At 41.2% G+C, this 72,089-nt stretch overlaps 1 protein-coding gene across 1 annotated transcript; it reads right to left on the bottom strand.

The window, feature by feature from the left end:
* Window positions 1-31,379: 31,379 nt before the first annotated feature.
* Window positions 31,380-66,355, bottom strand: PTPRC (protein tyrosine phosphatase receptor type C). The gene is made up of 31 exons (XM_054384212.1): window positions 66,260-66,355; window positions 65,619-65,625; window positions 65,028-65,123; window positions 64,660-64,686; window positions 64,071-64,208; window positions 61,843-61,929; window positions 61,049-61,081; window positions 58,836-58,934; window positions 57,448-57,591; window positions 56,476-56,601; window positions 53,960-54,115; window positions 52,968-53,167; window positions 50,396-50,456; window positions 48,659-48,767; window positions 47,462-47,493; window positions 45,610-45,722; window positions 44,979-45,069; window positions 44,805-44,881; window positions 44,543-44,579; window positions 43,944-44,041; window positions 41,986-42,111; window positions 41,259-41,416; window positions 40,511-40,646; window positions 39,241-39,390; window positions 37,560-37,650; window positions 36,572-36,705; window positions 35,162-35,296; window positions 34,749-34,871; window positions 33,652-33,827; window positions 32,836-32,971; window positions 31,380-31,652 (listed from the first exon to the last, which is right to left on the bottom strand). Exons 1-31 carry the CDS (start codon window positions 66,353-66,355, stop codon window positions 31,380-31,382), a joined length of 3,465 nt encoding a protein of 1,154 aa, XP_054240187.1.
* Between the last annotated feature and the right edge of the window lie 5,734 nt (window positions 66,356-72,089).

Genomic DNA, 72,089 nt, shown 5'->3' with positions numbered 1-72,089 from the left:
AGGATTGCCACAGTTACTTCTAAAGTACTGAGCTGGAAAATTAGACTTAGTGTCTGCAGACATTGCTTGAGCTGAAATGCGTGGAAAAACTAGCTTCAAGAATGAGAAAAACACAACCATCACGTGTGTATTTCTGACTGTTATCAAACATAAGACTCAATAATGGTCTTCTGTGTCCCTTCCTTTGCCACGGGTAGAGGTTTGCACTGGTGTCACAGTCAGCTGCCAGCAGGTGTTGCAGTGAGCAGCCATGGAAAGCACTCCAGTTATGTGCTCTTTATGGGAAGGAAAACAGAGAAAACAAAGAGGCTGTTATGCTTTAACTTCAAAGCTTTCATAACCCTAAGCTTCAGCTCTGTTCCTCAGGCAGTGCAGCCTAGAAGAGAGGCAGCATAGTCTCAGGTACAGATATTTTTCTGCTCCAATAACTTAGTCTCTGCAGCACTTACAAAAGAGATCAGATTTAACTTTTTTAAATCTTGATATAGACACAATAATAGCAGAAGGTTATCTGATATTTGTCATTTGACTGACAAGTAAGATTTATTCTTAAGCTTCCCAATTTCCCAGGAAGTTTTTGTTGGTTGGTTTTTTTTTTTTTTTTCTGAAAGCTCATAGAGGAGTCATAAGTTTACCCAAAAGCTCTGCAATGCACAAAAAGTTGGGAGATATTGATCTTCCCAGATTGTAGATCCTGTTGGAGTTATCACTCTACAGTTGCACCAATTTCCTCTTCATCAGGGGTAAAGGTTTTATAAGACCCCCAAAGCCTGTGTGCAATATTTGTTCTGTTAGTCTAATTAAAGGTATTATTATGTACATAGTTACTGTATCTGTCCCCAGTGACACTTCACATCATAAATAACAGATGTGAAGTGTACTCCTACAGGAACAACCACCAGTATCAATTCTTTTTCTACTATCTCTTTAAACATTACATCATCTCACCATTCTTCAGGATTTTTCTTTAAAGGCAAAATAGTACCATTAAGATAATATTAGTCTGGGGCAACTAAATTTATGAAATCTTCCTGGGCCCACAGGAAGAAATTAATATTTTCAGATGCATGCACTTTGGTGTAACAGAGAATTAAACAGTTATACAACACATAAGTTAGCAGTACCACGTTTCTGACGTTTAATGGCATGGGACTGGGACAAGATAAAATTACAACCTTCTAGAATGCATTCAGAAGTTCAAAAGGCTTTTTTTGTCATTGCATGAAAGATTTGGGGAAAAAAAAAACATGAAACAAACCAACTAAGCAAAAAAACCAACCAAACAAATGAAGCAACAAAAAAATCCATAACAATTTGGTCTTCCAAATTGTCTTGGATTTGGATTAGTTCACCTCCTTTAGAATCATAGAGCATTAGAGGTTGGAAGGGACCTCCAGAGATCATCAAGTCCAACCCCCCTGCCAAATCAGGATCACTTAGGGTAGTCCACACAGGAATGCATCCAGGTGGGTTTGGAAAGTCTCCAGAGAAGGAGACTCCACAACCTCTCTGGGCAGCCTGTTCCAGAGTTCTGTCACCCTCACTGTAAAGAAGTTTCTCCTCTTGTTGAGGTGAAACCTTCTATGTTCAAGGTTTGTGTTTGTTGTTCTTTGTCTTATTACTGCACACCACTGAAAAGAGGTTGGCCCCCTGCACTTGGCACCCACCCCTCAGTTATTGATAGAATTTACAGATATTTATTCATAGATATTTGTAGAATTTACATATAGACTATGTAAGCATATATGCTTTCAGTGGGAAGGAAAGAAATTGTGACTATAGACTTGAATTCTCTTTTCAGATCCATACATATTCTACAGTAGATGATCAACTTATGAGTGTGCTTAAAATATTAATTCAGCTGTTTATGACTAAGGCAGGAAAAAGTTAGGAAAAAACCTAGGAAAATCTCTATCAAGAGTGGTCAGGTGTTGGAATGGGCTGCCCAGGGAGGTGGTTGAGTCACCAAACCTGGATGTGTTTAAAGGTCGTTTGGATGTGGTGCTTGGGGATATGGTTTAGGGGTCAACTTTGATCAACCTCTCCACAATGTCCTTTCAAGGTAGTTGTGGACAGCAATGAGGTCTCCCCTAAGTCTCCTGTTTCACACTAACCATCCCTAGCTCCTTCAGTTGCTCCTGGGCACACTCCTTGCTCATATTCAGCAGCTTGTCCATTAGAACACATCAAAGGTTTTATGAAGTAATTTGAACGATGCTTTACTACTGCTAACTACAGTAGATAGACCTTCCAACCATTTCCTGCAACATACTTGCAGCCTCTCTTTTCCCAATTTAATTCTCAAGTTCAGCACCAGTTTGTTAGTGAAGCTGCTGGACAGTCCTGGATGTGGAACTAGGGTACCACCTGCACATCACCATTCAATAGCTTCTCATTTTAAGAGTGAATAACTGACAACTGCATTGAACATCACTGATACAAGAATAAGAGTTATTGTTTCTCTGTTTTCTTCAAATCCTGTTATCCAGTTGTAAAGGAAATTAACTTGTCAGTTTGCTCATTAAATATTCATTATGACTCCCATTCTCCTAACATTTCAACTTTTTTGAAAGTTGGACCGTTTATTCCAGTATTAATTCCAAGAATTTAACTTCAGCCAGCAGACCAACAATTCTGTGACAACACTTACCACGTTCACAATTCTTAAAGATAGGAAAGATTTTTTTTTTTCTTTCTATCTATCATCTGTCCTTTACAAAGCTTTTGGATCTTTCCTTGAAAACACATCTTTCAGGCATTTTTTCAGGAAAGAAAAAACGTGGGGGAGAGAAACTAAAGAGTTTTACATATGATTGACACTGTAAGCACAGGACACTTGGCAGTAAAAGAGAAAAATTACTTGAGCAGAAGTATACCAGAACTAAGAAAAACTTGTAGACAAAAATACATGACCCAGTTTCTCACTACAGACCAATAGTAAAATGGAACAAGTGACATTTAGTGTGATGCAAGCCTGAAGGAAGGCTGGTCTCAGGTAGCCTTGCTCTGGGACAGCACAGATGTGATTGAGTAACAGACACTGGGGACACTGATGACACAGTTGAATGGCAGCAGGGATTAGGTCAAGGTAGGAACAGTGGAAGGAGAAGACATGAAGGAAGTATAGTACTGACAGATAAGAAAAGAGCTCTCTGTAGACAGATTCCAGAGAGAAGAATTTTGGAAAGGTTGTGTGAAATTAAATCTTCTTAAAAGTCATACAAGAGAGAAGAAAGAAACATCAGATGGTGTCTCAGTTTAGATCAAAATATACATTCAGCAAATGCAGGAAAGACATTTTGCAGGAATGGAGATAACAAGTCAACATATGTATCAGGAAAAGGAGCATAGAGGGACAGGCCATAAATAGCAGCTCTTGCTCACTTCCATATTGGATAACAGCCCTTTCCAATCACTAATTCCTTTAACAGTTCAGAAAAAGATCACCTACTGATATTCAGCTGGGCTTACCCGTGCATGGATAGTTCTACAAATCTAGATATCTACCTTTTCCAGACCTCCTTGTTTGTCAGGTTAGCAACCTGGCCAAGCAGTTTTGCTAAGATTTTACAAGGCACATGCTGGAACGAACTGGTGACATCTAACATGTTATTAGCCTTAGTTGCTTACCCGATAAAAAAAGTCACAGTATCACAGTATCATGGTACAATAGAGGATGGAAGGGACCTCCAGAGATCAAGTGCCAGAGCAGGATCACTTAGGGTAGTGCACACAGGAATGCATCCAGGTGGGTTTTGAATGTATCCAGAGAAGGAGACTCCACAACCCCCCTGGGCAGCCTGTTCCAGGGCTCTGTCACCCCCACTGTAAAGAAGTTTCTCCTCATGTTGAGCTGAAATCTTCTATGTTCAAGTTTGAACCTGTTGTTCCTTGTCTTATTATTGCACACCACCAAAAAGAGCCTGGCCCCCTCCACTTGACACCCACCCCTCAGATATTGATAGACATTGATCAGATCCCCCCTCAGTCTTCTCAATAGTGAACAGCCCCAGGGTTCTCAGTCTCTCTTGCCAGGAAAGATGCTCAAGTCCCCTAATCACCCTCAAGGCTCTCTGTTGGATTCTCTCCAGCAATTCTCTGTCTCTCTTGAACTGGGGAGACCAAAACTGGACACAGGTGTGGTCTCTCCAGGGCAGAGCAGAGGGGGAGGAGAACCTCCCTAGACCTGCTGGCCACACTTTTCTTAAAGCAACCCCTGAATACCCTTGGCCTTCTTGGCCACAAGGGCACATTGCTGTCCAGTGGAGAACTTGCTGTCCACTAGGACTCCAAGGTCTGTCCTACTCCCCTCGCTCCATGAAATAAGTTTTCCTACTTCTAGAATTTAAATAAGGAATTGAGAGTTAGAAGGACGAAAAAATATAATTAAAGTTTGCTTGTGTAACTAATGGGTTTTTTTTTCCTCATTTTTGTGTGTATTTTTCAACTTGAAGTGTTTAGCTGTTTTGTAGGAAAATAGTGTCTCATAAATTCATTGTGAATTCTGGCAAATAAATATTAGTCCTTTTGTAGCCAGTCCCGGGGTAAAAATCTTTAAGCATTTCATTGCTCTTTTTATTTGTTGAAATGCTTTGTTTCTGGGTGGATTTTTCAAACCACTCCATTCCTGCCAGCACACTCAGACAGCTATGCCCATGCACAGCTGCTGATTCAATGTCTCAGTGCAGTCGTCTGCACTGCCACATCAAAACAAATAATCCAGATATTTATTTTTTGTTGTTGTTCTTCCCCAATTTGTTTCATCAATATTTTCTCCATTATTTTGTTTTAAGAAATAAGTACCTTTTGGGACTGTTGATTGTAAGAATTAACATTCCTGACACTTCTCTTAGAGCAGCTCTTCAATTTGTGATGTTCTTATATGCACAAGAGGATTGACCCCATCCACATATAGCATAACCTGTGAAAGCTCACTGGTTTTAAGCAGTAAGCTGCAGCAGTACCTGGCTAAATTCTTGTAATAATATTTTGAAATTTCTCTCTTCTGTGGCATTAGAAGTAAGACTTCTGTTACTTTCTACTTCAAAACTTAGCAAGAACATAGAAACCCAACCCATGAACAACGAATGTATTTGTGATATTCTTGCAAGTGGCAAAATCTCTTTTCTAGGAGTTAATTTTTTTTAATCTTATTTTTCTTTGCTTTGAGCCAATTTTCTTTTTCCAGACTGTTAGAGTTCACACACACCCAAAAAAAAAAATCTTCTGGCTTCCAGCAAACTTATGTTCTACTTTCATCTAGAAAGGCATAGATGTGTTGAGCCAAAACCACAGTATGCACTGCTGTTTGAAACAATCTGTGTAGCTCTTTCACATCCCTATTTAGAGTCCCCTACAAAATTCGGTACAGTAACCACAGCACTAACCTTTCCAACTGTCCACACACATCATCCTCTAGGTAAACAGAGCAATATATAGCATCAGACTGTGAAGCCCTTTACAACTGGGATCAAAATAGCTCCATCAGCTAACACATGCAAATACTGCTTTTATCATCCAACCAAGTGAGAATCCAAAATTAGACTTACAGTGGGTATTTCTGCTGATCCAAAAGACTTAACATCTCTTTTCTCATCAAAAATTCTATTTGAAATTTTAAAAAATGGATGTTTCCAAATCTAGTACACAATATGGGGAAGAGACTTAATTGGTATCTCAATACATTTAAAAAAAAATAATATTGAGCCAAAAAAAAAAAAAAAACCAAACAAAACTACTTAATTCAAACCAATGAGATGTTAGAGGAAATTAAGATAAAGTTGTATGACAGATTCTTTCCTGTATCACTTGATACGGGCATAGTGATGGACATGAGGATGATTAGGGGACTTGAGCATCTCCCCTATGAAGAGAGAGTGAGAGCCCTGGGGCTGTTTAGTCTTGAGAAGACTGAGAGGGAATCTGATCAGTGTCTATAAATATTTGAGGGGTGGGTGTCAAGCGGAGGGGGCCAGGCTTTTTTTGGTGGTGTACAGTAATAAGACAAGGAACAACAGGTTCAAGCTTGAACATGGAAGATTTCACCGCAACGTGAGGAGAAACTTCTTTACAATGAGGGTGACAGAGCACAGGAACAGGCTGCCCAGAGAGATTGTGGAGACTTTCAAACCTCACCTGGATGCATTCCTGTGCAGATTACCCTAAGTGATCCTGCTTTGGCAGGGGGGGTGGACTTGATGATCTCTTGAGGTCCCTTCCAACCTCTAACGTTCTACGATTCTGTCATTCTATGATTTCATGGTCAGTGCAACTCGAGTTTAGAAATCACTCTTCTCTCAGATCAGTCTTGGACATGCAACAGCAGTTAAAAATGAAATAAACAAGTCAAAGCATTCAATATAAACAACTGGATTTCCCAGGATTAACCATAAAATGCATTTGCTCAGAAGTATAAGCATTTTGTGAGGTCCATTCAAACTTCATGATCAATGTGAACCAAAATATAAGAGAAAAATTGGGAGATTGATTTATTTCAGCATTTCAAAGGAAAAAAGAACATTGAGCACTATTAATTAAAAAAAATAAAATAACTGTTTTAATTATAGATTAAACAAGCATATAACAATTCTTAAGTTAAAACATAAGTTTAAGACCACATATTTCAGTTTACCCAAAAGAAACTGGCAGGATTCTCCCATCTGGTTTGGTTTGTCCTTAAACCATTTTCCCTCTCTTCCTTTCAAATGAATTAATTCAATCAGTGAGCTGAAAAAGTCCAGCTTTATTGAACAGCTGTGCTTTGATGCACGTACATATAACCAGAAGACTGCAAAGCCTCTTGATAAGCAGTATTTAGTTATAGTGCAAGGAACATCTTTACCTTTTTTTTCAGGATTTTATTAGATGTCAGGGATCATATAACAAACTGGTAGGCTGGGGACAGAATCCATTGTAGTTTTCTCTGTATACCACTGAAGAGGAAATTTGGCAGTGGATAAACCATCAATTCAGGGAACCTGCTGAACAATAAATCCAGCCAAAACTAAGTCACTTTCCTGCTCCTTTTACAGTCTTTCCACTTCAGTAGACTTTGCCACTGTTGTCAGGAAAAGGCCCATAACAGTTCTAAACCCCAAATCATTTTTCTTTCTTCACCCAAAGAGACATGTAGTACCTCCTAAAGGACAAGAATCAACATCCATGTTAAAAGGTAGAACTATTTTCACTTAGACAAATCAAATACTCTGTGGTGATAGCTGTTTCATAATATGCAAAGGCTGCAGTTGAGGAGAAGGAAGTGGATGTCCATTTACCTCATAAACATTGTGTCAAATTCAATACAGCATGGAAATTAAAGTCACAGGCTCACAGGATGTTAGGGGTTGGAAAGGACCTCAGGAGATGATCGAGTCAGACCCTCCTGTCAGAGCAGGATGATAGAATCTAGCACAGGTCGCACAGGAATGCATCCAGATGGGGATTGAAAGTCTCCACGGAAGGAGACTCCACAACCTCTCTGGGCAGCCTGTTCCAGTGCTCTATGACCCTCACAGTGAAGAGGTTCCTCTTCATGTTGAGGTGGAACCTCCTGTGCTGTAGTTGATATCCATTGTCCCTTGTCCCATCACAGGGTGCAATTGAGCAGAGCCTGTCCCCTCCCTCTTGACACCCAGCCCTCAGATATTTATAAACATTTATTAAGTCCCCACTCAATCTTTTCTTCTCCAGACCAAAAAACCCCAGGTCTCCAAGCCTCTCCTCATAGATCAGTGCTCCACAGTCCTTTCATCATCCTTGTAGCCCTCCAGTGGACTCTCCCCAGAAGATCCCTGCACCTCTTGAACTGGGGAGCCCAAAACCAGACACAATATTCCAGGTGTAGTCTCACCAGGGCTAACTAGAGAGGGAGTCCGAAGTCTCAAAATCATAATTAATGCTATATAAGACTTCCTCTTAGAAAACAAATTACTACTCTTAGGCAAGCCTAAGAACTTCCCAAGGACAGAAAATGACTCTGTTGAAACACAAACATAGTAGGGATCACCCAGCTTTCAAGTTTATTCAAAAAACAGTTCCACAGAGAAAGACCTTCGAGTGCTGGTGGACAGCAAGTTCTCCATGGAACAACAATGTGCTCTTGTGGCCAAGAGAGCCAATGGGATCCTGGGATGTATCAAGAAAGGTGTCTCCAGCAGGTCTAGGGAAGTTCTTCTACCTCACTACTCTGCCCTGGTGAGACCACACCTGGAATACTGCTCCCCAGTTCAAGAGGGACAGAGAATTGCTGGAGAGAATCCAAGGGAGAGCCATGAGGATGATTAGGGGACTTAATCATCTCCCCTATGAAGAGAGACTGAGAGCCCTGGGGCTATTTAGTCTGGAGAAGAGAAGACTGAGAGGGGATCTGATCAATATGTATAAATATTTGAGGGGTGGGTGTCAAGTGGAGGGGGCCAGGCTCTTCTCAGTGGTACATAGTGATAAGACAGGAAACTATGGGTTCAAGCTTGAACATAGAAGATTTCACCTCAACATGAGGAGAAACTTCTTTACAGTGAGGGTGACAAAGCACTGGAACAGGCTGCCCAGGGGGGTTGTGGAGTTTCCCTCTCTGGAGACTCTCCAAACCCACCTGGATGCATTCCTGTGTGGACTACCCTAAGTGATCCTGCTCTGGCAGGGGGGGGTGTTGGACCTGATGGAGGTCCCTTCCAACCTCTGATACACTGTGATGATACTGTGAAACACATGGTGCATTGAACTGCCTGAGTGGGAAGCCACCTCTCTATTGAAGTGCACACCAAGCTTCAGATGAATATTATTTAAAGTAAGCCAACCCTTTATTGAATTGCACACCAGGCCTCAGATGAAAATTAATTAAAATAAGTCAAATAATAAATTAGGTGAAGTCACAGTACTGCCAATCATTATCAACCACAGGTACCGGATTATGCAACATTACGATAAACTTTTACTCCAGAGCTCACAAGTTCCTCATCACTCATCAGAGGTAAGTGTTAATTAAGAAAGTCCTCACACAATAAGAGCTAGTACAACTTAAAAAAAAAGTCTTTTAAAAAGAGAGAATTCTCACTTGGTACTTTAAAAGCAGCGTTAAAGACAAGGTCTCGTTTCTAAATCTGTATTGTCAGCAGCTCTCAGGAACAGCAATTGGTACTTCATATCATACACTTCACCCCTTAAAGCAATCTTTCACACATTGCTTTATGCTTGTCTATAAATATAATGAGCAATCAGCTCCCACAGTGGTGCCTTGCTGTCTGTCTTGAACTTCTATTGTAAAATTTTCTGACAGTGCTTTTGCCCATTAGTAAGCAAAGCAATCAAGCCTGCTTCTTTTACACCAGTTGAATCTCAGGATCTCTGAGCTGCACACAAACCTGTATATCTTTTACGAGCAAATGTTTGGCACAGAAATGAACTTTATTAAAGATCTGAATTTCAAGCTACAAATCAGAAATGGACTTTTTGATGGGGTTGATTTATATGCGTAGTACAAAGTACACCATTAATAAAGAAGCATATGCCCCGAGTTCCTGGAGATATTCAAAACCCACCTGGCTGCGTTCCTGTGTGATCTGGTGTAGCTGATCTTGCTCTGGCAGGGGGGTTGGACTGGATGATCTTTTCAAGTCCCTTCCAGCCCCTAACATTCCGTGATTCTGTGGTTCCCAGCCAGCTTCATAGCAAAGCTGTGTTAATGAGCACAATCACAGAAATATTCAGGTTGGAAAAGACCCTCAGGATCACCAAGTCCAAACCAGAACCCTACTCTACAGGGTTCACCACCTAACCCATATCCCCAAGCACCACATCCAAGCCACCTTTAAACACATCCAGGTTTGGTGACTCCACCCTGGGCAGCACATTCCAATGCCTGACCATTCTTGCTGAGAAAAACTTTTTCCTAATATCCAGTCTAAAAATATCCAGTCCTAGCTTGAGGTCATTCCCTCTCATGCTATCACTAATTACCTCTGAGAAGAGACCAGCACCAGCCTCTTTACAACATCCTTTCAGGTAGTTGTAGAGAGCAATGAGGTCTCCCCTCAGCCTCCTCTTTTCCAAACTAAACAGCTCCAGCCCCTGTTAGGTCTCTGTATTGGTTTTTGCTGAGCTGCAGTTAATTCTACTCAGAGCATCTTTCTAGTGCTGTTTTGCAGTGATAACACTCCAGTGTTTTGGCTACTGCTGAACAAGCACCCAGGCTGTGCTTTTACAACATTTCCCCACCCCAAGAGCATGCTGAGAGGGGGGCAAGATCTTGGAAGGAGACACAGCCAAGCCAGCTGACCCAAACTGGCCAAAGGTGTATTCCATGCCACATGATGTCAGCTCAGATATAAGAACTAAGTGAAAGAAGGAAGTGGGGTGGATAGGGGTGTTGGAACTAGATGATCCTTGTGGTCCCTTCCAAACCTGACTATGATTCTATATTCATCAGAGGCATCTGTCCTTCACTGAGACCAACCACCACCTGCTGATGGGCAGTAGAGAATAACCTTTCTCTTTGCTTGTGCTTATCATTATTATTACATTGCTTCTATCTTATTACTGGGTTTTGTTATATTTTTTCCCCTCTCCCCAGTCCATCTAAGAGTGGGAGCGATAGAGAGGCTTTGGTGGGCATCTGGCCCCCATCCAGGGCCAAACCACCACAGTCTCTCTCAAAAAAAACATCTCCTTACTAAAGAAGGTTATGTGGCAGAATACATCGGCATCCATACTACCAGAATATACAAAGATACATTAGATACTACTGTAAATACATAGTCACAAAGATGCCTTGTAATGCCTGTGTTCAGTGTGGAAAAGAGAAGGCTCCAAGGTGACTTTATTGTGGCCTTCCAGTATCTGAAGGGGGCTACAAGAAAGCTGGGGAGAGACTTTTAAGGATATCAGGTAGTGATAGGACTAGGGGGAAAGGAATAAAGCTGAAAGTGGGGAAATTCAGACTGGACATGAGGAAGAAGTTCTTCACCATGAGAGTGGTGAGAGCCTGGAATGGTTTGCCCAGGGAGGTGGTTGAGGCCCCATCCCTGGAGGTGTTTAAGGCCAGGCTGGATGAGGCTCTGGCCAGCCTGATCTAGTGTGAGGTGTCCCTGCCCATGGTAGGGGGGGTTGGAACTAGATGATCCTTGAGGTCCCTTCCAGCCCTGACTAATTCTATGATTCTATTCTATTTTCACTGCAGTTTAGCCATCTGCCCTTAAGGGAGCATGGTTGTCAATATTCTCTTGAGCTTGTCCATCCAGGCTCTAAATCAAATATCTGCTCGAAACTTTTTTAATCGAATCTACAAGGGGCTAAGAAAGCTCTTAGGAAGAGATCTTTCAAATGTTAACAGTTGGCAAGCTAACTGTGGTGCCAGGAGTATGGGTGGCATATTAAGTATTTACACCAGATAAGGACACGATCCCATTTGAGTCAGAAGCTAGGATGAGCTACAGGAAAATGCTAATGGGCAGTCAAAGATAAAGTCTCTGGATGCAAGCAGGGCAGACATTCAATTCAGCTTTCCACTTCTTGCAGATGCATTTAGGAGAGGCACCACCTGTTTCCCCAGATGTTTACAGGATCCTTTAGAAGATAACTAATCAACCAGCTAATCAACTATGATTGTGCTACCAGCTTCTTACAATTAAAGGATACTTCACATGGAAAACAACCCCCAAACCTATTGTATTTCATCTCTCCACAGTAGCCTCCTGATTTTGTGACAATTACAATTACATTCAGGCTTGGGAGAAATTATCCTGATTCAACATGGAAGAAGCCAAACCGAAACAAAGCCCTTGAAACTTTTTCAAGGAAGCTACGCTTTATCGCTTTATGCAAGTTGTTGTGTAACTTGACCTTCTATTTCCCAAAGCATCTTCTAAACACCATGCCAGTGGTGCTCTAATGGCTTTGCCAGGCCTGCAATTGCATGGTATACTCTGGGTTACTCACACGACTTGAATTCAGTGAAATTCACCACTTGGCTTACACAGCTGCCCATTTTCTTTGTCCCTCCTGTTAAGTATGTGATATAATGAATTGAAATTATTAAATCATTATTAAATACCCGAGGAAAACACAAAGAAACAACATCAGCCAAACATCATCAAGGCATATGCTTAGGTTTACTACAAGTGATCCCAGTAACGAATCTTTTAGGCCCTGTATAATAAAGCAGGAAACTTAATAAACAGGTATATGAAGAGCTGGTAGATACATCACAGTCTCACAGTATATCAGAGGTTGGAAGAGACCTCAAGAGATCATCAGGTCCAACCCCCCTGCCAGAAGAGGGTCATTCAGGGTAGTGCACACAAGAATGCATCCAGGTGGGTTTTGAAAGTCTCCAGAGAAGGAGACTCCACAATCCCCCTGGGCAGCCTGTTCCAGAGCTCTGTCACCCTCACTGTAAAGAAGTTTCTCCTCTTGATATTTTAAAAAGTATCAATTCAATTTTTTTTTGAGCACTGCAAAGAATTCAGAAACTTTCTGCTTCTAATGCTCAGCATCTGTCTAGAAAACATATCTATCATATGATCACAAACAGCTGTTGCATCAGACTTTTAATCATCCATGATTTTCAAAGGAGACAAAGAATGTTGGAAGGGATGATGGAAAGTTATTGCAGAGAATGCCCTACTTGAGCATTCCAGAATCCAATCTTAGTGAAACAGAACTTTACTAAGCACTGTAAAAACCTCTCCTTGTGTAACATATTATATCACAGACAGCAGAGCTCTCTGACAGAAATAAAAACAAAGTGCTCAGACACAATGCACATACAAGCAAAAGTGTAAAAGTTGCCCCAGGCAGGTATTTTGTTACTAAATATAAAAAGTATGTAGCATTAGCTTGCACAGAATGCACAGAATCAAGTTGTTGCCTAGCAGTTGATTTTTTCTTCAAGTTATGAAGTCTTATTGGAGACACAACACATCCCTTTGCTTAGGAAATGCTGATGTCCAAAATTGGCCAATTTCTCAGTAATGTTAGTGTAAAACCGAGTTAGCTCTCTTGGACTCAGGAGACATTGCAGGGTAGCTGCTGACTAATTTTTAATACAGCCTGCCAATTTGAAATAGTAATATGACTACTCTGTGTTATCCATCTGCCAAAACCCCACAAGATTGAAGAGAAGAAAGAGTACTTCTAGAATGGCTTTGTTTTTTTCTTTAAACTCCCAGGCTCCTGACATTCAACTATTATAAATAGCTTCATAAAGTACTAGAAGGGATATATCACACAATCCCTTTAAAATACTTCTGAGTCCAAAGCCTTAGGGCATCTTAAACACATTCACACTGGGAACATTAGGCTCAGTGTTTGCTCCACAGTCAGCCTGCACAAGCTTTTCTAGGCTTTGGCTTGATTCTGACTCATCTCCTGACCCCTGCCTGACTCAAATGTTGCCTGCTGACCCCTTTTTGCCCAGGAACAAGGGCACTCCTCTGGTGTGTCTGCAGCAGAAGTGAATGCTGCAGAGGCTGGTGCAGCCACTTGGGATCTGCTGTCTGCATGTAAGGGATAAATCCTGGAGCTAAAGTCCTAGGACAAACAGTGAAAAGACATACCAGGGATCAGTAAGTGACATAAACTTCCTGGAAATAGCCAAAATCTTTTACTGTTGCCTAGGACCATGTGCTTTTATTGTCCTTACTCATAAGCAGGTGAGGGCTACCCAGGCTGCTTGGGAGGCTGCAATGCAGCTGTTACTCTATGTGCCTTTTGCCTCCTTTTCCAGATGGTTATTCTTGCTGTACCCAACGTTTCAAGTTCAAAGCACCACGAACAGCAAAGGCTATGCTTGAAGAAAGCTTCTGTTGGAGGGGCAGGAGAGACACAGCATAAAACTGTATCCTGGAGCAGAAAATAAAGTTACTCTGTCACACCATCATTTGTGCACATATCTAGAAGGATCCCCATGGGATCATGGGGTTCTGTGAGCCTGACACAGACACCAGAAACAGTTGCTTAAGATAAGCACTATCTAGAAAGTATATTACAGGGAAGACTAGGACCACAAAGTCCCCCACTCTCTGCCTAGCTGAGACAACACTAGCAAATTCTCAAGTGGTCAGAGAAACATGTGGTGGTTTGACTTTGGCTGGATGCCAGGTGCCCATCAAATGTGCTCTACCACTCTCTCTGCTCAGCTGAACAGGGGAGAAAACATAATGAAAGGCTCAGAAGTCAAGATAAGGACAAGGAGACCGCTCAGCAATTTACTGTCTCAGGCAAAACAGACTCAGCTCAGAGAAATTAAATTAATATCAAATCAGAGTAGGGTAGTGAGAAGTAAACTCAAATATTAAAACATTTTTCTGCCCTTACTTTTTTCCCAAGCTCAACTGTACTCCCAAATTCTCTACCTCATCTGCCTAAGCAGTGCAGAAGGAACTGCTTCTTTCCTTTCCTCCTCCTCAGGCAGAGGAGTCCTCATACTCTTTCTCTGCTTCAGTGTGGGGTCTGTCCCACAGGAGACAAATTCCCCAGTGTAACCCCTTCCCACGAGCTGCAGTCCTATAGAAACTGCTCTACTGTGGGTCCCCCACAGGGTCACAAATCCTGCCAGCAAACCTGCTTCAGCATGGGCTTCCTACAGGGTCACGGCTTCCTACAGGGTCACATCTTCCTTCAGGCATTCACCTGCTCTGGTGTGGGGTTCTCCATGGGCTGCAGGTACAAATCTGGTCCAGTGTTAACCCCCAAAGGCTGCATGGAGACAACCTGCCTCAGCATGGTCTTCACCATAGGTTACAGGGGAATCTATGCTCCAGTGCCTGAAGTACCTCCTTCTGCTCCTTCTTCACCGACCTTGGTGTCTGCAGAGGCATCTCTCATAGTCTCATTTCTCTCTCTCTGGCTGCAGTTTCTGTTCTGCAAGTTTTTTCCCTTTCTTAAATATGCTATGCAGAGGCACTGCCACTGTCAGTGATGGCCTTGCCCTTGGTCAGAGGTGGGTCCATCTTACAACCAGCTGGTGATGGCCTTATTGGACATAGAGGGAGCTTCTGGCAGCTCCTCACAGAAGTCACTCTTGTAGCCCCCTGGTTACCAAAACCTTGCTACACAAACCCAATACAACATAATAAATTATGATGCCATTTCTGATGCTGTTTCTTCCCCAGAAAACATTACAGATACAGATTCCAAGTACTGCTCAAATGCCTAGTCAAACTTACTGCACATTGCAAAACATCATGTGAAAGACTCAGGAGAATGAACATTCCCTTATCCTTCAGAGATTTTACACACAAATCCTAAATAACAAGTATTTCCAAAGTGTGCCCAGACATAATTTTAATTAACACTATAAATCAATTGCATAAATAAATAAAATTTGTAGAATTACATAAGTGTGGAGTACAGAGTGATTTAAAAAAAAAACCCACCCACCAGTGTTCAAGTCTTATTAACCTGGAGCTACATTACCTGCTGTGCCTGGCTGGCCACAGTTCTGGTACCAGCAACAGTGATTTGCAGAGTGGTTTCTGGAAAAAGCACTCCACATATTTCAGAGGTGATCTGGAGGTCTGAGTGTCACTGTATTCACTGGCCTGGATTCCTTGCTTCAGGAATGGGTTAGCAGTTTATAATCATCAGCCAACACAACCCCAACTTCTTAAATGTGCAAGAAAAAAATCAGTTTTTAAAAAAAATCAGTGCCATGAATCTCATATCTTTATATGCCATAGGTGAAGCTGGAAGTGAGGCTACCTGCTTAAAAAAAAAAAAATCATAGAATATTAGAGGTTGGAAGGGACCTCAAGAGATCATCAAGTCCAACCCCCCTGCCAAAGTAGGATCACCCAGGGCAGTCCACACAAGAATGCACCCAAATGGGGTTTGAAAGTCTCCAGAGAAGGACACTCCACAACCTCCCTGGGCAGCCTGTTTCAGTGTTCCATCACCCTCACTGTAAAGAAGTTTCTCCTCATGTTGTGGTGAAACCTTCTATGTTCAAGTTTGTATCCATTGTTCCTTGTCTCATTAGTGCGCACCACCAAAAAGAGCCTGGCCCCCTCCACTTGACACCCACCCCTCAGATATTTGTACACATTGATCAGATCTCCTCTCAGTCTTTTCTTCTCAAGACTAAACAGTAAGCAGCTAAACTAACCACCTAACCACAAGCTGCAGTCCTATAAAAACTAATAAAATAGCTAAACTGATCACCACTTTAACCTTTTCATGATAAACATTGCCAATAATACATCACCCACTGAATTATACAACCTTGAACTCTGTCTTAACGTTTGGCATCAGAAGATCTACCTTTTCTCTTTAATCCTTACTTAGAATTCAGAGAGAATTTCCAGGTGAAAAAAATTGAGAATAATAATAATAAAAAGAAATAATCAAACATGAAACAAATGAATGATTTACTAGCAAGATAACTGAAGGTTATTAAAAATGCACAAAGGCCTAGTTTCCTTTCTATCATGTGCCTAATGTTTCTGCATAATTGGAAAGGAGCAGAGTAGTATAGTACACAAAAATCCTTGACAGGCCTGCTTAATTCCCACTTCCGCTCTGCAAAGCAGCCCCAGTGAAATAAAGCAATTTTCTCAGGCACCGATCACTTGCATTCAGGAAATAAAATCCTATCATCATCTCTGTGGTTCCATTTACATTACAACTGATCCATAAACGAAGAACAATGTAGCACTCAGGGAAAAAAAAATTGCAGGAGAGCGTAGGTGTGTTTTCCCAGTGCAATTAACATTATTGTACAACGCAGCCACAGAAAAGCAAACACAGGAAAGCAGGAATGCCATATCTCACATATCCAGGGTCCAAGACAAAATGCTTCTGCACTAAGAAAGTATGAGATGATCTTTCCACTCTCTCCACTCCTGGTTCTTTTTCTTAGATGACTTGATTGGGACCTCATGCCATCTGGAAGTCATTTATGGTTTCCTTGCTAATGGGCATGGCTTCACACCTGAATCCCAACTGCCCTTCATTTCTGTTTACCAGCTCCCAGTTCTTCCTTGACACTTAAGTCTCTATATTCAGCAAGAAATTAGGAATGGTTTTGTTTTTTGTTTTGTTTTGGGTTTTTTGTTGTTGTTGTTGTTTTGGTTTTTTTTTTTTAGCTGTTAGTACTCACCACTAGTCATCCTGGAAATTTGTTACCCCTGGGTTGCCAGCACTATGAATCACATGTCTGTGACAGCCTCTTCATTTAGGTGTGTTCTCAAGAAAAGCATCTTCCAACAGCTCTTTCACACACCACAGCTCCTGCCTGCCCACATTAATGATATGAATCAGCACTCCTGTTCATGTGTCTACCTATTAGTGTTGCTGTTTGGGTTTTTTGACTTCTTTGGTGCTTGTTTTTTTTTTTTTTAATTTCATTTTGTTTTGGCTTTGTTTGTTTTTGCGGGGTTTTTTCTTTGTTTGTTTTTAAACACAGAATGCATACAGCACAGTTTTGCACAAAAAAAGCGTGCACATTATCTGCTACTTTCTGAACTACCTATATGCCTTACCCTGTATTTTTCCAGAGATTCTTGGTTGAGATCTTGAATCCTGGATTTTTATTCCACTAAATGAACTGAAACAGACATGAAAATTTATTGGCTAGCACTGAAAGTCCTAAATCTGCACTGGAACTGCCAAATTACCGCAGCACCTAGCCCTGAGTGCTTTCTAATACAGCAGCAGCTGCATGGCATCTATAGCCATGAAGAATTCTCTGTATAGCTATGAAAGATTCTCACCTGTGAAACACAGACTTTGTTGTAAGATCAAGATAGAACTGTGCAATGTGAAGGGTATGAGAGAGGGATACCTCCCTCTTTACTGATCCCATCAGTTATATGTATGTGTATACAAAACACTTTTTCTTACTCACATTTATACACTGTTTCCTCTTTGATCCCCGTAACAACAAGCACATAACAGTATTTTTGCTAAAATGCCTGTTTCTTCCCCATTGTTGAAGATAACTTCACACTTTTTCAAGGCCAACACTCTCACAATAGCTTAACACTATTTCAAAGTATTATATTCCTCACTTTCCAAACAGCCTTTGTGTCTTATTTCCCAGAGTTACTTGCCTAGAATCACAGATGAAGACTAGGGCAAAGGAAAATGCTAAGCCTCCATCAGTGTTCCCTAATGGATATATCTCCTTCCAGGTTAGCCTTCTTTCCTTGAAGATGGAGTTAAAGTGCCTGGCAATAACAGCTCTGATCCAAGAGAACCCCATTAGATGCAAGGCTCACGTTACATGGAAAGGTCTTAGCATCAGCTTGTGTTCCCAAATTCCTTTCTCCTGGAAGCTAATTCATGTGATCTTATATGCTTAACTTGACTTAGCTTACTGTTACTTAGCTATTTAGACATCAGAACTAAAAGAGATGTTTTGGCAGACATTTGTTTAAAGGATTGTATTAAAGTAAAATATAATTGTTATAGATCGGTGAGGGTACAAATCCACCTCAGAGAGCTGTACTTTGATACACATCTCTGTTGCTACTTCTGTTTCCATTCTTAATATTTGTACATGCAAATGAGATGGGAAAGGGAACTGTTTTACCACAATTTAACCTTTTTTTTTGCTGATGGCATAGATAAAGGCTTTTTGAGCAAGCATACGGAGGCTCTTGCTTCTCTTGGAGCTGTATCCAAAAGGAAAAGCACAGGAGCAAAACTGGTTTAGGTATAACTTTGTGTATATGTCTTGAGACAGGTGATTAATAAGCAGCATGATCTGGCACCCATTGAAGTCGATACAATTTTCTCATCACTGACAGCACTTCCATGTTTCTTCAAATAAACTTTTTCAGGTACTAGGCTCTGTAGCTGCTCTGTCTTTCCAGTCTGCCCAGGCCAAATCTGTCCTGCCTCTCAGCCAGGCTAATTAATGCTGATGAGACTGATGGAATAACATTGCTATGCTGCATCTGATGCATGGATGCAAGCTCACTGGTTCTGCATTGGCTGAGGAGCTCCCACGCTGCACTCTACTGCACAGCAGCTTCAGCTAGCTGCATTTGAGTGACAATGTTGTACCTAGACTCTTAATAATATTCAAGATTTTGACACTTTGGCCCTAGCTGTATGGAAGATAAATAGAAATTGCAAACCTGTGTTTGACTCATCACTTCCACTTACCTTTCAATGAGATCATTTCAGGCATATACAGGAGGCCGTAGAAGGTTTGGCACTTCATACCATGTTCTCTTCATCCAAGGCAACAAAGATCAAATACAATTCCGCTTCATTTATGCAGAAAAAGCAAAGTCTGTTTGCCTTAGTAATACACTCCTGTTAGTTTTTTAATTTGGGGGTAAACGGTGGTGAAATTTAGTGCTAGTAAAGTGGAGAGATCAACCCTGGCCAAAGAGAGGTTTGATGCAGGCAGACCCTGCATAATCTCTCACATGTGTCTCTGGCAATGCACCTCTGTCAGCAGTGCCAGAGAAACATGGCTGCAGTCCCAGGACTGGACCTCTTCTGAGGGGAGAGTGCCAAATCTGCTGAAAAGCTCAATGGTTTGCTTGATTGCAAATAAGTTTCAAGCTCACCAGAACAGCACATTTAATTACACTTCCCTGTTGCTTGACTCTGACACCATAACAGGTACTTGTGTGTCCTCCAACTATGCTCATGTAATCGGCTCTATCAAAAAATAAACCATGAGGTAGAAGAAGTTGCATCTGTGATGATGGGTTTCAGGATTATTTTTTATAGTGTGCCAATTTTTAATCTACTGGACTGAATCTTGGTATAACAGAGGCCACTTCTAAGAGCAAATTCATGTTTCCTCTTGCTCTTTAATCTTTTACACGCATACACACACAAACCCCACAAACAAACAAACCAACCCACACCAAAACACCAAAAATAAAGAAAACCCGAGAAAAAAACTGAGACAGAGGAAGAGAGCATTGAAGAAGAAACAGGTGTTAACCTCTGAAAAACAGGTCAGTAGGAATTTCCCACTTGCTGTTCAAGCTGTATGCCTGATTGCCAAGGAATCGAAGCTAACCACACAGTTTCCTCACTATATACTGCTGGCAGGGATCTTATCACCGAACTAAATTAGAAGGAAAGCATATTCTTAGATTGCTGTTGGCTGAAGACCAGTTTAACAGTGGGTTCCAGGTAAAACTTCAACAGATTATTATTTGTATCTTTTTTCCTTAAAGAAACAGAATGTGAAAGTTAATACTGAGTCTGCCACAAACACAACTTTGTGCTGTTCTCCACTTATAGGGCAGCAGGATCCAAGAACTGAATTGTTGCAAGGCACAGCAGTGTGCCAAATGCACATTTTTATGTAGATGACCTCTCTTTTTCCCCCTTGTTTTGGGAGAGAAAAAAGAGCTTATTACAGGAGAGAAACTTTCTGTGCAGCATCAATCTCTCTGGTAATGAAGAACAAGGGAAAAAGAAAAATGTATTCTATTTACACTTGCTTTTCTTATTTAAGTCCCAGTTTACTGCAGAGCAAAATCATTGGTAATAATCCCACAAATTTCAGTTCATAGAGGACAAAGTCCTGGCTCAGAAGAGTGGTATGATCAGACTGACATCACCGGACACTTTTAAGTAGCATTGCAAAAGCGGTCTGTCCATGGAACTGCTTTCCCCATGCTCAAAATGTGCTTTGTGGAGCACAAATCCAAACTAGGAAAACTCAAGGAAGGCTATAACTCAGGCAATTGCTTACATACTATCCTATGGAGTAAAAAATTTTGTTTTTCAAGAGAATGTGAAATGTGTTGGGCTTAAAAAGCTCTTGGCTTATATAACAGATGCCAAAGGGCAGTCTATTCATTAGCCAAGACATAAAAGTGAAAGAGGCTGCTCCAATGCCTTGAGGCAGCACAGTTTCTTGAGCTGCACTTCATAACAGCTGCCCTCCAAAGCCTGGTTAACGTCATCAAAAATGCTCTTTACCAGAGGACTAAGATGACACACTTCATTTCGCAGCATCCCCTCTTTGGACAGAAAAAGTCATCTGCAGTTTCCAGAGCTCTCCTTGCCAGTGCTGAATTCTGACATACTGGTATGGCTCATCCTTTGCCTCAAAGTAATCACACTTTGAAAATTTGCTCTTTTCCTCCTTAGTATAACCTTCTGTTTTATTTAGTAATCAATAAACAATGGATGCTCAGATATTTGCTGCTGGCCCTACAGAGTTCAGTCCTCTATGAGGAAGCTGCCTTGATCTTTCGAGGATCAGAGGGCAGCCTTACAAAATACACACGCTTCAGTTTTACAGGACAAGTACAGAACCAGCATGAGAGAGCAAAGGGAATGAACATCTTCTTTTCAATTACACCATTTTATTTGCCACAGAAACGTTTAGTGCAGGCAGCAATTTTTCCCTTGCATGCTGCTATAAAATTATATAATTGTCTAAAAAAAAAAAAATCTTCCTCACTGAATCTGATGTGCCCTTTTCCAGTTTAGAAGTCCAACAGAACAGCCAGACACCTGCAGCTATTTCTTGCATACAGCCCACTTCCCTGCCGTGCAGGCATATCCTGTTCTAGCTTCTGGGCTGGGTTACTCAATGCTACCTTCAACAGCCCTTTCTATGTGATCTCTGCCTGTGAACCACTTCAGAGGAGCCTTCCACACACAGTTGTAGCTGTTCAGAGCAGTTACCATCACATGGTCACTCGTTTGTGTTTGTGATGTCTCTCAGCCAAGAGTGTCAGGTTGCAGGGGAAAGTACTGGCTGGGATGTCTACTGTAGATCAATCTCTTGCCAAGGCAACCTGAATAAACCTTATAAAAATATTCTCTCCTTCCTATTTATCTTAGATTTTTAAAGCTCTAACTATATAATTTATCAAACTTGATTTACTGAAGTATTTACCTTGGATGCTCTTGTACTTGATGGTTTTGAGCAAAGAAATGACTAATTCATAATGACAGTTGGATGAAAAAAAAATCGCAGCACCGGGAATTAAACTAAACAAACTCCTGGTTTATTTACATTCTTGGCTACAAGCAAGAGCTTGAAGTTAAGTTAATAGAGTACTACATGCAATCAAAACAAATGCAATGCAGAAAGGAACTGAAGCAAAAGAAAACCCCATAGATGTAAGAGAAAAAAAAAAAAAGCCCACCTGCTCCATCCAAACACTCTGGAGGAGAAAAGGGAGAAGAGATTGAAATGGTTGATGAACAGCATTTGTTTGATGACTCCTGAGCACTGCTTTATAAAAAGAGCATATGAGTGTGGGCCACCTCAGTTCAAGCTGCCTTACTCCTCCAACTGTGCCTCCTGCTCGAAGCATCCTGTCGGGCAGCTAGCGCTACCTCTGGCTTTGTGCCTGCTCTGTTTTGGCTTAACAAAGCTCCTCACTATGAAGAGGATCCTACAGGAAAGCTATGAGATGTACCTACCAAAGAAAACCTTTACAAGTACACAAAAGCTAGTAAATGGGCCCCGAGGAAACCAATCCACGCTCGTTTTATCCAATTACGCCAAGGGCAAGCAGTTGAATTTGCAGAGCGCTGCCATTGCCCTAACACTGAAACTGCCCCTTCCCGTGTGAATGAGACTGAGACCATCATTTCACACACCAAGCTCATAATCATGCTGCCACCTATGCATTAGACTAGAACTGTGGCCTAGGATTCAAGGTCTTTAAAGCTCAAAACGACTAAGGTGAAAAAAATTACTTTAATCAAAACGTAAACCTCTACTTTGTACTGTAGCTGCAGTGCCGCTTGGATGCATACATTACTGCGACAAGGAAAGTTTTCTTCCTTTTCTGGGGGAAAATAAATTAAAAAATCCCAACTCTCTCATTTGTTAAAAAGAGGAAGAGACAGCTCTCTCAGAAAACAACATAATTATACAGCCATTTTACACCTTTGTCCTTTTACAAGGGACAAGAAAATGAGATGTGGTGCTTGTCTATTTCTGTGCAGCAGCGCTCAGCTCATGACTTCAAGGAGTACTGAATTTGGAATTCAAAATTAGCAAGCTTGAACCCGTGATTTTGACAAACCACTGTCAGAAAGCTGTCCTGCAACATGGAAATGTTGAGAACAAGATACCTGGCTTTGGCTGTTTCTTTCCTATCTTGTCTAGGATGAAATTTCAGAATAAACCCTCAGCTAATCAGATGACAAGAGGATTCACTTAGGATGCAGAAGATGGAGATGTAGCTTGCAGAGTAGAGATGGGCCTTGAATGGAAATATACATCGCATCTGTAAGTCAATGAACTCATCTAACTTGCTTTTCTCTTGCCTCTATATATATTTGACTCAACTCTAAATTCTGCACAGACCATAATATACTAATATTTTTCATCAATAAATATTCAGTTGGCACTCAGCTTGTGGCATTGATTACACAAGGGTCAACGGTTTTTTACAATCTAAACATAAAAGACCTAAAATACCAACAGTCTTCAGAAACAATAAAACAGAGCCCATGGAATTGTGCATCGTGATACAACAGCTCAGCTGCTGAGATGCCATACTGACAGCTCCTACCTTACCATCCTGGTATGAGATCTTCACGAGGTTGGACTTGATGATCTTGAAGGTCTTCTCCAACCTGGTAAATTCCGTAATTCTGTGATGAGCCAGCATGTCACTTGCCAATGACAAATCATCAACCTCCACAATGTCTAGCCAGGTGGCTTGGGCACTTTACATCACCAGCAACTACAAAGTGGAATCCAAAACCATGAGAAAAGAAGATGTAAGAGAAACTTGTATTGTCGCGTAGCCCAGGAAACAAGGCATTAGGGTAAAGAGTCCAGCCTGGACTTGCTGTGTTGTAGGTCTACCTGCACCTGGCCATGCTCATGGTTGAGACTGACTCACCACCATGACTCCTGGGCCTCAGGCCTGCTCCGTCACTTTGTGCTTGTCTGACGAGCAATGGACTGCTGTCTAATGCTGGTTACTGTCACCAGACCTGCTGTGCTCACCTTGTCTGGGCACTGTGGGACTGTGTCTTCTCTGCCTGCCTTACTTGACTCTTGAGCTGGGCTCCACTTCCCTGACAGAGCAGCCAGGGCTCTTGCTGCTTTCTGGCACCCAGAATGATGGGGAAAGGGACTGGGATGGGAGAGCAATACTGTTGCAGAAAAGAGATAGGTCTTCAAGTCAATGAAATGCTGAATATCCCAAATAAGGAGAAAACCTAGAACGGTGATATGAATATCCACATAGGAAGAGGCTGCCATTCTGAAGGACTGAAGCAAAAGCTACAGAAGGAAAAGTCAGAGTCTTCAACTACTTGGCCTGTGGAGAAGACAGTAGGGCTGTCTGTTGGGCAGAGGGGAGTTGTGAGCCTTCTCCGCCCTGCACAGCCACCAAAAACATCTTTGTACTGTAACTGGAGCAGAGCAAGGCATTACCTGCTGGTGGAAACGTTTCACTCTCTTATAAGGAGACAAAGCTCTTAATGGAATAATTTATTAATGCCATTTAAGAAATTGAATTCCTGTTCTGTGGGAATTTTATTTATGCTAAATCAATACATGAAGTCAGAATTTCATTTTGTTGCTGAATAGAAGTTATATTAAGAAAGCAGCATGGAAAAAGGAAACACTTAACTATACTGAACTGTTCTAATCTTGAGGTGGTTTCAATGGCATAATGATATATTAAAAGTAATATATTTAAATGTTTCAGAATAGGAGTAAAAGGAAATACAGGGCTAAACTTAGAACAAGATATTGTTATTCTGAAAGTGACATATTAGCATTAGAAAAATTGGAAGAAATGTCTTCATTATTACTTTCTTAAATTTGTTTTAATGGACATTCCTCTCCAACCATCTGCATTTAGCACAAACTCCAGCTTCCAGTGATAACTTGGTGGTGTTATTTTCTCAGGATTTTTCTCTGCAGCTGAATGACATTCACATTGACTTCTATTGCAACACCAGGACAAATCACTTTTTTAGTAACCACTGATGCCAGCACCAATTTAGTCTTGACAACAGGAGTGCTCTGCATGCATACAGTCTCCTGTATCTCATCTGCAGTTATTTTTTTGCAATTCATCTTTTAAAACCACTCTTACAAAGCCCTTCAGCCACACAATCCAATATCTTCTTAGTGCTGCATGGTCCCACAACGAAGTTAGCAGAGGCCCACCACATCATCTTTGTTTCTCCTATTTTCCTTTTCCAAGCCAAGCAGCTGCCAAGGCAACAACTCATCAATTTTCAGTTGGGAATCCAATCTCACACTTACAGCTATGAATGACGCACACAGGCACTCTTGGTCTTGGATAGACACAATCTCTGCAGTGCTGTATAAACAAGAGTCATCTTCATTACCTCAAATGGCTCCACAGAACTGAAATGGAGCAAGCTGAATGCATTGCAGGAGGCTCTGAACAGAACAAGAGGCATTTGAAGAGTTTCAGCACAGCCTGGTGGGTAAGCTCTGAAAAGACACCAGGTCCACACCAAGGGCTCTATGGAGTATTGATGTGAGCAAGATAACTGCCAGGCAAGGTCAGGCTGCCATGAGGTTTCATCTCCTAAACCAAAAATTTGATGCTGAGTTCTAGAATTGGTCCAGAGTAAAGTTCCTTTTTATTTTTTTCCTCTGCATGTTAGACAGTGACACTTACGACTGCATGGTGGTGTGCAGCTGTGGGAGTCAAGAAACAACCCAGCTGTAGTTACCTGCCTGCTCCTCTGAAAAATGTTTATGATGGCAATTTCAAAGATTCAGTAGCATTATGCATTGCTGATGCTGACAATCCTGAGGACATAGCTATTTAATAAAACTCTGGGTTCCACTACAGTTAAAATGAGACCATTTTTTTACAGCAACTCCCACTAAGCATCCTTCCTAAATAATCACGATTTCGTCTCTAGAAAGGAGATCTTTTAGAATAAGCTTGCATAGTCCTTTTGTAGCTGACATCTTCTTTCAATTGCATTGAAAGGAAAGATTGACTTACAAAGCATTTGTATAAAACCCCATTTATGCATTGCTGTACCTTTAAAATGATTGGATTCTGTTCCTCTTCAGAAGAGTTACATCTTTTCTGAAGTACAGCTGATGCATACAGAAACATATTGTGCTCTGAAACTGAAACTTTCCTTTTCTTCTGCTTTGGCTTTCACTAGTCTAAAACACAGCATGCTGGTTCTTGGCAAATGGTTGCTTTATGTATGGAAAAAAAATTAGCTGTGGTACAGCTGTGTAGAGCCCAAGGGGAAATCCTGGTACTCCTCTGGAGGCAGTCTGGAGAATGTCCGATGTCAAAAAGCCTGGGCCTTTACAAAAGCAATATGCCTTGCTGAAGAGATAAGCATTGCTACTGGAAAGCTTTTCTGAAGAAGGGTAAATAAAGGATATAATTCCCAGCTTAATGAGACACCTGACTTGAGTCACTGTTCTCCCTGACTGTCTTTGCCATCTCACATAAACAAACTGCCCGTGATGTATTTTACTGCCCTCCGTAGCTCTTCGCTTCAACACTGCCATGAGTCATGGCCTACAGCTCTGCTTGTGCCTCTCACAAGACTTTGCTTAGGTTCCTGTTCTGCAGCAAGGCTTGAACCCCCCTGCTTCCTTCACTCCTCCAGCAACCTCAGCTCTTCAGGCAATGTCCTAGCCACAGCAGTGAGAGGTGGGGTAGGAGCAGGGGCAGGTGGGGACACACGAGGCCTGGTCCAGCCCCTCAGGCTCCTGCCTGTGGTCGCCATGTCCTTCCCGGCAGAGCAATTCAGAGCGAGGGAAAGAAATTTCTCCCCTCCCCTTCAGGGAATGAGCTCACTGCCGTCACAGGCTGGAAGCTCTGACAGCATCATCCTGCTCACAGTATCACAGTACATTAGAGGTTGGGAGGGACCTCAAGAGATCATTGAGTCCAACCCCCCCGACAGAGCAGGATCACTTAGGGTAGTGCACACAGGAATGCATCCAGGAGGGTTTTGAAAGTTTCCAAAGAAGGAGACTCCACAACCTCTCTGGGCAGCCTGTTCCAGGGCTCTGTCACTCTCACTGTAAAGAAGTTTCTCTGCATGTTGAGGTGAAATCTTCTATGTTCAAGCTTGGCTTGAACCTGTTGTTTCTTGTCTTATTATTGCACAGTACTGAAAAGAGCCTGGCCCCCTCCACTTGACACCCACCCCTCAGATATTTATAGACATTGATAAGATCCCCTCTCAGTCTTCTCAAGACTAAACAGCCCCAGGGTCTCTCTTCATCATCCTCAAGGCTCTCCACTGGATTCTCTTAGAATTGGAGAGGGTGAGCTCTTGGACACCAGCTGCATTGAATGGGTGGGAAAAGGGGCAGGCACAAATGTATCCCACAAGAGCCTAAACACAGCAGTGGAAGCTGGGGTGTGAGAAAGTAAACATCTCCTTGACTGGCATCCCTGGCCACCACAGCTCACTGCACTGCCTGATTCTTGTGTTGCATAACATTTATCCCAAGAATCATCATGTGGTTGATATTCATAAACTACAGTCTCTGAGAAAGAGATTAATATAACTACCTCATTTATTACAGAGCACAGGAAACCTATAAACACATTAAAATAAAAGCAAACACACAGCTCATTCCTCACTGCAGTTACCTGAGCAAGCAGAATCTTGTGGAAACTGTGATACTTCCTCTAGCCCATCCTTCCCACACCAAACTCTGCTAACACAGCACCTTTTCATATCTCCTTTTCTGTCAGATTTGAGCCAGCAAAATGTGGGAGAAATCCACTCTCTTGGGTCATATAAACCCTTGATTTGTTGCTCAAAATCCTCTCCCAGCTGATCTGTTGCTTAGTTATTTTTATTCTGGACTTCAGCTTATGAAACACTTGGAAACAACAGCTCTTAGCTTGAGGCAGGAGGTATCAATCTTTGTGTAGCTTACCTCTACATGAGGAGACAAACGTTTTGCATCATACTTTGCATATGTGTTCCTCAGCTTTTAGGCTATGCCAAGTCTCCATACTGTTACAATGTTGTTCTTGACCTAACAAAGCCAGAGCAATTTCCTAGCAGAGCTTATTAGCTGGGGTTTCATGCCTTGCCTACCATATGTTTCACTGTCTTCCTGGGAGACATAAAATTAAACCCAGAAGCGAGTAAGCCAAACGGCTATGGAGCATCCAGCACAGTGATCTCCTCCAAGCTCTGTGTCACCACCTCGTGGATGTTTGAGGTTCAAGTGAGAGTTCAGAAGGGAAAGAACCATCCCTGATACATACATAACAAGTTGCTACAAGCAATCAGAACCTCTCAGCTGTGATAAGACAAGCTCCTTCAGTCATCACACTGGGATTTAATGAGATTTAATTGTACAAACTCTTATTTAATTTGAAAGTCATTAAAAGCCAAGAGCTCAGTTTATCCCCTTGTGACCAAAAGGAATTTTAGTCCAAAAGTGTTTTACACTAGGCACATGAGGCAGTTCTAAGCCAAGGCTCTGTTTCTGTAATAAGGCTGATAACGAAGACATGTGTGAGGCAGAATTTAACCTTGTTCAGGACTTTTCTTTCAAAACACATGCACAAATCAAGTGTTAACCTTGCATGTGTTTAAAAATAATAAATACCTTTTATAAGAAAGAAAGAATGCCCCATTAAAAGAACATTGAAATCCTTCTGGAAAATATTTTAAGCAAAACCAAACACTCCAGAATATTTACAGCCCAGGTGCTGCAGACACATTTTTCAAGGAATTAAGAGCATAAGTCCCCTCAGTTACATAAAATGAAAATCTGGGACTAGGTTTTGGGTTGGGAAACATTATCAGTTATTCCTAAAAGCATAACTACTCCTCATTTCTACAGTCTTCAAAGAGGTAGCTGCGCTGACCTCTTTACTTTATTACCTGAACTAGATAGAGTGGATTTACAGTGGCCAAATCTTAGAAGACAAAAAGGAAATTAATTGTTCTCTGCCACTCAATGAGCACCAGAGAACTGATCTGCATCCAAGGCTCTTGATTCTTTTGATCTTCAAACGTATGCCAGACTTACAATCTTTGAATCATAGAATTGTTAGGGTTGGAAGAGACCTCAAGGATCATTTAGTTCCAACCCCCCTGCCATGGGCAGGGACACCTCACGCTAGGTCAGATTGCCCAGAGCCACATCCAGCCTGGCCTTAAAATCCTCCAGGGATGAGGCTTCTACCACCTCCCTGGGCAACCTGTTCCAGTGTCTCACCACCCTCATGGGGAAGAATTTCTTCCTAACATCCAATCTGAATCTATCTATTTCTATTTTTTTCCATTCCCCCCCCCCCAGTCCTGACACCCTAAAAAGTCCCTCCCCAGCTTTCTTGTAGCCCCCTTCAGATACTGGAAGGCCACAATAAGGTCACCTTGGAGCCTTCTCTTCTCCAGACTGAACAGCCCCAACTCTCTCAGTCTGTCCTCACAGCAGAGGTGCTTCAGCCCTCTGATCATCCTCGTGGCCCTTATCTGGACACGTTCCAGCACCTCCAGATCCTTCTTGCAATAGGAGGTCCAGGTGGGGTCTCACCAGAGCAGAGTAGAGGGGGAGAATCACCTCCCTTGACCTGCTGGCTATGCTTCTCCTGATGCAGCCCAGGATCTGGTTGGCTTTCCGGGCTGCAAGTGCTCACTGCTGGCTCATGTTGAGCTTCTCATCCACCAGCACCCCCAAGTCCTTTTCTTCAGGGCTGCTCTCAAGCCAGTCACCACCCAGTCTACACTGGTGCTTGGAATTGCCTCAACCCAGATGCAGGACCTTGCATTTGGTCTTGTTGAATCTCATGAGGTTGTCATGGGCTCACCCCTCCAGCCTGTCAAGGTCCCTCTGGATGGCATCCCTTCCCTCTAACATACCTTGACACGTTCCTCTAAAACAGCCAACAGGCTTTGGGCCTGCAATTATTTTAGGTTGTCTTCACATTTACTTTCAAGACATTTTCTCCGCAAGTGACTGCCTTACCTTTGTTAGTTCACCACCTGAAAAGATTCTTCGCCTAAAAGGTAGTTCAGCTGATAGTCAAGGGGCATTCCACTGCCTCTGTGACTCTCTGCTGTCACTTGTTCAACCAAGACTTCCTGGAAGCACGCACTGGTCTGACCTGATAATTGTGAATGAAATATCTGATCTAGAGTAACAGCAAAATTAATGTTTCAACCAAACACGACTGCTCGTGGCTCTCTAAGTTATTTTCAGTTTATTCTGTAAGGAGAGATTAGGAACATGCTGAAGAAGGAGCACAGGAGCTGTCGAACGACTGCTCCTGTAACGACTTCAAGCAAAATTAAATATGAAGTTTTGTTCCTCTGTAACAGGAGAATTATGACACTCACCTGGGTTCACACGTGGTATGGTAAGAATTAAACAGTGTGTTTTACTATGGGAATTTGCAAACTCTGTCCATGGGTGGGATGGCAGAAGACTTCATGCACTTGGGAGAAAATGATCAGTTCACAGAGTCCAACAGAATAAAATAATTTCCACTATGTCTCGTTTAATTATCTTATTTATTTGTTCTAAAAATGGTAGGCTAAAGAAATAGTAAAAAGATGGCAACTGTAACATATAAAATCTTGCAATGAAAAAGAAAAAAAGAAAAAAAAAAACTTAAAATCCCCTATCTATTAAAATCTACAAGGTTTGGAAGAAAAACATGTTCAGTATTTTCCAGCTCTGGAAACAGGTCAGATAGAATCATGGAAGCAAATCCCTTTAAATAACACTAAGCATATGAAATAGATGTCCAAGCACACAGCAGTTCCAGCTTTGAGAGTAATCAATGTGTTTTCTATCAGAATTGTCACAAGTGTCCAAACCCTTCGAGTCTAACATTGAACTCTCACATTACCATGTGTGGAGCAACAAGGACACCTTGAGGCAACTGAGAAAAATGCAAACATTTGCTGATAGGGAAGGACATACAGAGTCTAAGTCTGAATTCCTTGGAATTGTCAAATGATAACCTCTTAAAACTGTTTGATATCAAAGTTCTGCAAGTTCCAGAGAGGATTATTAAAACAGTGCTGGTCAGCATCCCTGAAATGCTTACAGATTAGATTAATTTACTTGCTAATAGTTTTGAAGACAAACACTAATCTTGTTCTGAGCTGCTTTTCTCCTTGTCCCAGAAATAATAATAAAAATATCTTTCTACTCTCCAGCATAGTATTACACTGTACATATTTTTGAAAGAAAAAAAAAATTAAAAAATAGTGAAAAGGTTTCTGAAGAAGTATTAAATGCGAATCTACACAACAATTCAGTTTTCACAGTTCTTTGTCACCTTCTCCGAGATTCAAGTATTCCTTTAAATCTGTACCTTTGAAAAACTGATACAACAGTAAACAGTCTAAAAAAAAAAGAAAGGTGGGAAGAAGAGGAAATCTTCTACTTCTTATTTTGTTTAAGATCTTTTGCACATGTAAAAGCACTGGGGTTTGTAGGTTTGGGCTTTTTTTTAGTATAGCCTTTAAGTGAGAACTGGAGCAGTGGGGCCGTTTGAGGAGCTTTCTGTTCCCTTAGTGCTATCTGCAGCTTTGGATTCATCACATCCTTCAGAAAGCTCCTTTTCCTCTGGTGGTGGTGGGTTAAGATCAATAGTGATCAAATCAGTTTCCTGATCTGGTTTTTCTACTTCACTGCAAAATTCAACTTTATCTTTCTGATCGCTGTTCTTCTTTATCTGTCCATTCTGTGCGGGGTAGGTACTGGCAATGGTGTCATACAGAAACTGGTACTGTTCCTTAAATATAAAGAGGAGAAGTTAGTATAAATGGGATGTTTGGAACCCAAGAATATATCCATTCCTTGTTTGTTTTCTTAACTATTAGAAACGGGACATGAAATTGAACATGCAAGACTGCATATGAAGCAGCTTCCAGTTTCTAGAGTACAGACTGTTGCTTCTGTAGTTGATTCTGGTTTCATGTGTATGCAATGCCTCCATAACAGCCTGCAGCAGATATTCCAAGGAGTCACTCAGTATTATTCTGATTCACAAAGCACCAAAATTAGGGGTTTTAGAGTAGCTAAGTTGTATACAATACATATTGTAAGAAGTCTAGGAAAGTCATCTAACAACCTGCCCCATATCAATGAGGGCTGGAGCACCTCTCCTATGAGGAGAGACTGAGAGAGTTGGGGCTGTTCAGCCTGGAGAAGAGAAGGCTCCAAGGAGACCTTCTTGTAGCCTTCCAGTATCTGAAGGGGTCCTACAAGAAAGCTGGGGAGGGACTCTTTAGGGTGTCAGGTAATAACAGGACTAGGGGGAATGGAAAAAAAAACCTAGAAATGGGTAGATTCAGATTGGATGTTAAGAAGTTTTTCACCATGAAGGTGGTGAGACAGTGGGACAGGTTGCCCAGGGAGGTGGTAGAAGCCTCATCCCTGGAGGTTTTGAAGGCCAGGCTGGATGTGGCTGTGAGCAACCTGATGTAGCGTGTCCCTGTCCATGGCAGGGGAGTTGGAACTAGATGATCCTTGAGATGATCCTTCCAACTCTAACAATTCTATGGTTCTATGATTCTGTGATGACACCGAGGTCTGGTTTGTCAGTAAATTCACAGAGTATGCTATAGAGACACAATTCATCTGGAGGGCTTTCAACAAAACAATGGCTGCTAGGCTGTGAAGAAGTTAGGGGGCACTATGCACATAGATCTCTGACACAACTGCAGAAACATCAATTTATGCATCTGGTAATTTTATAGCATGCACCCTTCCAACAAAGGCATTACAGCATTGCAGCTCTGGACAGCTCACAGACTCCTTTCATTCTTATCAGTAATGGCCAGTTTCCAAGTAGTGGTGGGTGGCTGTGAATGTTCTGATTGAAGTTAGTTTTTCCTAAGCAGAACTGATGCATAAAATTACAAAGATATTAGTGACCATGATTTTTATTATGGCACTTGGTAAGATTTACTTACAAAGGTGGAGACCACTCCCAGCCTGGTGCGACGAAGAGCTTTTACCACTTGGAAAACATCTATTACTTCTTCTGTCTCTGCACTTTCCAAGAGGGTCATTAAAGCACAGAACACACCAGTCTGCTGTGATCCATCACTAGAAGATTAAGCAAAATGTACATGGAAAACGAAAATGTAAAATCAGCAAGTCCTCCAACTAAATGTTTATGATATATGACTAAATGTTTATGATTTATTTCAAGACCCACGTAATGAACTGCATTTCCAAGATATTTTTTACTGGGCTGAAGTTGTTACAATTAAAAATATCTGTAGGAAAGATGCAAGACAATTTACCTAGGGGCTACTGGATCTCATGTGGCCACTTAAGGGGTAAGAGAGAAATCAGAAGCTTCAGACTTTCAGTTTCAACTATTGTTAAATGGGTTGTCCTTCTCTTTTAGATGGCATGCAAGGCTATTCCTGGAAATGGTCTTTAAAAATGGGCTTATGTACTGGAGCTAGATATGAACTAAACCTCTCCTGGTTTAGCAGTATGCTACAAGAGCACTCTGACTCAACATTTCCTCTCAAAATATCCATACCAGGCAAGATCAGGTAGTTCTGACTACCTGCTCCATGCCTACGCTTGTGAGAGAGAGGTGTGCTCACTTTTCCAAAAAGGTCACACTTTGAGCCATTCAAATCTAGGAACAGCTGAGTCTCCAGACACATGAAAAGGCTTATGGGGAAAAAAGTAGGCATCTCAAAATTGTGGTTGCTATGTATATCTAAACCACAGAACTGGGTTAAGGTGTGTGCTGAATTTAGACCCACCGACAGTGGACGACAAGTGGGATGCTGCGGGTACTCTTGTCCTCGGTGACTGCTCTGGCTGGCACTCTTTGTTTGAGGTTGAGAATCATGCTGACTAAATCTTTGGGATTCTCTGGAACATCGAAGCCACTCCACTTGTGATACTGATACTGATACACCTTCTGTGTTTCTTTCATCTGAAAAACAGCAGTGAAGATGTCGTCAGTGTTGCGGTTAAAACGAAGATTCACGCAGTGCATCTTTGCAGCTGATTTAGTCTGGCAGTTTTAGGCTGATGCTTAGGAAATTTTCCACAGGTTGAGTAGAAAGTGATAGGATGTAAATAAATTGCCATTGGATGTAAAGGGAAAATGATGATTGGTCTGATAACTAATAGAAAGTTAGCTGTATAAACTAACTTTTGCTCCCTTTTTGGCTTCTTCGCTCTAGCAGACACTAGCTGATTGCTTCTGCTGGCTGTTGCTGACCTTGGCTGTGCTGTTGTTGTTGGCTAAGTACTAATAAGCTACTCTTGCTTTTCTCCTCTTTCTTTTTTCCCTTGTGTAAAGGGGGGGAAGGAGACAGAGAGGGGGAAGCTGTTGGTAACCCCCTATTTTTGTCCAGGGGGGTTCTTGTGTTGTTTATGAATTGTAAATACAGGTACATAGTGTATATTTTGTATACATTCATTGCATTTCATAGTTCTAGATTGTAGTTTTGCTTATAAATAGAGCTTCCTTTTCTTCCACTGAGCTAGTCTGGCAATTTTATTTTGGGGGTAATTTCGACCCACCACATTTCAAAAAGAAAATTTGCATTCCCGAGGAACTGCATGGTGATGTCAGTTCTACCTCATGAAGGTGAGGGAGAAAAAAACCAAACAGCTGATCTCCTGAGACTCCACTACCACCATCTCAGCAATTCACCAAATGGGAAATTTGAGCTTGTTTATAGCACTTATCATGACTGACTGTTTGATCCTAAAGATAAAAATATTTCCGTTTCTTAGAGCAAGAGATAAGTTCAGAGGAACCTGTTCTTTCTCTTTCTTTAGGCTAAGTCTAAGACAGGGAAACATATGTTGAACTTCCTTTTGGAATCTACGAAGAAACTTTTACCTTCAGATGTGTAATGTCAAATGCACGCATGGTATAGCTAGGACAACAGTTGGCATCTGTCATTTGAACTTCTATGCCATCATATGTTTGTTTTTCATCTCCCCAGTACTGTGCACAGAGTTCCTAAAATGGATTAAAGTACAGGTCAGTGCTTACCATTCAAATTTCCTTTTATTTTATCTTCCACAGAACCTATTGACTTTAAAGTAGCAGGAGTGTCATTGTGTTTTAAAATTCAGCATGATACACTCTTCCCCTCAAAAATTCCTTTGCAAGCAAATTAAGATGGTAAATAATAGAACAAATTAAAGTGAAATCCCAAATTCCTCACTCTATAAAACAGGCTTAACTGGAGGAAGGGAATGAAAGAATGCAGTGTAGTGTTTTCTTTGCAGACAGAGGACCCTTAATACCTGCTCTCCTTCTTTCAGCTCTGTCAGCATAACGATGACTTTGACTTTTCTTTGGAAGACCATTTGCCAGAAGTCAGAGACAGTTTCCTGCAGTGGTCCCTGTGTGGCAATCATGGCTTTTGGACCCCAGTAACCCTGTAAAATAAAATTTTATTTTTTGTTTTTTCTTAAAATAATTTGAAATGTCATTGCCAAGCAACAGAACTCATTGACATTTAAAGAAGAGCCAGTGAAATTAGCTAATGAAGCCTTCTGTTTATAGGGAAAATCTACCTGTGGCATTAAACTCAGTCCTCCTAACAAGAGTCAGTTCCAGATTGACAACAAGGTGTTTGCATGCTGTAGTGCCTCAGATCTGCCCTTTTCTGCAAAGCATATTTTTTAAGGGCTAAAATGTTTAATTCTACACAGGTGTTTAACTTGACCACTAAGAAACCTGAGTATGTACTGCTCAAACTTGGTGCACCAGTTAGTTCATGTTGAGCTACACTGAAGTAAAGATATGGTTACTCTGAATAGATATCTTAGCTGTGCAGCATTTTAAAAAATTCAGATGAGTTTAGCTAGTAAACTCTGCTAAAATCAATTACTTCATTAGTGATCAATAAGTGCTCTACTCCTTTTGAAGGCATAAATGACATCAAGAAACTGGTGGCCCCAGTTTTCATTAGTGGGGTTTTCTGCATGTCAATAACTATACTGACATTTCTCTAACAAGGAAATTATTACAGAATCACAGAATTGTCAGGGTTGGAAGGGACCTTAAGGATTATCTAGTTCCAACCTCCCTGACATGGGCAGGGTCACCTTCCACTAGATCAGGTTGCCCAGAGGCACATCCAGCCTGGCTTTAAAAATCTCCAGGGATTAGCCTTCCACCATCTCTCTGGGCAACCTGTTCCAGTGTCTCACCACCCTCATGGTGAAGAACTTCTTCCTAATGTCTAATCTAAATCTCCCCTCCTCTAGCTTGGATCCATTCCTCCTATTACTACCTAACATCCTAAAAAGTCCCTCACCATGTTAATAGGGATCTAACTGTAGGCAGCTGTCCACAAAAAGAAATACATATTATCATGAAGACAGTCTGAAAGCTAATGGTTTTAAACATATAACTCATGCAAAAAGTGTTCCTCTGTTTACTCTGTTTGAGAATTGCACAGTGTGTGTAGGATCATGTAATGGAAAAAGATTCATCTTATTACTACTGCAGCAAGAAGTGGGACCAAAGTAGATTTTGATGATTAAAGCTATAAATGAATTTGCCAATAGACTGTTAGATCTTTCTCCCCTGTTCAGGTAAATTCTGTTCAGTTTTTGAAGCCAATAAAAGAATAAGAGCTCAAACTAGAAGAGAGTTTTAGCTGAAAGCTTGTGGCATAATTAAGAGTGGAAACTCTAAATACATACAGTTATGAAGGAGGCATTGATGTATCTGCTTGATTCCTCACAATCACTCTCCTCATCTGAGGAATCATCTGAATCATGTTCACCCTCCTTACTGCGTTCATCTTCCTGCCTGATTGGCACTCGGTTGAAGTCATCTGCATGAGACAAAGTGTCACCATCACATCACACTGCTGCTTAGGCACTGCACTAGAGTAGAGCTGTCCCCATAGGTGCAGGGGAGAAAACAAAGAGGGAAAAGGCCACTCCTTTCACAAGAGACTGCACAACATTGAAGCAAACACTCCCAATAATTCACTTTTTTTAAAAACACACAAAAAGTGTTTCTCTGTTAACTCTGTTTGAGATTGCACAGTGTAGCATCATGTAACAGAAAAAAGATTCATCTTATCACTGCAGCAAGATGTAGAAGAAAAGTCAATTTTGATGATTAAAGTTATAACATAACTGTGAGAAGTTTCAAATATTACAGCGTTGAGAAAACCCATCAGCTAAATACAGAATCACAGAATCACAGAATCAGCCAGGTTGGAAAAGACCTTCAAGATCATCAAGTCCAACCTATCACCCAACACCATCTAATCAACTAAACCATGGCACTAAGTCCTTGTTTTAAACACTTCCAGAGACAGTGACTCCACCACCTCCCTGGGCAGCCCATTCCAATGGCCAATCTCTCTTTCTGTGAAGAATTTCTTCCTAACATCCAGCCTAAACCTCCCCTGGCTCAGTCTGAGACTGTGTCCTCTCGTTCTATCACTGGTTGCCTGGGAGAAGAGACCACCCCCACCTGGCTGAAGCCTCCTTTCAAGCAGTAAAGTCTCCTCTCAGCCTCCTCTTCTCCAGGCTAAGCACCCCAGGCTAAACTCCTCATAGGTCTTCTCTCATCTCAGTGAGGTAATGTACTGTGCTGAGTTTTTTCTAAATTTAGTAGGTTTTCTTACAGAAAATAACAAATTAACCAAGGCAAGGTTTATGAAAAAATACTTACATGGAATGATGTTGGTATTCCTATTTTTGCTTTTATTTTCCTCACGATTCCCAGTGTTCTGTGTCCGCCACCCCTTGTAGGAAGGTAATCTCTAAAGAAAGAAGGTGTTTGGTGTTATGCTTGGTTAAAATGTTTCCTGGCATCATTGTGTAATAGTTTAAATCAAAACAGTGGGTTAAACCTGTCTGCCTCCCCCAACACAGAAGTGAGGGGAAAAACAATACACCAAAAGACTCTGGGTTGAGACAAAAAAAAAAAAAAAAAAAAAAAAAAAGAGTGAGATAGATAAGAGTTTACTGAGCAAAATCAGATACTGATAATACAAATGTACAATTACCTTAGCCTTTTTGCAGAAAAAATAAAATAACACAGCAGAAAGCAGCAGCAAGCAGAGAAGTAAGTGAGCTAAAAACCCAAGCCAGGGAGTTATCCCTCCGTCCCTCCCTGTCCTGCTGCAATCTCAGCAGAAGAAAGCCAACAGCCATAACCCAGAACTCAGAACCAGCAACTAAACTGGAAGCCTCTCCTGTTACAACCTGAACTTCAAGCCCCATAATACTTTGCTTCAACCAACACTTTCATTCTGAAGCTGGTGTGAGGCAGGAGGGTATGAATAGCAGCAGACTAAAACTCAGCCCATGACACATTGTCACCTCTGGACACCCACACTCAGTCTTCACCTCCCAGTGCCTCATTTGTGACTTCTAATTCATTCAACTTTGGTCACATCCAGGCTATATTTAGAAATGCCTCCTATACCATGCACAATGGCACAGGAAATCATGGGCACAGACACAAGTATAGAATCATAGAATCAACCAGGTTGGAAGAGACCTCCAAGATCATCCAGTCCAACCTATCACCCAGCCCTATCCAATCAACTAGACCATGGCACTAAGTGCCTCATCCAGTCTTCTCTTGATGGTGATTTCACCACTTCCTGGGCAGCCCATTCCAATGGGCAATCACTCTCTCTGTGAAGAACTTCCTCCTGATATCCAGCCTATAACTCCCCTAGCACAACTTGAGACTGTGACTGTGTCCCCTCCTTCTGCTGCTGGTTGCCTGGGAGAAGAGTCCAACTCCTACCTGGCTACAACCTCCCTTCAGGTAGTTGCAGACAGCAATGAGGTCACCACTGAGCCTCCTCTTCTCCAGGCTAAACACCCCCAGCTCCCTCAGCCTCTCCTCACAGGGCTGTGTTCCAGGCCCCTCCCCAGCTTTGCTGCCCTTCTCTGGACACGTTCCAGTACATCAACGTCTCTCTTGAATTGAGGGGCCCAGTACTCAAGGTGTGGCCTTGGTTCTTTCACAGAATCGCAGAAACATACAGGTTGGAAAAGACCCTCGGGATCACCAAGTCCAACTGATAATCCTACTCTACAAGGTTCACCCCTGAACCACATCCTCAAGCACCACATCCAAATGACCTTTAAACACATCCAGGGTTGGTAACTCAGCCTTTATTAAAAACACTTTGTTAAAAATATTGGCAATGTCAAAAGCAGGAATAGAATTCCATTAATTCACAGATTCTTTTCCTGAAGCTAAAGTAACTGTTTCTGTGCCAGAGAAATAAACACAGAAGCTATCTATCATGTATAGTGTCTCTATCTCATCACTATTGTTTAAGGCACTTTCTAGTGTAAGTGGGAGGTATGGGTGTGTAATGCTTAGTTACCTGAAACTCTGCCTCCAGCAGGGAAGGATCACTTGGAGGGTCTTTTCTTTTCAGATTGTTAAGATAGGAATGCAGTTCTGAGAGACTGACCTCTGTTTCTCCATACTGATTGTATTCCACAAGTGCTTGGTGGATAAGGATATACTGTGACTGGCGTTTCCCATTTTAAGGAATCAAAAAAGAAGTTGGCAAAGAGTAAAAAAATAAACAAAGTACATATAAAACATATCACTTTTTAAAAACCATTAGAAGAAAACATATACTCCCATTATATTATTAGTGTTAATAAAACTAAGAATTAATATTAAATAGGTACTTAACACAAGAATTTAAAATCAGTTAAACATTTTGGGGCATATTTACTGTATTGTGAAAAAAGTGTTCTGCAAGTCAATGTAATATCATTCAAGTAAGACACATTTGAGATTTGAAAGATCTGAAAAACACCTAAATATGTTAAAAATTATGCAGTGCATCAGTTCATAACTTTTTGTTGTACTCTCAGCTCAACTGAAAATCCTACCTAGGCAAACAGTCTTCAGAATTAAAAAATCAAGCTTGTCTATGCAAACTCAACTCTGTATTTATGAACCATATACCAAAAACTGGGTTATAAAATCTAAAATGTTCTGCTTGGCTTGCTTTTATAAAGGCTAAAGGTAAAAAAATTGATATTTCTAACAGTGAAAAACTGGATGGAAAGTTTTTCTCTCTCTTAATATTTTTCAGAGTTATAGAATTACAGAATGCATTGGGTTGGAAGGGACCCTTGCAGGTCATCTTGTTCATCCTTTCTTTGGTAAGCAGGGACATCATTTACTAGATCAGGTTGTTCAGGGTCCCATCAAGTTTGATCTTGAATGTCTCCAGGGATGGGGCATCTACTACCTCTCTGGGAATCCTGTTCCAGTATTTCACCACCCTCACAGTAAAGAACTTCTTCCTAATGTCCAATCCAAGCCTTTCCTTTGCTAGCTTCAAAACATTGCCCCTCATCCTATTGCTACAAGCCCTTCTAAACAGATCCTGCCCAACTTTCTTGTAGGCTCCTTCAGATACTGAAATACCACAAAAAGGTCTCCCTGGAGCCCTCCCCTCTCCAGGCCAAAGAACCCCAGCTCTCTCAGCCTGTCTTTATAGGAGATGTGCTCCAACCCTCTGGCCACCTTCATGACCTCCAGTACCCAAGAATGAGCAGTGCACTTCTGAGGTGTACTGATCAAGCCCTACCAAAGGAGAGTTCTAAGGGGCAAGAGTTTTAGTGAAATACCTCTACTTGAACCATGAGGCACCGCTGCCGGCGCAGCTTCACAACGTAGCCATAAACATCCACTCTGCCTTCTGCATCCAGCCCCTCCAGCATGGCATCAATTCCTATGTATGTCCCAGTGCGACCAACACCAGCGCTGCAAAGCACAAAGGGATTTGGTTATTGAGAGGAAATGACACCTCCCAGTCCTATTCTGAAGTCAATGAGAGAGCAAAAGTGAGAACATGTGTTGCAGTGTGGTGGGCTGAAATCCCCCTCCCACATTAACAATAACCAGGCTAACTCAGTTTGGAAGCAAATGAAGCTCAAACTTTGTGAGGACAAACTAAAGGTATAGCCTTAAAGCCACCACAATGTGTAACACCAGGATATGAAGCAACCAAAAACCATTCTTGCTGTAAAGTAATTGGCAACCTAAAACATTGTGAGTTTGCATTTTTAATATCTGGTAATAAAAGTAGGGCAAATGTTGCCAAATATGGTGCTTATAGCCAGAGTAGTCCAACATTTATCTGGCTGCCTTCCAAATGTCTGTGTATCCTTGGGTTTTATCAGCCTGAATATCCTTAGCTCCCTCAGAAAACAGGCCCTTTTATGTTTCTTTGTCTGCCCCATTCTCAAGTTATCAGTCACAGAAATTGAGATCAGTCAAATACCTTTGCCAGCTCCCTTTTCTGAATAGCTTCAATTCACTTTCATTTAACATTAACAAAAAAAAGTAAATATTTATATATATATTTATGTTTACCTGCAATGAACCACTATTGGACCACTAAAAAAGTTACTGAGAGCATTAACTCTGCGTCTGAGTTTGAGAAGAAGATGTGGATCCTCAGGGACTCCGTGGTCTGGCCAGCTTGTGAACTGAATATGAGTTACATCTCTTCCAGCTGTCCTTTCTCTTCCCTAGACAAGAAGAAGTGTGAGGATTTTTAATGTATAAAGCTCTAAATATACATATACAGATGCACAAAGCCAAAAGCAATTGCTGAGATATACAAAACAGAAGAAAAAATAAGGGCAACAGTCATCAAATGTTGAAACAAAAAAGTCAAGGTGTGTGCTGTAATGTTGCAAACTCAGTCGTCTCTCAGGTTCTGACATTTTTCACATTTCATTTCAATTTTAAACTATCAATGAATCAGGAATACACAAGGACTCCAACAGAGCCCGAGTAGGATGTTCAAAGTGTTCCTAAAATCACTCATAAACAAATTGGCCAGTGCACAGCCCTGCATATTTCAAGGGATACAGGTTGATTAATTCTCTTATGTCTCCAAGGAGTAGCCTGATGAAGGGACAACAGATTTTATTTTTTTTAATTTCTTTCTAAATATATTTAACCTCTTTTAAACTATCTGTTGCATATGAAAAAACCAGCAGATCATCTTCCATTGATGGCTGACCCTTCTCCTCTCCAACATACTTCAAACAGACACTCCAGTTCTCATCTTAACCCTTTTGAATCGACTTACATTTGTGATGTGCAGTTTCTGAATGACATAGTCTGGACATGTTTTGCTTTCCTTGATCTTCACAATGATGTCCCCATATGTTGCAGAGCCATTCTCCATTGATGGCCAGTACTGGGCACATTTGTTCTATGATGATATGAAGTTAGGTGAGCAGCATGTCAGCAAAGTGGCAGATAGCTGAGAGCTAGAAAAAAATCTGATTTGAAATAGATAGCAACTTGGTATAGTTTTTCCACCTTTTTGATCTTTCCTGAAAAGGCACTGACTTCTTAGGATGTTAGTGCTAAATATCCCACAGTTCAGGTCTCTGACCTGAAGTTTCACAGTCTCACTGTATATCAGAGGTTGGAAGGGACCTCAAGAGATCATCAGGTCCAACCTCCCTGTCAGAGCAGGATCACTTAGGGTAGTCCGCACAAGAATGCACCCAGGTGGGTTTGGAAAGTCTCCAGAGGAGACTCCACAACCCCCCTGGGCAGCCTGTTCCAGGGCTCTATCACCCTCACACCAAAGGAGGGTGATTTCACCTCATGTTGCGGTGAAATCTTCTATGTTCAAGTTTGAACCCATTGTTCCTTGGCTTATCACTGTGAACCACCAAAAAGAGCCTGGTCCCCTCCATTTGACACCCACCCCTCAGATATTGATAGACATTGATCAGATCCCCTCTCAGTCTTCTCTTCTCAAGACTAAACAGCCCCAGGGATCTCAGTCTCTCTTCAAGTTTATGCCCACAGAAATTAACTTGGTACATAAAGTGGGGGAAAAATCCTGTACACTAATTGAAAAAGTGAACAACTACTGTTGCCACTGCCTGAAGACTGTAGAAAAATTTGCAGCTACTTCTATGGCTTCTTTTTCAGTCTTCAAGGAATGACCTTGCCTCTGCCTGCCTCCTTAACTTGGGGATGCTGAATGTTTATCTTTAAAAGCAATTAAAAGAACAGTTCTCCTTCTTGCTGTTATACCTGGAATATGAAACAAAAGAGAAATCTTCTGCCTAGGATTTAGTGAGGGCGTTGTCAGGATACCATTGACAGGTCTGTGAGGAGCTACAGTTCTACCCTGAATCATAGAATGGTCTAGGCCAGAAGGGACCTCCAAAGGTCATCTGCTCTGACTTTCCTCCAGTCAGCAGGGACATCCCTGCCTAGATCAGGTTGCCCAGGGCCTCATCAAGCCTCACCTTGAATATCTCCACAGAAGGAGCCTCAGCCACCTCCCTGGGCAACTTCTCCCAGTGTTCCACCATCCTCATAGTAAAGAACATGCTCCTAGCATCCAATCTAAATCTACTCTTCTCTAGTTCAAAGCTATTGCCCCTTGTCCTCTCCCTGCAGGCCTTTGCAAACAGTCTCTCTCCATCCTTCCTGTAGCCCTCTTCAGGTACTGGAAGGCTGCTGTTATATCTCCCTGGAGCCTTCTTTTCTCCAGGCTGAACAACCCCAGCTCCCTCAGCCTGTCCTCGTAGCAAAACTGCTCCAACCCCCTGATCGTTTTTGTGGCCCTCCTCTGGACCTGCTCCATCAGGCCATGTCCTTCCTATATTGAGGGCTCCAGACCTGTACACAGTACTCCAGGTGAGGTCTCACCAGAGCAAAGTGGCAGAATCACCTCTCTGGATCTGCTGGCAATACATCTTTTGATGAAGCCCGGGATGTGGGCTGCACTGAGCATTTTTCTGAATTTGTTAGCTGCAATTTGAAGCTCACCCTCTGCTAATTGCAGCTGTGGCTGAAATGGTATTCTCTGAGAAGATTGGTGATTTCATAAGGCAGCACTCTTGCGGCATGCTTTCTAACATAGGTTGTGCTACAGTGAGACAACAGCCAAGAATGAAAACAAAGTACTAAGGAGCAAATGTAATTCACCACAGGGCAGCAACCTGTTCTGCTTTCAGGCAAAAGAAGGATGGAAAGGTAGTTAGATGGATGCATGCATGGATGAGTATCTCTCACCCTCTTTCCTTCCTCACAGCGAGTCACCATGACAATAATTGTTGCCTTCTGCTCCCAGATCATTCTCCAGAAATCATCTGTGGTCTCATCCTTAGGGCCTAGCAGGAGATATTTTAAGGGAATTTTTCAGAGTACAGCTACATGAAAAAAAAAATTTGCTTTCTTGATAAGCTTAGCAATGCAGTCTGAAAAACTAACCAGCTAAGCATGAAAACAATAGCCACACACTTGATTTCATTACGACTGCTGCCACTAGGCTAGAACATTTCAAACGTCTCATTTTTATCTTTAGTGCACAGCCATGAAATATAAAAACTTTTGGTGCAGAATTATACATCGTGAGAAATTTGCCTTTGAAGAACAATTTGTTCAGCTTCACGAAATTCCCTAAACAAAAATTCCCTGGTAACTTTTTCACATTAAATTTCAAAAATGTCCTATTTTCAATTTTTTCTTTACATTTACTAATTTATAATCAGACAAACAAGCAAAAAACCCACAAAACCAAACAAACAAAACCACAAACAAGCAAACAAAACCAAAACAAAACAAAACTCTGAGACAATGAAACAAACATTTTCTTTTAAGGTCAGAATTACCTTGTGCAGCAATGTATTTTCTTGGTTCTTTGAAGCCCTACAGAAAAATCACATCGTCAGCTTTTAGAAAGGAATCATGAACAGTTTAAAAGACTTGCAACTTCAAAAAATATATATTAAATATTCAACAGTACAACAACACCAAAAAGAGATGGTAAGAACCCAAATGGAAATCCTGAACAGTCTTTTGGTGCATGAAATGTTGAGACTACATCATTTTTTAAATAGATCCCAAGACTTTTCATAAGTAGAAGTCACTCACATCAATGTAACTTGCATTGATATAGTCTGACCCTGGATCTCCTGGGATCTCTGAGAGCTCGACACGGTTATGATCATCTGTTTAAATCATTTAAAACAAGAGAATTATATTATCTCAAAGTACTGAGAAGCCAAATATTCATGAGACATGCAAACATTGTCAACAAATACTCACATGGAAGGATATCGATGTAACGGTTTTTGTTCTGATTATGGCTTTTTTTGGCCTCCTTTATTGAAAATTTAGTGAACACTCTAGGAATACTCTGTAAAATACAGTGTTTCTTTCATTAGGTAAATGCATATTTAAAACACCTTCTACTTGCAGTCAAATGCATATGGAAATACTACTGGGTCTGGGAGATAACATTCCATTTCAAATTATATTGCTTTAGGTATTTCTTATGCCTAAAATAAATATTTTTTTTCCCTGAACATAAAAAAAAAATCTATATGTCCATAATTATATTTGATTTATATCCCTGTGGCTACCCAGTAAGAGAGAATCATAGAAATATGCATTAAAAGGTACTTTAGAATGAGAAGTATTGAGACTAATTCATACCTATGCTGAAAAACACCTTCAGAAACAAAATTAATTGCCATCATCTTATAATGAGAAGAGCTTGGTAGTAAAAATAACTGAAAACTATTTGACCTTAAATGAGAATTCACTCAAGGTTTCTAGATTATTTGTTTTCCTCATTCCTTTATAACCAGCGTAAAGACATCAAATGCACTCTTGAACAGGCCTATTTTGACCACCTAGCTACAAATCTGTGGTATATTTTGAGCCAGTGACAAACCTGAAATTCATCCAAGAAGAGTCGTCCTTCATCAGCAATCTTCCTCTTGTACATGTCCAGCAAGTTCTCCGAAGGTATTGGCTCTATGTTCAGAAGCTGCCTTTCATCTAGAACTGTGTGAATACTTTATCAACACTGACTTCAAAGAGGTAAATTACCTTTCAGTAAAAGTGGTTCTTGAATGGTCAGATAAATTAACTAAACAGCAGACCCTTTCATTTTCAGTCAGCATGCCTGTTTTTCAAAGAATTGGTGTTACCTGAGCCAGCTGTGAGCAAACAGGCCCTGGGAAGAACAGAACTTGCTCAGATCTGCTGACCTCAGGAGGAGGGCACATGCAGAGACACTGAATTCATAGCACTTCACAGGATCACAGGATGTTAGGGGTTGGAAGGGACCTCAGGAGACCAAGTCCAACCTCCCTACCAGAGCAGGACCATAGAATCCAGCACAGGTTGCACAGGAATGCATCCAGATGGGACTCCAGAAAAGGAGACTCCACAACCCCTCTGGGCAGCCTGTTCCAGTGCTCTGTGAGCCTCACAGTGAAGAAGTTCCTCCTCATGTTGAGGTGGAATCTCCTGTCTTGTAGCTGATATCCATTGTCCCTTGTCCTATCCCAGGGTGCAAGTGAGCAGAGCCTGTCCCCTCCCTCTTGACCCCCAGCCCTCAGATATTTATAAACATTTATTAAATCACATTGGATGTTAGGAAGAAGTTCTTCACCATTAGAGTGGTGAGACACTGGAACAGGTTGCCTAGGGAGGTGGTGGAAGCCTCATCCCTGGAGGTTTTTAAGGCCAGGCTGGATGTGGCTGTGAGCAACCTGATCTAGTGTGAGATGTCCCTGCCCATGGCAGGGGACTTGGAACTACATGGTGCTTGAGGTCTGTTTCAACCCTAACAATTCTACGATTCTATGAAATCCCCTCTAAGTCTTCTCTTCTCCAGACTAAACAGCCCCTGGTCTCTCAGCCTCTCCTCACAGGGCAGTGCTCCAGTCCCTTAATCATCCTCATATCCCTTTGTACTTAGGTATACAGTGGCAACTGTCATACTCAGGTGACAGCAACAGCCCCAACACCATAATAGTTACATGGCCTTGCCCTGTACTTCAATTCTGATTGTTTACCTTTAATGATAAAGTAATGATTGAACAAGTTTTAACATTCCCAAGTAGGCATTTATTCATTTTCCATTTACATGGAAAAGTGTTTTTGTTTTGTTTTGTTTTTTAATGACTATCTAAACAAATGGATTTGAATATCAACACAATATTACTTCCCACTTAATGCACTTAATTTCCGTGGGCTTGACTGACTTTTTTCTTCTGGAAGCTTTCTGGTATTGGTTGATTCTTTCTTTCTTCACAGGCTTTGAAATCTTGTGCAAAAAGTGGCACATAGTGTTGTTTCAGTCTCTGGGATTTGAAAACCTTCAAAATGTTGCAGTAAAACCCAACTGTCATATGTTTAAATCCTTACATTGTAAAAGGAGGCACAGAAAAGGGAAAATCTGGCTGAAATTGCATTTGGTTCTGGATTTACTCGCAGGGTTAAACACATCACACCCATTGTCTGGGATAGCAACATCTAGTTTGTAATTAAGTAAGGCTTTTTTTCCATCACTGATAAACTTTCAGTTCATTTGAGAATAAATAGTTCTGTTGTTTACTGAAGTTTGTTTTTTTTTTTCCTCCAAGTGAGGTCTTATCATGTTCATATCTTCAATCTTACATACAAATTGGTATCTGTAATCTATGTATGCAACCTAGAATGTAAACAATCCAAAGGTGGCAGCAAGGTGTAGGATTAATTTTATTTCAACTGGCTAAATATATAAAGATACTCACTTGGAACAAGGTCCATGCCTTCAGAAGAACTGCTGGAAGAAGCAAAAACATCTGTAAAACCTTTGACTAGTAAGATGTATATATGAAAATCAGTAAAATGAAAGCAGTTTTTTTTGTGAATACCAGGACTGTTCATACCCAGCTGACTGCATTACAAACTCCTTTTGAAACAAGTTTGCTACAACTGGAACTTACAGGCCCTGTGCAGAGGTGGTTGTGATCCTTGGCTTCCTACTTGGAAGACTATTGAGGAGGAGAACCAAGGGAATCACATCAAAGAGCTTTACTGCTTGCATGATGCTGTCCATATCACCTGCAGCAAATGTCTTTAACTTCTTCACTGAACTGACTGCTCACACCCTGTGAATTTCTCTTGCTCAGTAAGTGACAAAAAGCTAACCCTTACATAAAATACAAACAAATTAAATGCAAATGCTAAGTAACCAAGAACAAGCTTGAATCTGGAGCTGTACAAGCATAAGAGTTTGCATCTGAGCAAGAACAACTCCATGTCACCCCTAAGGGGAAGAGCAGGATGAAGGAAAAGGGTCCGGTAGAGACAAGTCACCAAGTTCTCCTATTGCCAGAAGGCTGAGAGGTTTCTGACAAAATTGTCCTAACTTCTCCATCTCCACCAGTAGCAAAAGCCCACTCACATGTTGCACCACCTTCCTCCACAGCAATAGCAGCAACCTGGCTTTCCAGGGTGCTGGCACAGTCATCAGGGAAGGCAACAATCATTCTTCTGTTGCTATCCACTGTGAAACAGAACTGCCAAGTCACCTAGAGATGACTACAATAAACAAAGCCTCCCTGAGATATTGTTCTGGGCGAGTAAACATTTGAAAGAGTTCCAAGAAAATGGGAATTGTTTTCATTACTCTTAATTTAAATCATGAAGAAAAAGTGTTCCAGGTATTTATCCTTTTTTTTTTTTTTTTCCCTCACGAAACTAAGGCCAAATCATTTAGCTCCTCAATGCCCTGAGAAAGAGTATAGCAAAAACATCTTGAACAGATTTAATTGTATTTGCCAGGCAAATTTAAAAGGATTAAAAGAATGTGTGTGTGTGTCCTTGTTATTAATTAAATACCAAACTTATAACACTTTTATACTACCCATCAGTAAACCTTGTGGAAAAACAGAGAAAACTTACTCTCCATTTATATAAGATAGGGAGAGAAACAGGAAGCTTACCTAAGCTTTTTTTTGTGAAGATCATAGATTTTGTACAGAACCAGGAGTAAAGCAATTGTTGTCACAATGATCAAGAACACCAGGAATATAATCAGGGCTTTAGAATTATCTAGCAACAGAAAAAGAATACATTCATTATTTCTCGCATATGTAATTAATTGCATTTTTTAATTACATTTCTTTTACTTTTAAAGCTGTATAATTCCTAGAACCAGGGCTTCCTGTTATTTTATTACTTCATGTGTGTGGGAAAATAACTAAACTACTACTTTTAAGTGTTTAGTTTAAGTCTGTTATTCCAAAGAGCTAAAACCTTTAAGCTTACAGAAAATGAGGGAATTTTATTTCTTCATTAAGAAAACTTGCACTTAAACTCTCCTTGCCCACCTGTCAAAATGCCACACTTGCTGGTTTTGCATTACCATGCCTGTGCTCTTTGACCTGTATACCTGAGCAGTGGAGCTCTCAGATGCTCCTAATCTGGGATATCACAGGATCACAGGATGTTAGGGGTTGGAAGGGACCTTAGAAGATCATTGAGTCCAACCTCCATACCAGAGCAGGACCATAGAATACAGCACAGGTCACACAGGAATGCACCCAGATGGGGCTTGAAAGTCTCCAGAGAAGCAGACTCCACAACCTCTCTGGGGAGCCTGTTCCAGTGCTCTGAGAGGTTCACAGCGAAGAAGTTTCTCCTCATGTTGAGGTGGAACCTCCTGTGCTGCAGTTGATATCTGTTGCTCCTTGTCCTATCCCAGGGTGCAAGTGAGCAGAGCCTGTCCCCTCCCTCTTGACCCCCAGCCCTCAGATATTTATAAACATTTATTAAATCCCCCCTCAGTCTTCTCTTTTCCAGACTGAGCAGCCCCAGGTCCCTCAGCCTCTCCTCACAGGGCAGTGCTCCAATCCCTCAATCATCCTGGTAGCTCTCCCTTGGACTCTCTCCAACAGATTCCTGTCCCTCTTGAACCGGGGAGCCCAAACCTGGACACATTATTCCAGGTGTGGTCTCATCAGGGCAGAGTAGAGGGTGAGGAGAACCTCCCTCAATCTGCTGGACACATTCACAGGATCACAGGATGTCAGGGGTTGGAAGGGACCCAAAGAGATCATCGAGTCCAAACCCCCCTGCCAGAACAGGACCATACAATCTAGCTCAGGTCACAGAGGAACGCATCCAGATGGGCCTTGAAAGTCTCCAGAGAAGGAGACTCCACATCCTCTCTGGGCAGCCTGTTCCAGTGCTCTGTGGCCCTTACAGTAAAGAAGTTGCCCCTTGTGTTGAGGTGGAACCTCCTGTGCTGCAGCTTACATCCATTGCTCCTTGTCCTATCAGAGAGAGCAAGTGAGAAAAGCTTGTCCTCTGAATGCACCCCAGCTGGGAATCCCTGACAAGTCATGGACGTTCAGCTCCTGCAATGCAGGATGTGTGCACAGGAAAATAATCATAAAGTGAACAATTTAAGTTAGAGAAATTAATTTCTAGCTGCATTCAAATATTTCCTGAAGAGACCACAGCTGTATTATAATTCTGAACTACAGTCAATGACTTGTCAACAGGATCTGTTATGTTAAGGCTGAATGAGGATATTGTGGCTTCAAATGCACATTAACTGGAAAACCAGACAGTTTAGGTCTTTAATCAGGAGCAACTGTAACAAAATTCACAATTTACACTACTACTCTATGCTACACTGAAGCGTAAAAGTAAAAATACTGTATATATTTACTCACATCTGGTTCTTATACTGCTCTTTACTGGCTGCCCTTCATAAGCTCCATTAAACACTGAGATCTGTATGCAGTGGGTGAAAATAATAGAGATGTTAAGATATGACAAGTAAAAGCTTCAAGTGAAACACAATGTATATTTGAAATACAGTCAGCTATTTTCAATGAACCAGCCTCACTGACAGCAGGATCTGCTCTCAATATTTTATAGTGCAGCTTAGGCTTCCAACAATTAAAGCAAGATCTAGACCCAAAAATACATGGGTGACTGGAAAAAAAAAAGTTAGTAAGGTAGGAGACATATCTTACAAAATCAAATGTATCCAAAGTAAAAAAAAATCAGATCTGCTTTTTATAAAATCAAAATAAAATCACTCAAGTCTGACTATGCAATATGTAATAAAGCATCATTATTTTATTTGCTTCAACTCTAAGTATACAAGTAGTACACTGTACTGAATATTTTTCATACAAGTTCCTTTATGGGAAGTAATTAATAAAAGGTTAAATTACAGAAGACAAAATAAACCTCTAAATAAGCTGCTTTCTTGCAACATTACATTTTGGGTACTTTAACTGGTGTCCTAATACTAATTTTGTTTAGATGTGTTTATATTTCATACTATGATTTACATTTATCCAATCCTTTATATTTCCTGAACAGAACTTTCTATCAGATCTAGTAGGCAGCCTGAGGTTTGTACATTGAATATTTCATACTTTTCATGTGAAGAAAAATTAATGTTATGATTAGACTTAGACATTTAATACCAACAGCGATTTTAATTGTCACATTCCCCGGCTGCAAATAATACAAAAGGGGAGAAGGGCTTTCAGCACCATTGCTGACTGCAGGCTGAATTCTTACTGAGCTTATTCAATCCCTTAAGAGAAAGTTGTCCTGAAGACTCAGAGGACCCCTCCCACCCTATGCAATATGTTCAGAGGATTGCTGGTTTCTGAGTTCTGCAGCTGGAACAAAAGCCATGTTAGGTGGCAACATCCAGAAGAGTATCAGAAGCCACAAGCAGGAAGCTTCTCAAATAGCAAAAGCCAGAAACGTAGTGCAGCAGTTGGGGTCAAAACATCACTACACCAAAACTCATGCTGGGTAGGCTTCTGCTTATTCCCTCAACAAACACAAATGTGCAGATAGAAGGGAATCTTGACATGTGTTAACCATCACAGGTTTTTCTTTTCCTGAGCCTTCTCTAACTTGACTCAGAGTCTTTTCATTACTAGTTGCAGCCACAAGGCTTTCTCTGTTTTTCCAGTAAGATCTGGGTAAGTTCGAAACAGAAGCCAGGGGCAAGAGACAAGTTGATTCTTTCTGCAAGGCAAACTACTGACTGCAAGTGGTGTACAAAAAGATTACAAGAGATTCTTGTACTATAGGGGCAATGCAAACAGCTTTTCCTCCTGCAGGACCTTGTCTTTATTTTCCAAACACAAAGCATTCTGAGCAGAACCTCTCAGGATGATACTAACAAAGCCCTGGAACAAAAACTAGACTTGTCAAGTTCCCTAGCACTGCATTTCCTCAGAAAGACACAGAGGAAAGAGGAAAAGGTTGTGAAAAATGAGTGAAACTGCTTTCTAAAAGTAATAAAACTTCATCATTCCTACTAGTTACTTCCTTACCTAAACTTTACTAAGAGCCATCAGGATATAAAAATATTCCTTCTGGCCACATTAGGGGGAATCATATAAGACCACTGGCTCTGCAAGCAACAAATGCCAAAAGGGTGAAATGCCTGAAAGAAGAGAAAATAGCAGGAAGCCTTCAGGAAAGTGGAGCTTGTAAACACTTGAATAGGCTCCCAGGGACATAATTGAGTCACCATCACTTGGAGGTGTTTAAAAGACAAATAGATGTGGTGTTTTAGCACCAGACTTGATTGAGTTAGATGGTGGTTGGACTTAGTGATCTTAAAGGCCTTTTCCAACCAAAATGATTCTATGATTCTATATACCTTGCATGGAAACGAGGACTGGCTTGTAAAAGGCTGATATAAGAACATGCAAAAGGATCTAAACTCCTTTATACTAACTAGTCCTTGAAACATCACAAATCTTCACAGTGAAAAACTCTGAACAATTCCTTTCTGAGAAGCTCTCTTAAGACTTAAATCACACATTTATCCTCTGATCAAAATGATAGTTGCACATTGGTTAAATGAAATGTGCTTTAAACACAAAAATATCCATTCAGCATTAAGAAAACAAGAAACAACCAAACAAAACAACAACAACAAAAACAAGGAGAAAAAACAAAACCTACCAACCAAACAAACAAAAAACCCAAACCACCAACTTATGGAAATTTCAAATTTCTCCCTCTCCCAAGTACAGTCTATTCAGATTGCATCTTTCAAGCTGTCAGAACCCATGTGGAAGAGCACTGGGATTGGTTGATTAGGCTAGACACATAAACATTTTATTTCTGAAGTAATGGATTAATTTTCCTGCCACCACATTTGCCTCTTTTTTTTTTTTTATTAAAACCAAGTAGACTATGCTTAAACCATGAAAATACAGCGATACTTTAGCTATTTAATTTAATAAGGCTACTTACCGCAAATGAATAGTTTGTCAGGTACAAGAGATTTTCTTTTCTAAAATCACAACCAGTTTCATTGGAGACCTTCGTCCCATCATTCTCCCACATCAGCCTAAATACTTTTAGTCTTCCATACACTTGTTGACTTCTGCATGTGATTTGGACTGCATTATCAGCTGTCAGTGTTGCACTAACGTCGATCACTTGCTGTGGTTCTGTCACAACAGAAGTGTTAATGGCTCTATGCTCATCATTTCACAGGATCACAGGACCACAGTATATCAGAGGCTGGAAAGGACCTCAAGAGATCATCAGGTCCAATCCCCCTGCCAAAGAAGGATCACTCAGGGTAGTCCCCACAGGAATGCATTCAGGTGAGTTTTGAAAGTGTCCGGAGAAGGAGACTCCACAACCTCTCTAAGCAGCCTGTTCCAGTGCTCTGTCACCCTCACTGTTAAGAAGTTTCTCCTCATGTTGAGGTGAAATCTTCTATGTTCATATTTGAACCCATTGTTCCTTGGCTTATCACTGTGAACCATCAAAAAGAGCTTTGCCCCCGCCGCTTAACACCCATCCCTCAGATATTGATAGACATTGATCAGATCCCCTCTCAGCCTTCTTCTCCAGACTAAACAGCCCCAGGGCTCTCAGTCTCTCTTCACAGAGGAGATGCTCAAGTGCCCTAATCATCCTCGTGGCTCTCGCTTGGATTCTCTCCAGCAGTTCTCTGTCTCTCTTGAACGGGGGAGCTCAAAACTGGACACAGTATTGCAGGTGTGGTCTCACCAGGACAGAGTAGAGAGGTAGAAGAACCTCTCTAGACCTGCTGGACACACCCTTCTTGATGCACCCCAGGATCCCATTGGCTTTCTTGGCCACAAGGGCACATTGTTGTCCCGTGGAGAACTTGCTGTCCACTAGGACTTCAAGGTCTTTCTCCATGGAGCAAAGTGCACATTCCCTGTGTTAGTATCAGCCTTGTTGGTAACAGCAGAGCAGAGCCTTACCTGCTGATTCTGTTGTGAAGTTGCGTGTTGCAGTTTTCCCTGTAAGTGTTTCATTGTAATATTTGCTCTTTGTACATGGAGTCACAGATACAAAACCGTTCCTGTAAGGTTCTAATTCATGGCAAGTAAATTCAGTCCTGTTGACAAATTCTGTCTCTTTAAGAGAAAATGAACAATTAGATTAATTAATGACTTTTCTGTTACGAGCGTAGGAACTCCCACACTTCATCAGAACTACCTGAAACCAATGTCACGTGTACCGCTATTTCTTGTACTTGGTTGGTTTGTCTTGCTTACTAATGATCAGTGAAGGCTCAGGAGGAAGAAGAATGCATTCCCCAATCAAGAAAGTAAAGTTGAGGTTTAGTTCTGTTTCAGTTTTTTTTACTACCTCAGTATGCCATTTAAACAGGTGTGATTTAAAACTAACCTAAAGGGCATTGATAAAGAGGGGCTGATAATTTGTCCAGCTTGGGAAGGGGTTAGTAGATTTCAAAATCACTCTGCACACTAGGCAGGTCTGTTCTGGTATGATGCAAGAGACCTGATGTGCTTTCAGTGTAGCTGCAAGCAGGGCAGAAAGGAATTGCATAAGAAGCAACATGAACAAAACTATTACCACATCACAGCTGGGGCTGTGGTGCCTCAGGAAACAGGGGAATCACAGAATTATTGAGGCTGGAATAGACGTCTGAGATCATCAAGTCCGGCATATAACCTAATACCATCACATCGCCTAGACCGTGTCACTAAGTGCTACATCCAATCTTTCCTTAAACACCTCCAGGGACAGTGACTCCACCACCTCCCTGGGCAGTCCATTCCAGTGTCTAATCACCCTTTCCATGAGGAATTGATTCCTAACATCCAACCTAAACCTCCCCTGGCAAGCTTCAGGCCATGTCCTCTTGTCTTGTCACAAGTTGCCTGAGAGAAAAGCCTGACCCCCAGCTTACTACAACTTCCCTTCAGGTAGTTGTAGAGTGAAGAATAGTCCTTCCATGTTCTCTTCTGGCTGCTTCAGATGTGACCTCCATGTACCCCAGCACATTACCTCTGTCTCCTGTGCTGGCCTAGCCTGATCAACCACAGAAACTAGTACACAGGGCTGCTGCCTTTTTGGGTGGTGGTCAAACTAGAGGCATGGGAATGGGAGAGATTACTTGTGTCTGGGGAGAAAATGAATATGACAAACTTTAGTTCCTGTGACACTACAGTTTTACAAAACATGCAGTAAATGAATAGAAAGAAATAATTAATTCAAGGTTAGTTTAAACATAAACATATTTCCTGGACTCATATATCAGCCTCTTTATTCCAAGCTCACACCCGGAAAACACAGCCCCAGTGTAACAGACTTCCAGCTAAATGGGTAAAACAGCAAATCTGAAAGGAGTGACCATTTAGTAGAAGACAAACCACCTGGCTTTACCTTTCTAAACATGTAGATGCTAACTGCTATACTCAAGACCCCTGACTTCTACATACGGAATTGTTAATCAGAAGGTAGGTCCAGCCCTATGAGGAGAGGCTGAGGGAGCTGGGGTTGTTTAGCCTGGAGAAGAGGAGGCTCAGGGCAGACCTTATTGCTGCCTACAGCTACCTGAAGGGAGGTTGTAGCCAGGTGGGGGTTGGTCTCTTCTCCCAGGCAACCAGCAACAGAACAAGAGGACACAGTCTCAAGCTGTGCAGGGGGAAGTTTAAGCTTGATCTTAGAAAGAAGTTCTTCACAGACAGAGAGCTTGCCCATTGGAATGGGCTGCCCAGGGAGGTGGTGGGGTCGATGTCCCTGGAGGTGTTTAAAAAAAAGCCTGGGTGAGGCACTTAGTGCCATGGTCTAATTGATTAGTTAAGGGTTGGGTGATTGGTTGGACTTGATGATCTTGGAGGTCTCTTCCAGCCTGGCTGGAATTCTGTGATTCTGTGATTGTCTTCTCAGACAATATCTCAACCAGCTATAACAGCATTTCTGAGACAGAGAGCATCGTGCTACAAACTGATCAATCAAGTGGCGATCTTGGCAGAACTTATTCTTAATGCAAGAAGCACAGGAACTGAAGAGTGACAGAGTTGTGTCCTTGTGATGAAAAAGGTTTTTAATTATGATTCACGAAAACTTATTAACTGATATTTTATTATTTATTAATATAAAAATATTAATAACCTTTTATCAATCTAAATATGCAGATCCTAGTGCCTGGTTATGGATATATTCCTTAAACTGGTACAATAATATTTTTGATAACAAGTTTGAACCAAATTAAAAAAATACAGAACGAGAAACATAAGAGCTGAAGGATGACAGAGTGGTATCCTGAAATGGTAAACTGAACAACCTGATGGTTCAACTGGAACAACCAAAAGGGAAGAAACTTTAATGTCTATACCAAGATAAAACGATAATTATGCACAGTTTGAAGAGACTCCAACATGCTTTGACAGTGTATCATGCTTGGTGCTCTGCAAATATTAAATCATGGAATGAATTATTTAATACTGGAGGAGAATATACTTACTTGTGCCATTGCATCTCACTGTATAGCCATATATAGGGCCCATTGAAATGTCACTAGGTTTCTGCCATGTAACTGTTACATTTCTTTCACCAGAAATCACTGTAAGGTTTTCTGGTGCTCCTGGAGCTGTTGTAAAAGAAAAATAATGGGGGCGAGGGGAAGAAAATCTTTGACTGAAAGTGCAAATATTCCTCTTTTTACCTACTTTGATTAAATTAAAATGTATTGGATAGCAAATCAAGATAGCAGCAAGATGTAACATTTTTCATAGTCTATTTCACTTAAAGAAATTATGCATAAGTTTAAACTGCCTGTAAGTAAAAACATCATACTGCAGCAATTTTATATATTTAGTTAATTCAAAACGAGGTCAAAACAGCAAGAGAGTACTAAAATTGTTCAGTTTTATTGTTTTTCTTACAATGTTTACAAACTTTAAATGTTTGGTTTGAATTTTTATTTGCATGTCACCTGATTGAAGTTGATTTCCTCTTTAATTCAGGAAAAAAAAAAAAGCTAAGCTATTTCCAAGGGCTATGCTATTGAAAAAAAAAAAAAAACATTTTATCTGGACATATGCTTTGCAATTATTTTATCACATCTTTCTTCAAATCAATAATTCTACCCTTGGTTTTGACAAGGCCTTCACTTATTTTATTTTTATTCTTTTTTATCTTCATCCAAACCTCTACACGCTTGGTCATGTTCTGACCCTCCAAAAATATAATCACAATCTCTGACAGAAGGAGAGGAAGACATCAGACTGGAAGACGAAAGCTGTGGCTGGAGAGGGAAAGGAAGATTGTAACTGCAGCTGAACCACAAGAACAAGAGACTGAGCAGGAAGAGCTGGAGAACCTAAGAGAGGCTCAGCATGCTGCTCAAAAATTTCTCTTCATCTCCAGTAAGCACAGATAGTGGGTTTAGAGAAGTATGTGGAACGTAAAGCAAAAAAATAAGCATTTCACTTACCACCATAATCTGTTGCTATGGGAAAGCTATACTTAAAGTCCTTTCCAAAAAAATGTACGACCCCAGTGCAGTTGTACTCATGGTTGGGTAATAAGGTGTGCTGATATTTACAAGTTTGGTTAAATTCTTTAAAGCCTGGTGAATCTTTAGACACAAAAAGAGGTTCATTATTTTTCACAACTCCAAAATTACATGGTACTTTTAACTGGGATTTTCTCTACTGTATTTATTCAATATAATTTGCAACAAACTATCACAATACTCCAAACAGAAAAGTGCATAACTTAATCCAATGGCTAGGTTTTAGATTCTTTTATATTGACTTCATCTGCATAGAGCCCATATGATTTCTAAACCATTTACCCACAGAAATCAAAACATTTTCATTGGAGTCTGGCAGAACCCAGGAGTGATTTCTTAGCTATTCAGCTCCCTGAAGCATGAAATCTCCAGCCCCAGACATTCATCACACATTTTTTCTAGGACACAGGAGGACATCTAGTGTTGATACCATCTCACCAGCTGCCCTTGAGCAAGCATCCCCTCAGGCTGGCCAGCTCCAAGAGCCAGCTGCCTAGATAGCCTGCAAGGAATCAGCTCACATCACACTCACAGATTGAAGATTTCCAAATTCTCAGGTCCCCTCTAGATCATCAAGCAGGACCCCCAAAATCTCCAGAAGTCTGTGGTTTGTGAAGTTATTAAACTCAGTAAATGAGCTTGCTGGGTTTGAACTTTCCCCAGGTTGGCAGTGCATACACTTCGCAGGATCACACAGGGTCACAGGATGTTAGGGATTGGAAGGGACCTCAGGAGATCATCAAGTCCAATCCCCCTGCCAGAGCAGGACTATAGAATCTAGCACAAGTTCCACAGGAATGCATCCAGATGGGTCTTGAAAGTCTCCAGAGAAGGAGACTCCACAACCTCCCTGGGCAGCCTGTTCCAGTGCTCTGGGACCCTCACAGTGAAGAAGTTCCTCCTCATGTTGAGGTGGAACCTCCTGTGCTGAGGTTTACATCCATTGCCCCTTGTCCTATCCCAGGGTGCAATGAGCAGAGGCTGTTCCCTCCCTCTTGACCCCCAGCCCTCAGATATATATAAACATTGATGAAATCCCCTCTCAATGTTCTCTTCTCCAGACTGACCAGCCCCAGGTCCCTCAGCCTCTCCTCACAGGGTACATGTTCCAGTCCCTTAATCATCCTTGTAGCCTTCCATTACAGTTATCCCCAACCTGGTGATCCCAGAACTCCTGAGCAGCCCTTCCTTCAAAGTGACACAATTCATTTAAATCTGTCTCTCTCCTCAGGAGACAACATTAACATTGCTTTTAAAAATAAACAAATAAATAATCCCACTTCCAAAATATCTTCCAAGTGCCTTACCTTTGCAGGTAACAGTTGTTTTATCACAGGCAAATGGGCTGCTCCAACATACTTGCGCGTATCTGCTGTTTTTAACCACAACTTTGAAAGGATTCTCACCTGTGTCTAAATAGGATTCATATATTAGGTCACTGTGACCTGGGCTATATTGATTCTTTAAATATTAATTTTTCTCTTATATGTGTTGACTTGTTCCCCAATATGAAGGTACAATTGGCACAGAATAAGTCACAACGAATTTAGGAAGAAAAAGCAAATAAAGACGGTGGCACTTTTAGGCTGTGCCTTTAAATTTTTCCACAGATCTTGAATAGAAAGTGATCAAATGTAAATCAATCTCTATTGGGTGTAAGAAGGAAAATAATGATAACTCTAAACTATTCCATTGGAAGAGATAATGGAGTTAAACTAGTTGTACAAAACAATCTCTCTCTCTTTGCATTTCTTCAGCTCTGGTTGATGCTTCTCCTGGATTTACTGACCTTGACTGCACTGCTTTTCTTGTGACTGGTATTAACAACAAAAACTCTGCTTTTTCTCTTGTCCCTTTTGTGTCCAAGTTGGGGGTAAGGAGAGGAACAGGGTGGGGAGAAGCTATTAGCTCCCCTATTTTTTGACCAGGGGGTTCTCGTGCTGTTTATTAATTGTAAATATCTGTAAATATTGTAAATACTGTATATTTTGTACATATTCATTGCATTTCATTGTAGATTGTAGTTTTGCTTGTGAATACAATTTCATTTGCTTCCAACTGGGCTGGGCTGGCAAATTATCATTGAGGAGAATTTTCAACCCACCACAAAGACTAACAAAAGCCTAAATGAGAGGAAGATGTCGGTACTCAAACAACAAATGAAACTTGTAATCTAACAATCCCTTTAGTGAATAAAACCTCTAGAAAAAAATGTGTCTGGCCAGTCTTGTTATTGCTTATGGTGCTGCATATTGCCAACATAAAAAAAAAAAAAATCCCTTTCCCCTTCACGAGGAGAAAATTATTTTATTTTCTTGCATCCGACTTTAAGAAAACACTGAGAGATTTTTTCAGATGCAACTTCAAAATGCAACTTATTTTCTTGCATCCTGCTTTAAGAAAACACTGAGAGATTTTTTCAGATGCAACTTCAAAATGCAAAGTATCTTGCAAACCAAGCACAAAGTAAGAAAACCATCTGTCTGAATCTCTGAAAAGACAAGAATAGACTAAGAAATCCACAGAAACTGAATTACTGCATGGAAAAAAAATATAAAGATGAAGCTTTTGTACCTACCAGGTGGAATATCAAGATATTGAATGCATGAGTAATTTTTAACTCTGACTGTGTATCTCATGCATCTCTGGAGCGTTATTGTGTGGTTGTTAGAACCCACAGGTATGGTCTCATTAACCTCCAAAATCTCATATTCTCTGGTCTTGCTGGGGTTTTGCAGTGCAACTTGAACCATGCTCTTTTTGCCTTTTACATTTCCTATAATATGGTGCTGAAGAGGAACTGAAAGAGAAAGATAAAACAGCAGGCAGCGATTTTATGACAATTTTTAAGGGCCATCAAATGTTTTACGACCCCCCCCCCCCGAGCCCGATATGTGTTTCAACAGGCAGAATTCACAGCAAAACTAGCTGTGATTATTGTTTATTTTTATTTTTTATTTGTCTTTAAAATATTGTTTAGTCAAACCTAACTTTCTTAAGAAAAAAAAATATTTTCAATAATTCTCTAGTTAGGAAAACTGAGGAATTAGAAAGATGAACTTTCCTGAAACAGATCTGCTTTAATGTAAAATGACATTTCAAAGTGAAATACTTTGTTTTGGCACATGGAATCATTTGTTTGAATAGAAATTTCAAATTTTCTTATTCATAGCATTTAATAACCATATAGTAAAAGCAAGTCATAGTCTACATAGGCTATGTCCAAATTTTAGGTTTGCTTTAGTTACGAATTGCAGTTTGCAGCATGCAATTATTAACATTGATGTGAACTCATTAGGGAAGGCTTAGTGGAATGAAGGGAGGTCTCTTCTGCCGCCCTGATATCAATAATCCAGTGCAGAGCAATTCCACTGAACAGTCAAAGGAGGTGAGAAAACCAGAAACATTAACAACTTTGAACTTACTATTCCAAAATTGTGAGACAGTTTCTAAAACAGCTAGAAATGCTGGGTTGGTCAAATGTCAAGACTGAGTTAAAAATAAGGGGTTTGGTTCTTACCACAGGGTTCTTCAGTTGTCAGTGTGGAAACACCTATAAAAAGAAAATGAAAACAAAAACAAAAACAAAAACAAAAAAAAGAAAACAAAATGAAGGTGTAGCTCAGCAGGTTTGGTGTTGTGTTTTTTTTTTTTTACAGAGCACAACAGTGACCCGAGTGAAAGGGTAAACTGAGATGGTTCAATGGAGAGCTACCAAGATGATAAACACTCAGTCTGTCAAAAAGCAGATGGGAATCTACAGGTACTCGAACGGCAGCACAAAGATGTTAAGAGTTCAAATCCTGGGTGTGCTTTACTAAAGTACACACATATATTTTACTGACCTGAGAAATTCCTTCCAGCCCAATTTCAATAATAATAATAATAATGCAAGTGCTTGCAATAATAGATATCAAGAAAGTGTTAATGCTGAGGGAAACAAAATGGAAGACACCACAAAACAGGAAAACACACAGATCTTCAATGTATTTTTTTTTTTCTTGCTTGGGCAAAAAATGTGAATATTAAGAAGATTACTGACATAGTGATTGACAGACTTACCTTCATACTATGCCACTGGGTGGAAATAATTTCTATTTTTCATTTGCTTGACAAGCAGCAAATCTAGTGTCTTTAATATTACTCATAAACTATTAATAAGATTCCTAGAAACCCCCTGAAGTTTAATGCAGCTGTATGCCTAATTCATGTGCTTAAGTTTGATAAAAGAAATTCAAATCAAATTCCCTCATTCTATCCCATTTTCCATGCTTGCAGAATCACAACTGTGAGAACTGTGTGCAAGTTTGTCACCTATTAGGGGAGTAGGGGTGATCCCAGTGCTTGCTGGCATGCTGGCTGGTGAGATGGTGCTGTGCAAGGATGCTGAAGTGTGATAATCTGTAAGGAAATAAACAATATATCAGCATTAAAAAGTGTTGGCTTTTTTTCCTATGGCTCCACTATCAAAAACATCTTACAGTCCTTTACTCTTGGGTTGGGTTTTTTGGTTGGGTTTGATTTGGGGCTTTTTGGGGTTTGATTTTGTTTGGTTAGTTTGTTGTTGTTGGTTTGGTTTGGGGTTTTTTTGTTTTGTTTTCTTTTCTTTTCTGGTTTTGTTTTGGTTTAGTAATTTTTGTAACATAGAGAAGAACAGTGAAAGAAGTGTAATATCTCCAGTATACATAATATATCCAGAAATATAATATATCCAGTAAAATAAAATTTTTCAAGAGAGCATTTAAATAGAAAGCATTTTTTTTTAGAATATACTACTTATAAATGAATTTTGTAATGTGCAAGGAGCATCCAGGATGGGGTCACCATAAAAATGGCATTACTAATTGTGAACTGGGAAAAACAAAATATTCTTACAGTAGAACACAATTACAACCAGCACCTGTGCCTTTTGTTTTTCAGGAACAAGCACTCCAGTAGCACTCACTTGCCTTGCTCACTGTATTACTTACTATATCTCAGTATTTACCTCCCTGCTTATAAAACACTGGCAGGTTCCTACCTCCACTTTTAAATCCACTCCTACTGCTCTTGCATTCACAAAAGTCTTGTTGACAGCAGCTGGCATTTTGATATTACAGTGATGGCTACAAGAAGTGGACATAAGACACCAAACCCTGGAAATAATCCTGGTATGGCCCCTGTACCAGATTGCAGTTACCTTTTCTGCTTGATGATCACAGGATGTCAGGGTTTGGAAGGGACCCAAAGAGATCACCAAGTCCAACCCCCCTGACAGAGCAGGACCATACAATCTAGCTCAGGTCACAGAGGAACACATCCAGATGAGCCTTGAAAATCTCCAGAGAAGGAGACTCCACAACCTCTCTTGGGAGCCTGTTTCAGTGCTCTGTGACCCTTACAGTAAAGAAGTTGCCCCTTGTGTTGATGTGGAACCTCCTGTGCTGCAGCTTTCATCTATTGCTCCTTGTCCTATCACAAGGAGAAAGTGAGTAGAACCTGTCTCCTCCCTCCTGACACCCAGCCCTCAGATATTTATAAACATTTATTAAATCCCTTCTCAGTCTACTCTTTTCCAGACTAAAAAGCCCCAGGTTCCTCAGCCTCTCCTCATAGGGCAGTGCTGCAGTCTCCTAATCATCCTCATAGCCCTCAGCTGGACCCTCTCCAGCAGGTCCCTGTCCCTCCTAAACTGGGGAGCCCAAAACTGAAAGCAGTACTCAAGATGAGGTCTCACCAGGGAAGAGTAGAGGGGGCGGAGAACCTCCCTCAATCTTCTGGACACACTCTTCTTAATACACCCTAGGATCCCATTGGCCCTCTTGGCCAAAAGGGCACATGGCTGTCCTATGGATAACTTGTTATCCACCAGAACTCCCAGGTCCCTCTCCACAGAGCTGCTGTCCAGCAGATCATCTCCCAGTCTGTACTGGTGCAATTTATTATTCCTCCCCAGATGGAGGACTCTGCACTTGTCCTTGTTGAACCTCATTGGGTTCCTCTGTGCCCAGCTCTCCAGTCCATCCAAGTCTCACGGGATGGCCACACAGCCTTCAGCTGTATCAGCCAAGCCTCCCAGTTTGGGGTCATCAGCAAACTTGCTGAGCAGATTCTGTCTGTCTGTCCCCTCATCAATGTCATTGATGAAGATGTTGAACAGCACCAGACCCAGCACTGATCCCTGGAGGGTTCCACTAGTTACAGCTCTCCAGCTGGGCCTGGCACCATCGATCACCACTCTTTGAACTAGATTTGAACCAGCTCCTAATCCATCTCAGTGTCTGCTCTTCCATCCCACACTTCCTGAGCTCGCTCACTAGGATGTCATGGGAGACGGTGTCATAGGCCTTGCTAAGGTCAAGGTAGACTACATCCACTGCTCTCCCTGCATCTACCCATTCAGTTACGGCATCATAGAATGCTATCAGATTCCTCCTTGATAAATCCATGCTGACTACTCCTGATAACCACCTTCTCTTCCATAAGCTGGAAAAGCCTACCCTAAGGCTGAATGACTTAGTTTTCCCCTACAGCTCAGAGAGTATCTAAAGGAAGGCGCAAACCTGGTGAAGCATTCCTGAAGGCAATGGGGGCGTGTGTGGTGAGGGCAGCAGTGCTGCTGTGCGGTAGGCTGCTGATTCCCATGGCAGGGTTGGAGCCTGCGTGCGTGGAAAGGTATGTGCTGTCTCCAGGAGAGACACCTGTGGTGAGAGCACAGCAGTTTCACTAATGCTTAGGAAGCTGCTTGGTCAAGGAAGAACACAAAGCTGCACACAACACGGGACTGCTGTGCTGGAGCACTCTCATGCTGAAGACACTGTAAATTTGTTAGCAAGCAAAGGCACATCCAATGTTCAAGGTGTTTTGGGGTCCAAGAAGTGTCAGCTAAACATCCAGTAAGTATAATACTTTTCAGCACTGACTTCACTTCTTTCATGTTAAATGTGCATTTTAAAGTATACTCATTAGCCATGACTCAAAACCAGTCATGTTTGATATTCTTGCCTCTTAAGACAGCATATTTTATTTCATGGGGCTGAATAAAAAAGCATCACACACTATGAGATAACTGTGTGCAGGAAAACAAAAGGAGAAATGATCAGAAAAAAAGATGTCAATGCAGTTCTGTCATACAAGTGAAAAGTTTCTTACCAGGTGTAGTCATGGCTGGCTCGACTCCTTTAAAAGAGGAAAAGAGAGAGAAAGTGCAAATTAAACTTTCAAGGAATTAAATACAACCATACAGCAAAAATATAAAAGGAAACATTCCTTCCTCCCAAGTATCAGCTGAGCTTTCCCCAGGCATTCACACATTTTTAAGTAACACCTAGTTGCACATAACAACAATTAGACCCCGAAAATATCAAGTACATATGATGTGGACTGGTATGGTCCATATGACAAATCACTCTTCCTTGAGACAGGAATCTGTGCTGTGCATCCTGAGGGACGTCGACAGCAAGAGGACGGCTGCGGTGGCTGCCAGCTCAGCAATGCCACGGTCCCAAATTCACCATTACCTTTAGTGGTGCCTGGAGGTGAGAGTGATGTGGAGCGTGCAGGTGGAGGTGACTTAAGGGAGGGAGAGCTGGTGTTTGCCACATTTTCATCTCCTGCTGCACAGTGGGGAGAAGATAACAGGTGAGCAATGCATGAAGGTGAGAAGCTCATTGCAAGCAGAAAGGCTGCCAGCTGCTCTCTGAGTTACACTTCCCCCTCTAACACTGGAAAAAAGCACTCATTTTCAACACTTTCTAGTTCCTGCACAAGCTGTGCAACACAGCTGCTTGGATTTATTGCAAGAGCACGGCTTGCGTTTAGGTCTGCAAGACCACCAATTCCAAGATCCCACCAATTCCAAAATCCCACCAATTTGTCTGGGGTGCCTTCATGGCAAAGATATTCAGCCATCCTTTAGCAAGGTGTGTGGGATGCACTGATTCCAGATGTTCAAAAACACTATCCCAAGGGGTAACTTAATGTACAACTTGCAAAAAGCCCAGACTTATTTGTTTTCATGTTGTTGACCCCAGAAAGGATCCTCTTCCCACAGCCATCAGATGCTGTTGTGGTGCCCAAGGAGCTCTGCATAAATTGCAGGAAACTCTCACCTGAGAGCTAGAGGAGGAGTGTCCATAAACAAAACATGAACTCATAAGAACAGAATGTTATAGGTTGAATTCTAATTGACTTCTTTGAAAAACATGATTTAATTAAAGTTAAAAAACCCTAAATATGTCCTCATCACATCAACTGGTTTGCTGCAATAGAACTGACCTCAGACAGTATAGATGGCCAAGTTGCTTTAACAATGATGGAGTTAATCAATGCACAAAAGAAGTAGATGCCACTTCAGCTACAGCAGAAGAGCAGCAATCACAGAATCACGGAAACACTCAGCTTGGAAAATACCCTCAGCATCACCAAGTCCAACCCAGAACCCTACCCTACAAGGTTCACCCCTAAAACATATCCCCAGGCACCACATCCAAAACACCTTTAAACACAGCCAGGCTTGGTGACTCCACCACATCCCTGGGCAGCACATTCCTATACCTGACCACTCTTATTGGGAAAACTTTTTCCTACTATCCAGTCTAAACCTACCCAGTCATAGCTTTTGGCCATTCCCTCTTGTTCCATCACTAATTACCTGTGAGAAGAGACCAGCACCAGCCTCTCCACAATGTCCTTTCAAGTAGTTATAGAGAGCAATGAGGTCTCCCCTCAGCCTCCTCTTTTCCAAACTAACCATCCCCAGCTCCTGCAGTCGCTCCTCATGAGATTTATTCTCCAGGCCCTTCCCAGCTTCCTTACCCTCCTCTGATATTAGAATTATCAAATCCATCCCAAGACTTTGCCTCGTCCCTCAAGATGTCTCTCTAACACAGCCTATTCTGTTCCATCCGCATCCCTGCATGTTACTTCACAACTGAAGCTCTACTCTTTTGAAAGTAAACTCCTTTGACCTTTAAAGTAAAAATCCAGGTTCATGTGAAAGTCTGCAATAATTATGTAGGGTACAAGTTCTGTTACCCTCTCCATCTGCCTGCATCAAAACCAAGCTTCTCATCTCTGACAGAGAAGCTCACCATAGGCAGATATCTCCAGACTCTCCCTCGTAAAGTTAGGAATAATGTTACTGGCTTAAATATAGCATGTGGCTGAGTGCTCACACAAGGTGACAGATGCTAAATGTTACACACAGTCATAGAACTCGAGGTTGGAAGTGACCTCAAGACCATCTAGTACAACTGCCCTCCTCAGATCAGCACCAACTAGAGCAGATTATTTCTTAAGTCATTTGGAAAATAGCAGTGCTAGATGGCTCTTTCTAGCCTCCTTCCCCCACCCCCCCACCCCCCAAATAAGTACTGGCATTTTAATAGAATTTCATGGAAGGTTTATGTCCTTCTAAGCATTTTAAAGGTCTCCTGCTCTCCTATGATTTATTGTAGCAATGGAATAGGATGCAATTGAAAAGATTTCTGTAGGTGGCACCAGAACACCAAAAAAATCCTCTCAAAGCACAAAGTAGATAAATTTCCCCATATAACCTTATTGAGTCATACTAGGCGAGCTGAGGGGAAAATAAAGAAGGATCCCAACACACCAGCCTGTGTTACTCCAGTATTAATAGGCATATTGTTATAATTAGTTTATTTTTCCAACTTAGTTTCCCCAAAATTGTCCCACAGCTAAGCATGTCTGAGCTAACACTGGGCTAACAAAATGAACCCCAAAGTCAAAACTGTCTACTCATTTTTATATTCTAAAACACAACTTGGGATCCTTCAAGGACTTTATAGAGTCATAGAATTGTTAGGGTTGGATGAGATGTCAAGGATCATCTAGTTCCATCCCCCCTGCCATGGGCAGGGACACCTCACACTACATCAGGTTGCCCAGAGCCTCATCCAGCCTGGCCTTAAAATCCTCCAGGGATGAGGCTTCCACCACCTCCCTGGGCAACCTGTTCCAGTGTCTCACCACCCTCATGGGGAAGAATTTCTTCCTAACATCCAATCTGAATCTACCCATTCCTATTTTTTTTCCATTCCCCCTAGTCCTCTCATAACCTTACACCTTAAAAAGCCCCTCCCCAGCTTTCTTTTAGGCCCCCTTCAGATACTGGAAGGTCACAATAAGGTCTCCTCCTTTATAAGGATGCCCACCCCCCCCCCCCCGGCCCCACCCCCCCCTAAAAAAAACCAACAACAAACCATGCTGTGCAGTATGGAAGTCTGATGATTACCACACCAAGCAAGTTGGTCTGGGTTTAAGTATTCCAAATTTTGTCTCAAATTTTAAACTGCATCCAGCCATAAGACGTTTTAAGGATACCATGCACAGGATAGGCTCAGAAACCCACAAATGGATGAATTTAAAGTGTACAAAAAGTTTCTGCTTCTGGAGGAACTTCGCTAAGCTTCCCTTTCCCTTCTCTTGATTTGGCCATCAGGTGATTCCTACTGACTTACTCAAAAGATCTGCAACCTATCAGTAATGGCTGTGGCCTTAGTTGAGTGCCATGAAAAACATGCAGCCACTACATCCCATGGGCAGGTAGGAGCTTGGCTAATTACTTTGATTCTCTTTCTTCTCTGGCTATCAGCTGGCAGAGTGAAGCTGTTGCTTGAAAGAAAGGTTTCAGATGGAAGGACAGACTGTAGATGAAATTCACCTAAAATGGATAAGCTGACCAGCCTTGCTCCTGAAAGCACAAAGATTTACAGATCCTGGGAGTGAAATATAGGACTACTCTATTTTGAAGAAACCTTTCAATGTTCAACAACAAAAGTAAGTGGGGAAACTGTGAGAGAAACCAGGCCACAAAGGGAAAAAAAAAAAAGAAAAGAAAAGACAAGACATGTGGCAAGGAGGATGCCTTCCTGCCAATAGGGTATTTTGTGGTTTGTCTAATGTGATACCTACCATACCAGATGGCTCTTCAGATCCATCTGCACTCCACGTGTCTTTGCCAGACCTTGGGAAGGGGCAGAGGAAGTAACCTTCCTCTCAGCCTCATGTCTGCAAAACTATTTGCAGCCAGGTTTTTTTCCTGCCAGGAAAACTGCTTAGTGATTTTTCAAAGCTGCTGCCCTTTTCCTTGGGTATCTCCACGCTTCAACATGTTGGCCAGAGCTCAGCATCTCCCACTGAGCAGCACTTTACAAAAGCAGCTAGTGTTGGTCCAGACTCTGTCTTCCCTCTTTTTACAGCTGAGCAGCACTGCTTCAGCAGGGTCAGGGATATTCACATCTGCACAGAAAGCAACAGGATGTGGTCTACTTGTTCGGCTGGAGTAAAGCTCTTTGAGGGGGTCTTCTAGCAAACAGCGTGGAGATTAGTCAGGTCTACTGCAAGCCAAAAAAAGAACAGCTCCTGGTGGGAGGTGAAGGGTGAGTAAGGCAAGGAGCCTTACAAAATGCTGCCAGCCACCCTTCTTTGATTTATTTTCAAGCTTGGAGTGGGATAGGATGTAATTCACACCTACTTTAAGGCTTCCTTGTGCTGTCAGAACCAGCTAAAGGGATCTTAAAGCAAATGAGCATCAGGGCCAGAGATGTTACTGCTACTTTTTGCTGCAAACATGAAATAAAGGGATCCCTTGCTACTTTATAAATAAACCTGGGCAGAACTGTGACTAGGCTAGCAAAGACTTAAACCTCTGAGTAATCCTATACCACAGAAGACCCCTCAAATTTTATAGATAGGATCATGTGTGCTGAAGTGCTTTTATAATCACAGACTTCAGAATTACTCTTTATTCTTTATCACTAACTCTGGGGAAAGAGAAAAATGAAAACCCTTCCCAGTTTCTGGACAAACTGGTCCTTTCTGAAAATTGAGTAAAAGAATCCAACATAAAGTTCACATTAAAATTATGTGAAATTTTGCATGCTCCAAGCCAAAGAGCAAATTACACATTTGAGTTTAACATGCAGAAGCTTCTACAGCCACAAAACCACTTCAAAGTAATCCATAAAATAATAGGTAAAAGGATTCATAGTCCTATAGCCACCATAGGAATGCTATACATTTGCTGTGGCTGAGAATTAAAACTAAATAAATATTAGAATTTCCTTTCCCACAGTAGTATTTACAATATTTACTTTCACCAGAAATCAGGGATAAAAACTTGAAATTGTAAACTTTGGTTTAGCAGCTATTCTAAAACGTCTTGATTGAGAAATGTTAATTCTTTCCCTCTGCTGTCAAGATGTAACAACTTTCATTCTGACTCTTCAAAATGATAATTAAAATAGATTCCATTTGAATGTCTCAAAGTATTTCCTTTCATACAAGCTCATTAATAATTGCCCACCGTAGTGGTTCCTTAAAACACTGCAATCACTGTCTCAGGGTCTGATCCTGTCTTCCTTTCCTACCATCTTTGATCTTTCGTTATGATGTATCTGAGGAGCCAAAGGCTTTTTCATTACTGGTGCTCTAGAGCTGAACTGCAGAGTGGGAGGTGTAGTCTGGCTGCAAACCACACCTCAGGAATAAGTGCAGGCCTAAACCACAGGTGAATGTGGCAGGAGGTGGCATAAATTTTTAATGACAATTGACCTATTAGATTAATGCTTGTTCTTGGTTCCCAACACTGATGACCCACTCCTTGCTGTCCAGCTTCCAGAATGGGAGTTGTCTCCTCAGAATCAACAATAAGCATTAAGCAACACTTACAGCACTGGAGAAAGCAAAAAATTTCAAATTAACCAGCAATCAAGTACAAGGGCAGAAGCCAGAAGAAAGAGATGGAATTAAGAGGCATTTATAGCTGATAGATACAAGGAAGAATAAAATGTTGCAAGCTCAGGAAAGAGGAGGAAAGACAAACTTCATGCAAACTGCAGTTTATCAACATTCAGCAGCTAAAACAAACCCAGCATAACCTCTGCTAACATACAGAGTCTGTCTTGAAGAAAAGATAGGAAAAGCACAAGAAACGGACTGAAATAGTGGTGTGGTTTTTCTTTTCTTGACTACCCTGAATTGAAATGAGATATTTCTGACCATATTTCTGAAGGAAAAGAAAAAAAAGAAAAAAAATTAAAAAAAAAAATCTATATTTGCAAAATACATTTAAGAGTTTTTCTTTTTTTTTTTTTTCAGAGAAAACTAAAAACACAGAGAAAACCAGCAATTTTTTTCTCCAGAAATATTAATTTCATGGAAACAACAACATTTGTTACCAATGATATCTAGAATTTCTCACAAGCATCAAGCCAAAATAGAATAAAACCTACAACTAGTGATTCAAATATTGTTTGACATGAAAACTTAAAGTAAACATCTAGGAATATTGTGTACTTAGCAGGCAGAAGGAAGGCATTTGTGTCTATTGCCCTGCACTTTAAATGACATTCTCAGTCTTCATAGGAGGACTTTACAACTACAGTAACCCACTTGTACAACTCCAGCTAACAACGCCTTTGCTGCTCTGTGGTTTCTCTCATGCTGTTTACTTCTGTTTTTTCTTCTACAGAACCCTGCTCAAAAGGAAGAGGGTGCAGCATACTGTGGTTTAGAGCTTAAGTGCTTCCAAATGGTGAAACTGAGTTACCATAGCACCCACATGCTCAAGCAATCAGACCCTATCTCAGCGCTAAACCGCAACTTCTCTAGTGCAGTCGTGAAATTTCCCTGTTAGAGTCCTTTTCATCAAATTTGCATCTGTAATTATTTTTAGTTGTACAGGCTGATTAACATCAGACAGGGGTGGGTGGCAATCTTTGGGATGTACTCCAGGCTGTTATGCAGGGAGTACTTGTCACCGTGTAACTTGTGAATACCAAACCCTGATGCAAGAGTTACTTTCATTGTGAAACGCTGGCTACTATCCACAGTCATTAGAAACTCAGTCACAGAATCACAGAAACATTCAGGTTGGAAAAGACCCTCAGCAACACCAAGTCCAACCAAGAACCCTACTCTACAAAGTTCACCCCTAAACCACATCTCCAAGCACCACATCCAAACCACCTTTGAACACATCCAGGATTGGTGATCACCTTCCTGGGCAGCACATTCCAATGCCTGACCACTCTTGCTGGGAAAACTTTTTCCTACTATCCAGTCTAAACCTACACAGTTGTAGTGGCCATTCCCTCTCATTCTATCACTAATTACCTGTGAGAAGAGACCAGCACCAGCCTCTTTGCAGTATCCTTTCAAGTAGTTACAGAGAGCAATGAGGTCTCCCCTCAGCCTCCTCTTTTCCAAACTAACCATCCCCAGCTCCTTCAGTCACTCCTCATAAGATTTATTCTCCTTTACATGAGGAATAGAAGATTGGCTGCAATATTGGCTTGGCAATTTTGTGCTACATACAAAAGAAACACTGTTGATATTGGCTTTGCCTTTTGTATGTTTTCAGTATCTGTTCATGTATAAAGTCAAGAGCCCTGCTAACCCTGCGTGTTGTCAAAAGCCTGTCCATAGCTTAGGTACAATTTTTCTCATCCTGCTGTACCTTCCTTGATCTTCCTTTGCCGCATCTACCATAAGCAGAGAGAAGCCCTCGCTCCATATTGCTCTGCTTAATGACACTGACAGGCTGGTTCTGGATTTGC

The sequence above is a fragment of the Indicator indicator genome, chromosome 10 (assembly GCF_027791375.1).
Source record: "Indicator indicator isolate 239-I01 chromosome 10, UM_Iind_1.1, whole genome shotgun sequence".
In the NCBI taxonomy this organism is placed as follows: Eukaryota; Metazoa; Chordata; class Aves; order Piciformes; family Indicatoridae; genus Indicator; species Indicator indicator.
The sequence above is the reverse complement of the archived record's forward strand: the minus strand, read 5'-3'. Positions and strand labels throughout refer to the sequence as shown.

Bases quoted from the DNA above. Each gene is read 5' to 3' on its own strand.
- PTPRC (XM_054384212.1), bottom strand. From the start codon at position 66,355: ATGGATTTGATAATTCTAATATCAGAGGAGGGTAAGGAAGCTGGGAAG. The intron at 44,882-44,978 runs GTGAGTATTTGT...TGATTTAAACAG, and splicing joins TTACATCGATATCCTTCCAT to ATGATCATAACCGTGTCGAG. The intron at 40,647-41,258 runs GTAAACATAAAT...TGTGCTTTGCAG, and splicing joins CCAATAGTGGTTCATTGCAG to CGCTGGTGTTGGTCGCACTG.